Raw genomic sequence first — 72,089 nt, 5'->3', positions numbered from 1 at the left:
ACACTTTATTTTAAACGCAATGGATACAAGTACAAACTAAATTCTACGCTGAGTTTAAACCGAAAATCCCTTAGCTTTGGTAACTAGTAACTGCCAGTACATAGGATATGGACTGGTGGACGCGAATAACAGTATATGGATCCATAGGGCTTGACATCCCCGTCCGAGCTAGAGCGCTAGCCTTTTAACGGACGTGTGTTATTTGAGTTTAGGACACGTTGGTTTGCGTGTATTAAAACGAATGGGGTATTTATCATTATAACATTAAAGTTTAGTTACCAGGGTGCTCTGTTATGTAGAATCTATTGATAAACGTTTCTGGATGAAACAACTGAAATCTTGTGATCCACTTTTATATACAGATTATGCAAAACACTAAAACTATGAACTCACCAACCTTTGTGTTGACACTTGTTAGCATGTTTATTCTCAGGTTCCCTAGAAGTCTTCCGCTGTTTGCTTATATGTTATACAAGCTATGTGCATGGAGTCTTACATGGCATATTTTTCGAGGAAACGTTGCATTCACCAAATCATCACCATGTATCTTATTTTGACTGCATTGTCAACGGAAGTACTATTGTAAACTATTATTACGGTGATTGTCTATATGTAGAAATCATCAGATGTCGAAAACCTTTGATTTAAATATACATTTATGGTGTGCCTTTTCAAAAGAATGCAAAGTTTATAAAACGTATCATATAGAGGTCAAATACCTCGCAATGAAATCGATGAATGACGTGTTCGTCCGTATGGATTTGGAGCGATCGTCACATGATTAGTGTAGAAAAGTGATTAAAAATACCCAGTTTGTAATTACTAAGGTCGTCGAATGATAGATGGCGCGCCTCATCGTTCATTCCTTTTGTTGTAATTTCACATATGTTTTGCGTCTTATCGTCAAAATTGGTAGCTTTTGCTGAACTTTAATGTCAGTCTTTGAAAGTGCGATGTTTTACCCTGTTTTATATAAGATAAACTACAAACATACATATATATATATATATTTTTTATAAAACCTTTATTTATTAAAACAATTTAAATGAATAATTTTTTTTTTAAATTTTGTTTCCTTTTACTTTAGTTAGTTTCGGTACGTTTACCTAGTCCGTCCCTCGACAAAATTTAAAATTTGTCGTTTTTAAAGCGATTGTTTTAAAAGCAAAGATTTTTTTTTTGGGTTTTTTAATTATTTTTGGCACACTTTAGATCATTAAAATTAAAAATAATGATAATAAAATTTCTCGTCCCGCCTTCGGGTAAAGCAATTTCGATTCTATGATCTAGTCTTCAACTTACGATGAATTTTAGAAATCATTTTTTAAACTTAATGAAATAAAGTAAATTTTGTTTTTAAATTCGCACAAAACTTAAATTTAAAAATGCATATTAATTTCATACAAAACCTACAAAACAAAAATTCAGAATGGAGGGAGAAAACTAGTTCTTTAGTGTCTGCTAGTGGAAAAGACCAATCGGATTCCATTCTCGGAACTACACGAGAACAGAACAACTAACTTTAGACAGTATTTTCTTTTTAGAACATTTGAGTCTCCCCACACTTAGGTAGCTCTGGTTTTGAAATTGTGATTAACTTCATCATCAATTTCTCTTGGACAATAATCAACTTGCATATCTGTGACTTTTGCTTTAAGCCAGTGGCCGGCTTCTTCTGTATTATCCACAAATTCAACTAGTTTTGCCTTTTCTTTAGGCGACAGATTGGATACTAACCGGTTACATAACTTAAAGTTCCCCTTAATTCTAGCATCGTAAACCCGTTTATAAAGTTTCTTCATTGAACTGTTAATAACGGGGTCATTTAATTTTGTATCAACAACTGGGTTCTTTGTTATCAGGTCATCATTAGGTGTTGCTTCATCTTCCTCACACATAGGCGTTTTATTATTGTTAAGCACTACCGTTGGAGTTGGTAAAACAGTATGGTTCTTATCAATCATTTTTGTTGGTTCAACAGTTTTGGTTGGTAGAGATTTAGACTTTTGACTCACAAAGGTGATCGATTTTTCATCATTACTAAGTGTCATTCTACCCTCTCTTACATTAAATAACGCCCCGATGGACGCTAAGAATGGTCGACCTAAAATTAGAGGAATGTTTGAGTCCTCTTCTATGTCAATGACAATGAATTCGACTAGAAAGGTTAAATTACCTACTTGAACGGGTAGATTGTCAGCAATTCTAACTGTGTGTTTAATAGTTTGATCAAAGAGTCGAACACTCATCTCTGTTGGACTTAACTCACCTACTCCTAATCTCTTATATAATGAAAGAGGCATAACACTCACACTCGCACCTAAATCTGCTAGTGCATCATACATGACACAATCACTAAGTAGACAAGGAACAATAAATTCACCAGGATCACCCAACCTGGGTGGAACTTTTGGTGGAACTGTCTTCACCGGGTTTAATTTTACGGTTTTTGTTTCTTGCACTTTCTTATTCTTCTTCTTCTTTCCAGAGGTATCACAAACTTTATTACCTATTACTTGCTCATACTCAATTTCTTTTCTTGGAAATGGGATGGGTGGTCTGTATGGTGCCACCACTGGCTTTACAAACTCGGGTGGTGGTGGTGTGGTAACTTCTTCATTGTTACTCACATCTAAAACCTTCCTATCTTCTGATGATGGTTTTTCAGAATTTGTTGACACCATATTAACATTCTCATTTCGAGGATTTACTTCAGTATTACTCGGTAGCTTTCCTTGTTCCCTCTTACTCATCATGCTAGCAAGAGTACCTATGTGTTTTTCTAGATTCAAAATGGAAGCTTGTTGAGTTCTTAATGACTGATCAAACCTTTCATTTGTTTGGGTTTGAGATGTAATAAATTGTGTTTGAGATTTCATTAGCTTTGCCATCATTTCTTCTAGATTTGGCCTTTTCTCTTCGGTATGTTGTGGTGGTTTATACAAGCCAGGTCTTTGTTGATTGAAAGTGTTGTTTTGAGTTGGTTGGTTATTCGGACCTTGTTGGTTATACGAGTTATTGTTGGGTCCATTTGGATTGTAAAGAATGTTTTGATTTAGATTGAAGTTTGGCCTTGGCGGTTAATAATTATTTTGATAATTATTTCCCTGCCTTTGGTTCATGTAGGAAACATTCTCTCGTTGTTCCATGGTTTGTTCAATGTCACAATCTTTCATTAAATGTGGTCCACCGCATTGCTCATAACTGATTCGTATTGCGTGAATATCTTTATTCATATTTTCCATTCGTCTCTTAAAAGCATCTATTTTTGCGGAAACGGAATCAAAGTCATGGCTAGAATCGGCTCTAGCCGCTTTAGATGATCGAAAGATATCTTTTTCTTGGTGCCACTCATGTGAGTGGGAGGCTGTGTTATCAATGATTTTGTGAGCTTCGGTTGCGGTTTTTTTCATAATGGAACCACCAGCTGTTATGTCGATGTCTTTTCGTGTAGCAATGTCGCATCCTTGGTAGAATATTTGTACTATTTGATAAGTATCTAAACCGTGTTGTGGATATCCTCTCAACAACTTTCCAAATCTTGTCCACGCTTCATATAGAGTTTCGTTTGGTTTTTGCGTGAACGTAACAATTTCTCCTTGTAGTCTCACGGCTTTAGATGCCGGAAAGAATTGTTTAAAAAAATTTTCAACTAAAACATCCCATGTATCAATCGCCCCTTCAGGTAACGATTCCAACCAATCTTTGGCTTCTCCCTTTAAAGTCCAGGGAAATAACATAAGATAAATAGTTTCATCCTCAACTTCTCGGATTTTAAATAGATTACAAATCCTATTAAAAGTTCGAAGATGTTCGTTTGGATCTTGTTTTGTTGTACCACCAAATTGGCACAGATTGGTGATCATGTGTAGGATTTGTCCTTTGATTTCAAAATCTGATGCTCTAACATCTGGCTGATTAATGGTGTGACCTTGGCCCGTGCATATGGCTCTCATTCGGTCTTCCATACTTAAAGGTTCCAGATTTTCCATGATTGAGTTTGTTGAATTTGAATCGCTAGAGGATTCTGACTTAATGGTTTCTTCCTCGACAATCTCTGGATGAATGATTAGTGGTTCAGAAGGAATGATTAGTGGTTCAGGATCTCTGAATTGTCCCTGAATATCCTCTGGATTCTCAATTGTGAGGTCGGGTTCAAAAAATGGATTATCGGAAATTTGAATTGGAGTACTTGGTCGACTGGATGACGATTCTAAAGAAAAATCAACGGCGAAAATATTGGCTAGATGTCTTGATCGAGTTAAAGGTGGTGAACGTATGAAAGGTGGTGAACGTTTTGCTCGATGCATTCACTGAATATCCTATTAGTTATAAAAATAAAAATTATATAAGTTATCAAATTAATAGACTTTTCTGATTTTGCCCACGTTTCGAATAGCCAATAGATGCAGCAGGTAGCCAGGACCCTTTAAATCGGAAGCCCACAACTCGCCACTAACAAATCCAACTATTACTACGAACCAGAAAATTTTGGATGTCTATCAATTTAACTACTTAAAACAATTTTGAAATTTTGAAATAAAAATCTATGTCCTAAAAACTAGAGCGTCGAGAAATAAGAAAGAAAAAAAAAGCGTCGAAAAATGTCGAAAAATAAAAGGTCAAAAAATAAGAAAATTGTAGCTCGTCGAAAATTAAAAAGGGATTCTAAACGAAAAACGAGAATTACGTAAAAGGATACTAAAATTTTAACACGGCGTCGCAAAATTCTAAGGCACCTAAATCTTAGTTTAAAGAAAAAGCACTTAAGAGATTTTACGGCAAAGCCTAAAAATCTAAAAATATAAAAATAACTATGGCAAAACTAAACTTAATACTAAAAGTTGTGACTATAGTCTAAATATCTAAAGATAATAAAACTTAAATTTTTTTTTTTACACGAAATTAATAATTTTTTTTATTTTTTTACGTTTTTATTTTTTTAAATATTTTTTATAAATATTTTTTAAATATTTTTTTATTTTATTTTTATTTTTAAAAAAAACTAGATTTTTTTATTATTTTTTTAATTTTATTATTATTTTTTTTGATTTTTCGATTTTATTTTATTTTTTTTAATTCATTTACTATTCATTGAATAGTAAATGAAACGAAATTAATTAATTTACTATTCACATGATAGAAATTATTAATTATAAGTTACATAATATACCCCTGAAGTATTTAATAAATACGACTTTTTAAAACTTTACGATTCAAATTTGATTCAAAATTATTATTATATTATTATATTTTATTTCAATATTATTATATTATTATATTTATTAAATTATTATATTTAAATTAATATATCTTTAATCAGTCAAAAACTAAAAAAACTTAAATACCCCGTGAAGACACAAAAAGTGTCCCCGGCAGCGGCGCAAAAAACATGGTACGAACCCAAGTAAGTGAAGTACGCTACGCATACATTCACAGGTACTGCGTTAACATGGTGGAATACCTATCTAGAGCAAGTGGGACAAGATGATGCTTACGCACTACCGTGGTCAGCATTCAAGCACTTGATGAACGAGAAGTACCGTCCCAGAACCGAGGTCAATAAGCTCAAGACAGAACTTAGAGGGTTACGAACCCAAGGATTTGATATTACCACGTACGAAAGACGATTCACAGAATTGTGCCTATTGTGTCCGGGAGCATTCGAAGATGAGGAAGAGAAGATCGACGCGTTTGTGAAAGGATTACCGGAAAGAATCCAAGAAGATATAAGTTCACACGAGCCCGCCTCCATACAACAGGCATGTAGAATGGCTCACAAACTAGTGAACCAGATTGAGGAAAGAATTAAAGAACAGGTGGCTGAAGAGGCCAATGTGAAGCAAGTTAAAAGAAAGTGGGAGGAAAACGGTGATAAGAATCACCAATACAACAACAACAGCAATTACAACAATAATCGCAACAACTATCCCAACAATCGCAACATCAATCGCAACTACAACAAACGGCCCAACAACAACAACAACAACAACAACAACAACAACAACAATAACAACAACAACAACAACAACAACAACAACAACTACTACTACTACTACTACTACTACAACAATCATCCCAACAACAATAACAACTGCAACAACAACAACAATCAGAAGCAGCTATGCCAAAGGTGTAAAAAGTATCACTCGGGGTTCTGCACCAAATTTTGCAACAAGTGTAAAAGAAATGGTCATAGCGCGGCGAAGTGTGAGGTCTACGGACCAGGGGTTAACAGAACGAAAGGAACAAATGGTGTCGGAACGAGTAATGGCAGAGCAAGTAGTGTCGGAGCAAGTTATGCCAATGTATTTTGTTATAAATGTGGAAAACTGGGCCACATTATTAGAAATTGCCCGAACCAGGAGAACACGAATGGACAAGGCCGTAGAAGAGTTTTCAATATTAATGCGGCAGAGGCACAGGAAGACCCGGAGCTTGTTAAGGGTACGTTTCTTATTGACGATAAATCTGCTTACGTTTTATTTGATTCGGGTGCGAATAGAAGCTATATGAGTAGAGATTTTTGTGCTAAAATAAGTTGTCCATTAACGCCGTTGGATAGTAAATTTTTACTCGAATTAGCAAACGGTAAATTAATTTCAGCAGATTATATATGCTGGAATCGAGAAATTAAACTGGGTAGCGAAATATTTAAGATTGATTTGATACCCGTAGAGTTAGGGAGTTTTGATGTAATAGTTGGCATGGACTGGCTGAAGAAGGTTAAAGCAGAGATTGTATGTTATAAAAATGCAATTCGCATTGTACGAGAAGAAGGAGAACCCTTAATGGTGTACGGAGAAAAGGGCAACACGAAGCTACATCTTATTAGTAATTTGAAGGCACAAAAACTAATAAGAAAAGGTTGCTATGCTGTTCTAGCACACGTCGAGAAAGTACAAACTGAAGAAAAGAGCATCAATGATGTTCCCGTCACAAAAGAATTTCCCGATGTATTTCCGAAAGAATTACCGGGACTACCTCCACATCGATCTGTTGAATTTCAAATAGATCTTGTACCAGGAGCTGCACCAATAGCTCATGCTCCTTATAGACTTCACCCAGCGAGATGAAAGAACTGCAAAGCCAACTGCAAGAACTATTAGAACGTGGTTTCATTCGACCAAGCACATCACCATGGGGAGCTCCTGTTTTGTTTGTCAAGAAGAAAGATGGTCCATTTAGGTTGTGTATTGACAACAGAGAGTTGAACAAACTTACCATCAAAAACCGTTATCCACTGCCGAGAATTGACGACATATTTGATCAACTAAAAGGCTCGTCTGTTTATTCAAAGATTGACTTACGTTCTGGGTATCATCAAATGCGGGTGAAAGAAGATGATATTCCAAAGACTGCTTTCAGAACACGTTACGGTCATTACGAGTTTATGGTCATGTCGTTTGGTTTAACTAATGCACCTGCTGTGTTCATGGACCTTATGAACCGAGTGTGTGGACCATACCTTGATAAGTTTGTCATTGTTTTCATTGATGACATACTTATTTGCTCAAAGAATGACCAAGAACACGGTGAACATTTGAGAAAGGTGTTAGAAGTATTGAGGAAGGAAGAATTGTACGCTAAGTTTTCAAAGTGTGCATTTTGGTTGGAAGAAGTTCAATTCCTCGGTCACATAGTGAACAAAGAAGGTATTAAGGTGGATCCGGCAAAGATAGAAACTGTTGAAAAGTGGGAAACCCCGAAAACTCCGAAACACATACGCCAGTTTTTAGGACTAGCTGGTTACTACAGAAGGTTCATCCAAGACTTTTCCAGAATAGCAAAACCCTTGACTGCATTAACGCATAAAGGGAAGAAATTTAATGGAAGGATGAACAAGAGAAAGCGTTTCAGTTATTGAAGAAAAAGCTAACTACGGCACCTATATTGTCATTGCCTGAAGGGAATGATGATTTTGTGATTTATTGTGACGCATCAAAGCAAGGTCTCGGTTGTGTATTAATGCAACGAACGAAGGTGATTGTTATGCGTCTAGACAATTGAAGATTCACGAACAAAATTATACGACGCATGATTTGGAATTAGGCGCGGTTGTTTTTGCATTAAAGACTTGGAGGCACTACTTATATGGGGTCAAAAGTATTATATATACCGACCACAAAAGTCTTCAACACATATTTAATCAGAAACAACTGAATATGAGGCAGCGTAGGTGGATTGAATTATTGAATGATTACGACTTCGAGATTCGTTACCACCCGGGGAAGGCAAATGTGGTAGCCGACGCCTTGAGCAGAAAGGACAGAGAACCCATTCGAGTAAAATCTATGAATATAATGATTCACACTAACCTTACTACTCAAATAAAGGAGGCGCAACAAGGAGTTTTAAAAGAGGGAAATTTAAAGGATGAAATACCCAAAGGATCGAAGAAGCATCTTAATATTCGGGAAGACAAAACCCGGTATAGGGCTGAAAGAATTTGGGTACCAAAATTTAGAGATATGAGAGAAATGGTACTTAGAGAAGCTCATAAAACCAGATACTCAATACATCCTGGAACGGGGAAGATGTACAAGGATCTTAAGAAACATTTTTGGTGGCCAGGTATGAAAGCCGATATTGCTAAATATGTAGGAGAATGTTTAACGTGTTCTAAGGTCAAAGCTGAACATCAGAAACCATCAGGTCTACTACAACAACCTGAAATCCCGGAATGGAAATGGGAAAACATTACCATGGATTTCATTACTAAATTGCCAAGGACTGCAAGTGGTTATGATACTATTTGGGTAATAGTTAATCGTCTCACCAAGTCAGCACACTTCCTGCCAATAAGAGAAGATGACAAGATAGAGAAGTTAGCACGACTGTATTTGAAGGAAGTCGTCTCCAGACATGGAATACCAATCTCTATTATCTCTAATAGGGATGGCAGATTTATTTCAAGATTCTGGCAGACATTACAGCAAGCATTAGGAACTCGTCTAGACATGAGTACTGCCTATCATCCACAAACTGATGGGCAGAGCGAAAGGACGATACAAATGCTTGAAGACATGCTACGAGCATGTGTTATTGATTTCGGAAACAGTTGGGATCGACATCTACCGTTAGCAGAATTTTCCTACAACAACAGCTATCATTCAAGCATTGAGATGGTGCCGTTTGAAGCACTTTATGGTAGAAAGTGCAGGTCTCCGATTTGTTGGAGTGAAGTGGGGGATAGACAGATTACGGTTCCGGAGATAATACAAGAAACTACCGAGAAGATCATCCAAATTCAACAACGGTTGAAAACTGCCCAAAGTCGACAAAAGAGCTACGCTGACATTAAAAGAAAAGATATAGAATTTGAAATTGGAGAGATGGTCATGCTTAAAGTTGCACCTTGGAAAGGCGTTGTTCGATTTGGTAAATGAGGAAAATTAAATCCAAGGTATATCGGACCATTCAAGATTATTGATCGTGTCGGACCAGTATCTTACCGACTTGAGTTACCTCAATAACTCGCAGCTGTACATAACACTTTCCACGTCTCGAATTTGAAGAAATGTTTTGCTAAAGAAGATCTCACTATTCCGTTAGATGAAATCCAAATCAACGAAAAACTTCAATTCATCGAAGAACCCGTCGAAATAATGGATCGTGAGGTTAAAAGACTTAAGCAAAACAAGATACCAATTGTTAAGGTTCGATGGAATGCTCGTAGAGGACCCGAGTTCACCTGGGAGCATGAAGATCAGATGAAGAAGAAATACCCGCATTTATTTCCAGAAGATACGTCAACACCTCCAACTGCTTAAAATTTCGGGACGAAATTTATTTAACGGGTAGGTACCGTAGTGACCCGAACTTTTCCATGTTTATATATATATTAAATGAAATTGTTATTTACATGATTAAGTTTTTCCAACATGTTAAGCAATCAAACTTGTTAAGACTTGATTAATTGAAATAGGTTTCATATAGACAATTGACCACCCAAGTTGACCGGTGATTCACGAACGTTAAAACTTGTAAAAACTATATGATGACATATATATGGTTATATATATAGTTAACATGATATTATGATAAGTAAACATATCATTAAGTATATTAACAATGAACTACATATGTAAAAACAATACAACTAACTTAATGATTTTAAAACTTGACATATATGTAATGATTATCGTTGTAACGACATTTAATGTATATATATCATATTAAGAGATATTCGTACATCATAATATCATGATAATATAATAATTTAAAATCTCATTTGATATTATAAACATTGGGTTAACAACATTTAACAAGATCGTTAACCTAAAGGTTTCAAAACAACACTTACATGTAACGACTAACGATGACTTAACGACTCAGTTAAAATGTATATACATGTAGTGTTTTAATATGTATTCATACACTTTTGAAAGACTTCAAGACACTTATCAAAATACTTCTACTTAACAAAAATGCTTACAATTACATCCTCGTTCAGTTTCATCAACAATTCTACTCGTATGCACCCGTATTCGTACTCGTACAATACACAGCTTTTAGATGTATGTACTATTGGTATATACACTCCAATGATCAGCTCTTAGCAGCCCATGTGAGTCACCTAACACATGTGGGAACCATCATTTGGCAACTAGCATGAAATATCTCATAAAATTACAAAAATATGAGTAATCATTCATGACTTATTTACATGAAAACAAAATTACATATCCTTTATATCTAATCCATACACCAACGACCAAAAACACCTATAAACACTTTAATTCTTCAATTTTCTTCATCTAATTGATCTCTCTCAAGTTCTATCTTCAAGTTCTAAGTGTTCTTCATAAATTCTACAAGTTCTAGTTTCATAAAATCAAGAATACTTCCAAGTTTGCTAGCTTACTTCCAATCTTGTAGAGTGATCATCCAACCTCAAGAAATCTTTCTTATTTACAGTAAGATATCTTTCTAATATAAGGTAATACCCATATTCAAATTTTGATTCAATTTCTATAACTATAACAATCTTATTTCGAGTGGAAATCTTACTTGAACTTGTTTTCGTGTCATGATTCTACTTCAAGAACTTTCAAGCCATACAAGATCCTTTGAAGCTAGATCCATTTATTTCTTTTCTAGTAGCTTTATCCAGAAAACTTGAGGTAGTAATGATGTTCATAACATCATTCGATTCATACATATAAAGCTATCTTATTCTAAGGTTTAAACTTGTAATCACTAGAACATAGTTTAGTTAATTCTAAACTTGTTCGCAAATAAAAGTTAATCCTTCTAACTTGACTTTTAAAATCAACTAAACACATGTTATATATCTATATGATATGCTAACTTAATGATTTAAAACCTGGAAACACGAAGAACACTGTAAAACCGGACATACGCCGTCGTAGTAACACCGCGGTCTGTTTTGGGTTAGTTAATTAAAAACTATGATAAACTTTGATTTAAAAGTTGTTCTTCTGGGAAAATAATTTTCCTTATGAACATGAAACTATATCCAAAAATCATGGTTAAACTCAAAGTGGAAGTATGTTTTCTAAAATGGTCATCTAGACGTCGTTCTTTCGACTGAATTGACTACCCTTACAAAAACGACTTGTAACTTATATTTCCGACTATAAACCTATACTTTTTCTGTTTAGATTCATAAAATAGAGTTCAATATGAAACCATAGCAATTTTATTCACCCAAAACGGATTTAAAATGAAGAAGTTATGGGTAAAACAAGATTGGATAATTTTTCTTGTTGTAGCAACGTGAAAATTGGTAACAAATCTATATTAATCATATCCTAGCTAACTTATATTGTATTATACATGTATTCTAATATATTATGTAATCTTGGTATACCATAGACACGTATGCAAATGTTTTGACATATCATATCGACCCATGTGTATATATTATTTGGAACAACCATAGACACTCTATATGCAGTAATGTGGGAGTTAGCTATACAGGGTTGATGTTGATTCCAAAAATATATATACTTTAAGTTGTGATCTAGCCTGAGATGTGTATACACTGGGTCGTGGATTGATTCAAGATAATATATATCAATTTTTTTCTGTACATCTAACGTTGGACAACTAGTTGTAGGTTACTAACGAGGACAGCTGACTTAATAAACTTAAAACATCAAAATGTATTAAAAGTGTTGTAAATATATTTTGAACATACTTTGATATATATGTACATATTTGTTATAGGTTCGTGAATCGACCAGTGGCCAAGTCTTACTTCTCGACGAAGTAAAAATCTGTGAAGGTGAGTTATAGTCCCACTTTTAAAATCTAATATTTTTGGGATGAGAATACATGCAGGTTTTATAAATGATTTACAAAATAGACACAAGTACGTGAAACTACATTCTATGGTTGAATTATCGAAATCGAATATGCCCCTTTTTATTAAGTCTGGTAATCTAAGAATTAGGGAACAGACACCCTAATTGACGCGAATCCTAAAGATAGATCTATTGGGCCCAACAAGCCCCATCCAAAGTACCGGATGTTTTAGTACTTCGAAATTTATATCATGTCCGAAGGAGGATCCCGGAATGATGGGGATATTCTTATATGCATATTGTTAATGTCGGTTACCAGGTGTTCACCATATGAATGATTTTTATCTCTATGTATGTGATGTATATTGAAATATGAAATCTTGTGGCCTATTGTTACGATTTGATATATATAGGTTAAACCTATAACTTACCAACATTTTTTGTTGACGTTTTAAGCATGTTTATTCTCAGGTGAATATTAAGAGCTTCCGCTGTTGCATACTAAAATAAGGACAAGATTTGGAGTCCATGTTTGTATGATATTATGTAAAAACTGCATTCAAGAAACATATGTCGATGTAATATATTTCTATTGTAAACTATTATGTAATGATCGTGTGTAAACAGTATATTTTAGATTATCATTATTTAATAATCTACGTAATGCTTTTGAAACTTTTATTGATAAAATAAAGGTTATGGTTGTTTTAAAAATGAATGCAGTCTTTGAAAAATGTCTCATATAGAGGTCAAAACCTCGCAACGAAATCAATTAATATGGAACGTTTATAATCAATATGAACGGGACATTTCAATAATAACTTAGTTACGAGACATTAATTTAAAAAGAAAGAACATAACTTACAATGATTATTTATAGCGTAGCGTTAAACGGACAGAGTTTCGATTTAAAACCCGTAAAACATTCTTACAATAACCCAATTATTATTAAACTTAAATTAAAATTATAATTATAAAATATAAATATATATATATATATATATATATATATATATATATATATATATATATATATATATATATATATATATATATATCGTATATGATATGAGAAAGGAAAAGAAAAAGGTGTAGTTTCTTCACTACTCCATGCCTTGCTTTTATAGGCAAATGATTGATACTGTTGTAGGTGGAATGTTAGCTGGCTACCATTCAAAGTTGAATCAATAATATCTCGTTGCGAATTATTGATTTGAAATTTTCACTTATGACCCTTTAACTATGCTCAATTAACAACTTTTTATTATTTATTATTATTCTTATTATGAATTATTTAAATATTATATTATATTCTTGTGCATAGTTGACTTGTACTTTCAGCTCCGTTGCGTCGAGCGTTGAAAGTTGGTTCATGTCTCGGTTCCGGATTTTCGAACGCCTTTTCGTATAATTTAATATCTTGTACTTTGCGTTTTGCGGCTTGTACTTTTGTAATTTTGAGACGTTTCTCATCAATAAATTGAACCACTTGAATTGTACTTTGTACTTTTTAGCTTTTTGGTCATTTGCGTCTTCAAATCGTCGAATCTGTCTTTTGTCTTCACCTTTTATTATTTAAACGATAATTACTTGAAATTAGAACAATTGCAACAAAAAGCTTGTCTTTCTTGAAGGATAATGCTATGAAATATATGTTCGTTTTTAGCATTATCAACTACAAAATCATCCGGCCGACGATACACCATGCTCACCCTCTTGGAAAAGAGTGACTATAGCTCCAACAACGAATGCCTACCGCCTTGCATCTCATAACACGTACGTCATCGAACCTTGCTTTATTTTGGTTCGTCCTTCGCCACTTCTTACCAATCATTCATTATCACGAACACAAGCATCCCTCTTACAATCGTCCGATTGATATAGCTTGTAAAATTTTCATTTAGTCACTCATGTACCTAAGGGTTTCTATAGGGTACCCTAAGTACAATGTAACCACAACACAATCAGAGTCAAATACCACGCTAGTAGGTATGAAAGAGGCACCTAACATTGCGTCCCGTAGACTCCATTACCAACCTTCAACGAGATTAAAACACTCGATCTCTAGGGTTCCATCCACCTGACTAACCTCATGGTTCACCATCTTCACTACAAAAGCGAACACGCGCTCACAACCTAACACCAAAGCCCGTTCTCATGGCTTGGTAGGAACATTTACTCAATCACTAAGGAATTGCTTGGTTATACCAAGTCTTACGCCCTTCGTTCGTCAATACAACTGTCATCATAGGGTGTTTCCATTAGGAATGTCACCCCTCATTTAAAACTGAAGCAACATCATCGAACTTCCGCGCTTCATCACTAAACATCAAATAGTCCTCTTACTTGGAGCGTCATATGAAACAACCCTTCTCTTACTCGAAGGTTCACCAACTATCGATCGCGAATGCGATTCGAAACCCCTAGCCACGATGAATAACTCCGCGAAACGAGTTCACTTGACCAAGGCTAATTTGTTCTGCAAGTCATCATTCAAAGTTCCATAGAAATCTCCCGTCAACATTATATCCCTTCCGTTATACTCCGGGCAAAAACGAGCCTTTGCCATCAAGGTCGTCTTGACAGTATTCAAATCCATAGAACCTTGTTGCAAATTTCGCAACTCATCACGCAACTCCATCAAATCGGCTTGCGTCCGGAACTCCTCGAAGAATTCCTTCTTAAAATCGTCCCACGATAACTCCATAAACGATTTACCACCAACAATATCAATTTTACCATCCAACCAATCTTTTGCCCTACCCCACAACAAGCTAGTAGCGAGCCTTGTCCTCTTCTCGGGAGGGCATTCAATAGTGCGCAAACACCCTTCGACATCCAAGATCCATGTTGTGCTTATCAAAGGATCCGGTTTCTCGTCATACATCAGAGGTTTAGTCCCCATGAAGCTCTTATGACAACACTCCATTTCACCACTACTTCGAAATTCGGAATACTTCCTATCCATTTCTTCCCGAAATACTCCCATTTGCTCCGCAACGGCGGCCGCAACTCTAGCATTAAACTCATCGTCGTCGCTTTGATTCGCCCTTGGAGTCCCGTTCCTCGTATTCATTCTATAGAATGTAAACGATTAACCACGAACGTATAAAACCACACACGCAACGTCACCCCATCTTGCTAAATAATCGTCTTACATCACTTGTTAGACACGATTTGTACCCGTATTAATGATAGCTAGTCATTAATACGCGAACACGTCGTATCCACTCGTTAGTACCACGACCGTTTTGCTCGATGATATAAACCAACACAAAATATATTAATAATATCCGCACATTAATATAAACGTTAGTCCACCTATAACTAGGACACTAACCAAATTCCCATTCCGACCCGTAGTCCTACAAGTCCCGCAACAAATTAAGCATACACAAAAGTCTAAGTCTAGGCACCTATCTCAAGTCACCTAAATCCCTTAGACCATGCTCTAATACCACTTGTAACGACCCAATTTCGTTATACCAAAAACACGCAAAAAAAAAAAAATTGTGAGACAGTGTATCTGGACGGCGTCCAACTGATAAGCCCAGGACGGCGTCCAAGCTTTTTGGACGGCGTCCAAATGAACTAAAAATTTCTGATCAGTTTTCCAAATTCACGGGGGCGGAAAACCCGCTTCCCGACACTTTTAAACGAAACGGTTTTCACAACACACTATAATAATTATAATTAGGAGGTTTCCTCAATAAAATCGAGTTTTACAACACCGTGCCCACATCGACCCAAATTACTTCAAAGTGACCGTTTCGACCCATTTTAGTTTAATACAAAACATAGACCGAGCATGGTAATTGGGGATACGCTACCCAATCCTAATCAAATCCAAAAGCGAGATCTTCTAAAGCAACCGAGCCAAGATCTCTAATTCCCACGCTTACCTGAGCTGCCATCACGCGAACCTATAAAAATATCAACAACGAGAGGGTAAGCTAATGCTTAGTGAATGCAATAATTATACACATACATATATAATTTACCTACTTGCACTCCTTTACCCAAACCACACATTAATCCCGCATGACAAAGCATAAGAAACTAGCATCATCAATCTTACCACAATACTCTCGTTTATCAAAGCATAAAAGCTAGTAACGTCAATCGTACCGCGTTTACCACGTATATCAATTCGCACAAGCTAGTATCATCAAAACCGTACAACTAGCAACATCATTAGCATAATAATCATAATAATAATTAAATGCTAATATCAATAATTATAAACCATGGTTAACCAATAATCGCAAGGTAATGACCTCGCGAACAAGTCATCGGTGTTCATAACAACCGTTAGCGCCTAAAACGGCTATGGTATGCTAACCCCTGAGGTGTTCCAAAAACGGCTATGGCATCACCCCCAAGTGTTCCGAAACGGCTATGGAATCACTTGATCACGTGTGAGTAAGAACCGGCTATTCGGTTAGCGCCCAAAACGGTTATGGTATGCTAACCCCGAGGTATCCCAAAACGGCTATGGTATTATCCCAAAGTGTTCCAAAACGGCTATGACATCACTTAATAACGGATATTACTCACAACCATGTGCATAAAATGGCTATGTGCACAATTATTAAATGTGTGCAAAACGGCTATGCAACACATCAATGGCCACAAAACGGCTATGTGACTCATTGTCAAATAATAGCAATATAACAATAATATATCGCGTCCACCAACCTTAAGTCGCATGTAGTGCACAAAACCCGGCTATTGTGACACTATTCCCAAAGGTGTCCAAACGGCTATCGTCGCATCGATGTGCACCAAAACCCGGCTATTGTGCACATCGCGCACAAGCAAATAAATTACATACATACATGTATAACTATTCCACTCACCTTGAAGTCTCGATGAAAGCAAGCCAAATCCGTTAATCCGCCAATGAAACGTACCTATTCCATTATCATAATAACAAACATCACAATTAGGGTGGACTACAAACCAATCCATATTGACACCTAGTGCAAATCTTGACCCAAATGTACTTCCAAACCCAACCAAAGTCCATACTCACCAATAATCACTAACTAGAGTGATAATGGTTCCAATAACGCCAATCAAACCCAATCGTAAGTGTTAAACACCTATATTGCCCAAAATGACATCTAAACCCTAATCTTGACCCATTTCAAAACTAGTCGACCAAACACACCCAAAATGGGTTCCAATACATTCCTTATCACTAACACTAGTGATTATACCCGATTTTTTAAGTCCTAAACATGGCCAAAACATCAACCAACCCAAAATCCGCCAAAAACAATATAAAACCCGATTACCAGCATCACTATACTCACTTCATGAGTCTAAATGGGTTTCTCAACAATTTAAGTTCAAACCCTAACTTTGAATATCAAATCAAACAATGAAATTCGGATTTAGAACTTACCACAACAACCAAAATGTACCTAGGAGCGAGATGAACAACTTTAACTCTCGGACCTTTGATCGATTCAAGCTTCTTCTTCTCCAAATCCCTAAATCTCTCTCTAGAACCTCTGTCTCTCTCTAAGATGAGATGAGAGAGTTGTGTAGGTGAATATAAGGTTGAATGAGCTCAACCTTGCCCATTTGTGGCTTAAAACCGGCCACCAAAGTAAAAGACCAAAATGCCCATTCAATTTTAAAACAAATTAACCAGCTGGCCCGTCAGCACATTTGAACGGCGTTCAGAATGTGGGACGGCGTTCAGTATAAAAGGGCAGGACGGCGTCCAGGATTTGGGACGGCGTCCCATACACTGGAACAGGAAATAGGGTCTTACAATCTTATATGTTATTATGTTGTCTATTTATTATTATTTTTTTTACAATATATTAATGTTTATTCAGTTTTCCATGTACGTAACAAAAAATCACTAAAACCATCGTCCTGATCGTAAAATCTCTTTACTAAATTTTCATGTATACGCTGTCATACTGATGTAACTTTGATAGTAAACTTATGATTTATAGTTATAACTAAGATGCTCTTTAACCGGCTTACAGAACTAGATTAATGGGTTAGAATTTTTGCTTAACCGGTATGGGTTAGAATTTTTGCTTAACCGGTTGTGCTTAATTCTAAAGCACATTAAAGTCTTTTTAGAAAAAACTAGTTGATCAAGAGCCAAGCTCGGAGCTCGAGTTTTTGACATGAATAATGAGTCATGACTCGAGATAGTGCTTTTGACATAAATTACATGCTGAGATTGAGAGAAAAATCTAAGACTCGAAACGTGGAATTTTTTAAAAACGGAACGAGACAAGCTTAAACACTATCAAGTTCAGGATCTGCTTAGCTCAACTCATTTACAGATGGTCTATACATATATCTAGCTCAACTCATTTTAGATTTAGATTAGGTGGATTGTTCGTTTGTATTGTCAATTTCATTTTCAATCATTGTTAATGTGCTCGCTCTCTTCCAATGTTATCGTCATTTGTTTGTAAGACGATCAGAGCGAGAACTTTCAATTATTATCGTATGTATGTAACACCGGATCTTTATGATCTTCTATATATATATATATATATATATATATATATATATATATATATATATATATATATATATATATATATATATATTAATATTTTCGAAAAAAAAAAAAAAAAAAAAAAGTAGCCAAATAAGGTGGGTTGGGCCATGGACTCATTGGTGAACGTGGTGCCCACCAGGCAAAATGGTTAGCCTGTTTGAAATGTTTCATCTGCGATTGTTCCTCACTCAATTTCCTTTACCACCTGTACGGCTGTACGTCATTATTCAATTTTCATCCCAAATCAATCAAAATCAAAATCAAAATCAAAATAATTTGTTATAGAAAAACCCTAATTCGTCAAATCACCAATTCGTGTCATATAAGTTTCCATTCTGCACACGATCATTCTCACGCACCATTATCATACATATATCTATATATTTGTATCTATACTCAATCTCATTTCAGCTTCTGTATTCAACCATGTCAGAAGACGTGCTTCTACACTTCACATCGAACTCCTCAAATCAATCCGATCAATCGTTGCCGTCAAAAATTGCTAAACTCGAAGCTCGAATGGTTGGTAAAACATCAGCTTCTTCTACTGCTGCTGTGTCTACTACTCAGGTTCCGGTTTCGCAACTCGTAACAACGCGGTCTTCGATTACGTCATCTGTTGCCGCTGCTGCTAAGTTTGGGGCTAATGATAATGCTGCTATTTGTGCAGAATCTTTAGATTCTAGTGATTCTGAAGAAGATGATAGTGTGAGTAATTTAAATTATTTTTGCTGAATACTTTGCTTAAGTTTTCGTGCTTATGTTACAGTGTGGATTAATGAGTTCAGGTGTCTATGATACAATGTGGATTAATGAGTTCAGCTAGAAACAATGCTAATGCCAATGTCTTAGGTTTTAGTGATGTTTCAACATTATATGTTTAGTAGGTGCGAATTTTAGCATGAATAAATCAACAATGGATCGAGGACGCCACGTTTATAGTTGAAGTGTGAATTAATGAAATTCTATTGTAAAATGTTGAATGCAAAACAAAGTTAGGGAGGTCAAACTTATGTGTAGGGGTGTAAATGAGTCGAGCTACTCGTGAGCTCCTTGAACTCGGTTTGTTAAAAGCTTGATTCAAGCGGAGTTTAAACAACCCCGAGCTCAAGCTCAAACATTTTTTAGGATCGTTTAGTAAGCGAGCTCGAGCTTCTTATATTGTGTTTGAACATGTTCGCGAGCCTATCTCTCGTTAATAGTGAAGGCTTTAAACTTTATAAGCAGACCTGTTAAGCTCTTTGATGTCCAATTTAGCTAATTTTTAGTTTTTATTTCTTCACCAGAATGGAGGAGAGTTTCTTATACAAGCTAACTTTCAGAAGCGTAGAAAGCTAGCTGATGATGCAGACTCAGTTGCAGTCGACAGCACTAAGGTTATTTAGTGCTAATATTTTTCATGACTTTAAATCATAAAATTATTAATCTTAGATGTACTATTATAGCTTCGTGTTGTGAGTTTGTTTTTCTGTACACATGCATATTTTCCTTCAGATTTATCTTAGACTATTTTGGTTGTCATTCTTGTTTGAAACATCCAGGTAGTCGCAGATACAAAGCAAAAATTTGCAGAACCAATAGATCTTAAAAATGGATCAGATGTAAGTAGGAGAAAACAAACCCGTGGCAAGGGAAATTCTACTAAATCCAGAGGGCGTGGTTCCCTGCTTAATGATCAGACAAGATCTCAAAATTCTACCTCAAATGGTCTTCTTGAGAACTCGCATCAGAAGGTAATGTTCATGTGCAACCATTTCCAATGTTACTGTTAGTCATAGTACTAAGAGCCCAGACCGTCTAGTTTGTTTCTATGTTCTGTGACCCATTATCTAATGGTCATCTAACTTATGATGGTTATTCTAGCTTATTAACAATTTGTATATGTGGATTAGGATGTACCGTAATACATTGTAATTTCTATCTAGTCACATTGAAGCAACTGTCAAAAATATATATGTATTAAATTTAATGGTTACTAAGTAGATTAAGTGTCAAAAGTCTGGCCATCTCACCCTGGTACATTTGTAGTGGACGAGGTGGAATAGACAATGAAGAACGAAAAGCCGAGTTGTTTTTTATCATTAGTTTTTTCTTTTTATGATTTATGTAAACCTTTTATTACCGTATGAAAGTCCAATTTTATGGTTGAAAATCATTTATCCAAAAGATCAAGGATGAATGCAATGCTATGCATTTTGTCTTAAGAAATTTCTCCTTTTTAAGATGACCTTTTTTATGGATGTGTTGGAGTTTTATTTTAAAGCTTTAGGGTTTTGAAATTTGATACCATGAAAACCACCAAGTTTATTTTTGTGAACTGAATGTTTTATTTAATGCTGCATCTCTTTAGCTGGGAAGTTCCAGAATGTTCGTTATGGATATTTGCCCCCAGTACTGTCGTATATAAAAGAAACTCCTGTTTTGATTGGGTTACATCCTGGGATAATAAATGGAAACAAATCATTCTAAGATTAGGCCTACATTACTGCTAAATATTTCCAACAAATATTTTCGTTATTGCATCTGAGGAAGGATCTTACGTTAAGAATTCATTGTTTATTACTATAAATATCTGCTTGCGTAAAATCTACTTATCTTTTAGTAATATACTAGTCTAGTAGCGTGTAAAACGAATAAACAATAGCTTCCTTTTCTAGTTTTACAGTGTCTGGTTACTTTTAATTTCTATTCATTCTGTATCCTTATTCCCTTCTCATCTGATCTGAAATGACTTACGCTGTCCACAAATTGCAGGAGTGTATCAAGCCAATGGAACAACTTGGACAAAATGAACATGCTCCGTTCGAGGTAGTTTTCCTAACTACTTTCTTAATGTTGCTTTCTACATAAGTTACTTCTTTATATATGTAGATTAGGTGTTTATCTCATCTTCTTAAAAATTTATAAACCAGCTTCTATATGCCGATGAAGGTTGTTAATTGATTAGCCAGGTTGTTGACTAGTGAATAAAATTTCAAATGGATTAATATATGGATATTAATAGGAACTTATACCGCCCCATGTAAACTTGTTTGTTAAATAAGTTGTATGTCTTAAGTTTAATGGCATTTGTTATAGCACATTCTTATCTTGGTGTCATCTATGGTTCTTATTTTTATGGGAATATCTTTTTTGTTAACAAAATAGGAGGAACTCATATCATTGCGTCTCAAAGTATCGACTCTAGAGGAAGAGTTGCGAAAAGCGCGCCAGGAGGCCTCAGAAAGTCAACATATATGCCAACAGCTGGAAAAGGTTCAATTACTGTCAGCTTCTTATCTGAGTATTCAAGAACTCTATTGTAATAGATGCAGTATAGAATCACTATATATATTTTATTCTTTTTGTACAGGAACTTAAGGAGCTAAAATATGATGAACAGAAGGTGAAACCTAAGGTAAGTTTTGCGATGCTGTGTTTTCAACTTTTATTGGCATTTTTACAAGAATATGTATGTATATGTATGTATCTCTTTAGTCTGACAGTAAAATCGTTAATGCAGAGGATGAAAGTCATATCCGATTTGCTGATATCCGTTTCTAAAGCTGAGAGGCAAGAAGCACGATTGAAAGTACGCCACGATTCTCTGAGACTTGGCAATGTGGGTGTTATCAGGTAAAACATCCGATTTTTTTTTTTTTTTTTTTGTCAGTTTAGTCAATATTCAATTTCTTACCTGAATCAGTTGTGTAACACGATGTCTTATTTTTTATTATTTTTTTTGTTAACAAATTTTGTTCTCAACCTGCAGAGCTGGAACAGTCATATCGGAGACTTGGGAAGATGGGCAAGCCATTAAGGACGTCAATGCTCACCTGGTTTGTTCTTATTGATGCTATTGAATTTTCATGTTTCCTTTATGTTCATATACGTTTGCATCAAGTCAGAATAAAGAACGACTCCAGAGTTCCTTTCTCTCATGAAAAAACTGCAATATATTATTGCCGAACTCTTTGAAATTAGCTTTTGTAAATTATATGCAACTAACTTAACTAATACCTCAATTAGGAGGCTATTGAAACCTAAATATAAATTGTTTAGTGTAACCTCATGTCACAGATGGTTTGTATGATAAGACTTGCTAGAATTTTTCGTCGAAAGAAGAAAACACAAAGGTCATTGTCCCCAACAGAATATTGATACCAAAACACACACATATGTTATGTTCATCAATTAGATATTATCTATCATTTATCATAAATAAAAAATGTAGAATTGTACTTAGAACTCATTGCTTAATGCTTTAAAGAGAATTATTGTTTTTGTGTTATGGAGTATGTGATGTGATGTGATATGATCACAATATTTACAATCTCATTTTCTGCTTTCTAGAGGCGTTTGCTAGAATTACGTGAGGCTGTTGATAGACAACGAAAGTCACTTAAGAAAAAGCAGCAAGGTACATCTACTGTACTTTTGATTTTTTGAATTCAATCGATTATTAATCCCGATTACGGTTTTCGCACTCTGCTATTCTTTCAAGTAGAAATTAGTATTTTTTTTCTAACCAAGTCTATTTTTTTTTTTTTTTTAAGATAAAGGAGAAAATGAATCCGAGTCAGGAGGGCCAGAGGAAGATGTCATCATCCAGGATGAAATTTACAAATCTCGTCTAGCAAGCATCAAACGTGTAAGTTCCCTTTCTGTTTGCAATACTACTTGCATCTTTTGGTTTTGAAAGTTCTCATTTAGCGTTTATATTTTACAGGAAGAGGAAACTTATGTTCGTGAACGTGATCGATATGAATTAGAGAAGGGGCGACTTATTCGTGAAATGAAACGTATTAGAGATGAGGATGGTTCTCGTTTTAATAATTACCAGATCCTAAACCATCGATATGCTCTCTTAAATCTTCTTGGTAAAGGAGGATTCAGTGAGGTTTACAAGGTAAGTTTTGTATATGTTTCCTTCAATTATTTATTTTTGGTTGGTTGGACAATTATTAAATCTTAACACAGTCCAATAATATAACTTTGAAGTGATATTATGTTTTCTATCTAATGGGTCAAATGGGTGAAAAAATCTTACAAAATTTTAGAGTAAACTAACGTCTCATGTCGGAAATAATCTTACTAACTTTTAAGACAAAAAAACCTCATATATCATTATCATATCAGTAATAAAAAAAAACTGGATTGATGAAATCATCAGTTCATGTTATTATGTAATCATATTTGATGCACTAATGATTCATAAAAATTAAAAAGTTGAAACATTTAAGGCAAAACCTGTACGAATATAATTAGTTTTCTGACCTATTATCCAACTATCACCTAGCCACACCTCGTTTTCCGTATCATTTTTACTCATATCAACTGTGTAAATACGCACTGTTTTCTTTGTCAGGCATTTGATTTGGTGGAATATAGATATGTTGCATGTAAGCTTCATGGTTTAAACGCCCAATGGAGTGAGGATAAGAAGCAAAGTTACATACGTCATGCCATACGAGAATATAATATTCACAAAACATTGGTACACCATAACATTGTTCGGTTGTGGGACATCTTTGAGATAGATCAAAATACTTTTTGCACGATTCTGGAGTATTGCAGCGGTATGTGTACTTTAAACATCTTTTCTGTACAATTTGGTTAAATCAAAGTTACTATCATTTTAATGTTCGCATTATTATATACAGGCAAAGACCTTGATGCTGTTCTTAAAGCAACCCCGATACTGCCAGAAAAAGAAGGTAGGATAATTATTTGTCAGATATTTAGAGGACTTGTTCACTTGAACAAAAGAAATCAGAGGGTTATTCATTATGATTTGAAGCCTGGGAATGTTCTTTTTGACGAATTGGGTGTTGCAAAGGTAACTGATTTTGGTCTTAGCAAGATTGTGGAGGACGATGTTGGGTCTCAAGGCATGGAGCTTACATCTCAGGGAGCTGGAACGTATTGGTGAGCATTTTACAATTTACTAATTTGAAACTTGACAAGTCATCCTCTCAAAATTAAGACTTTTTTGCGCCGGTGGTCCCTCTTTTATACATCAAATTGCATGCCGCGTCCCTCTCACTCTTTTTAGCTCCGATGATCCCTTGATTTTACAAATGTTTCCTTGGTGGTCCCTCCGTCTATTTTTCGTTAGAAAAGTTCGTTAAGTGCCATGGCGTGTCGTTTAAGATAATTAACGTTATTAAACGACATCACATGTTAATCACGTGATGGCACTTGACGGAATTTTTTAACGAAATATAGACGGAGGGACCACCAAGGCAACATTTGTAAAATCAAGGGATCACCGGATCCAAAAAATGACACGAAAGCGGCATGCAATTTAACTTGATGTATAAACGAGGGACCACCGGCGCAAAAAAGTCCAAAATTAATTTGAAACTTTTATCTTTAGAATTATTCCTTATATCATAATTCTATAATTATAAATTATTTCTATTTTACTTTCTGGATGCATTCTACAAATCCATATATGTTAGCAGCTAATTAATGATTTCTCCCTTAACTGCTCAGGTACCTCCCACCAGAATGCTTTGAGTTAAGTAAGACCCCACTCATTTCGTCAAAGGTCAGTGTACATATTTGACTTTAATCTGTTCTTACTAGTAATTACCTATTTCCAAATTTAATTATTTGCCTTTAAAAAAATATATGCGCTGTTTTTATGTTTTACATTGGATGATATTTCCAAAGGGAGCATATAGTTTCGAAGATTTGTATTGTTATATCATCTTGTTTTTGAGTTTTGACTATGCAATAAGTTCTCTCTATTTTCTTCTGAAAATAGGTTGATGTGTGGTCAGCTGGTATTTTACTTTACCAAATGCTTTTTGGAAGACGCCCCTTCGGGCATGATCAGACACAAGAACGCATATTGCGTGAAGATACCATAATAAAAGCTCGAAAAGTTGAATTTCCATCTAGACCTTCCGTATCAAATGAAGCGAAGGTTAGTGCTTCAACTCATGTTCTCTTTTCTTTAATGTTTCTTACTCGCTAGCCAAGAAGTTTTATCGATATCAATTCATTCTGAGCTACGTTTGATGAAATATCTAAATTGTTAGATGACCTAGGCCCACTAAACACCATATGTAAAACACATTACCTGATCGCTAAACTGAAGAGCTTTCATGCACAGCCTGGTTGCCTTTATTATATGTTTCATCAAAACTACAAGTAGTTTCTACTTTTAAATATGCAAAAATAAAATCAAGATATTCATATCCTAAATATCTTGACCACAGATATGATTTTGAGCCTCCCTTGACCAACTCTAACATTAATACTGAACTTACTGGAAATTACTCAATTAGTACCTAAACCGTAAATTTTGGTCTACACGTGTTTCTGTTCTGTAATTTCAACAAATATATATTTATTGCTGCAGGAATTCATTAGGAGATGCTTAACGTATAACCAGGAAGATAGACCTGACGTGTTAACTATTGCTCAAGATCAGTACCTTATATACTCCAAGAAATGATCCCGAGGGGGAATACCGGTTACTCAACCAATAACTTATTTTTTTGCAACCGGTGGCCGATCTTCCACATGAGCTTTTTCTAGAAGACGCGTGCTACCTTGATCTATTGGGCTGAAAAACCACGTCACCTTAAACACCTCGGCTAATAGGAATTTTTCTTACTGTGAAATGTTTATAATATATTTTTTTCCCACCAAGTTGGTGTCTTGTTCCCATCACCCCCAAAACAGTTGTAGTCATTGTATGGGTTCTTTCACTTTTTGTATGTTAATATGAAAATGGTACAGATCATTGGCTTAAATTTACCATGTATCAGATACAACAAATTGCAAACAGAAGTATTTCAAGCTGAAAATGTACAGAAACACTTAAATATCAACAATCACCTCCATACTTTCGCTTTGCTAAACGTTGACTGTCAATTTTGTTTACGAGGGTACTCTAAAAAGATGGCAAAAATGATCAATGCGCTGGTAAATAATTACTTGTAACAGTTAATAAGCAAGCATTAGAGTTGGCACATTTTTTGCACTTATAAATCAAAACCCTTTGGTCACTCATCACTGTACTAATTTGTATACTCGGTTGACATTAATTCATCACTTGTTTACCTCTTGATTGGTTGTAAAAGGTTGACAACGGGCAATCCGAAAAGTCTCACAACTGACTGTCACTTTCATAATGTGAGAGTCATACTTGACACATTCAGCGGTTATGACGGGTGTCATAGCTTGAACCCTTTTTGGTAACAAGATGTCCCACTTATTACCGAGTGAGCTACGCGCTATTTGGCAACATATTGTTATCTTTATATATTCATTTGAAATATTTAGTTAAAAGACCGATAAGGTTGGTAAGGTTCAATGATTATTTTTCAAGGTTGCAAAAGACGTGAGACGGGGTCGAGACGGGGGTCGAGACGGACGTTGACCAAAGTTGACTTTTAAATACGAAATATATATTATATATGTATACATATTTTAAAGCCAAAAACTTTTAATGATTAATTTGTACCCATAATCATTATCACCGTTAATTTAATACAAAAAATTTAAACTAATATACGACAAATTTAACCGATTTTACCAACTTTCTGGCTTTTCTGAACTTTGACCGACTTTGACCTGATTTTTTTCAACTTTGACCCGAATTTTGACCGTTGACTGTCATATTAGACGGTTTCTTCGAGACGGAACGGGCTAGTCACCAAACTGTCGAGACGGGCGTCGCAACGGCTCGAGACGGGGTCTTTTGCAACACTGGTATTTTTTACTACAATGCTTAACCGGGTTATTCGGTGATCATTTCCGACCATATTTATTTTTTTCGAAAAGCAATATATGTTATAAGCACGAAAACTAGGGAGAACCCCATACAACGTGAGACAACAACACGACAATATGGGCCAAGTTGCGGAGACGGCAACTCGGCTAATACAATAATACAGAAATGAAACAAACAGGAAACCGAACATGAATGAACTAATAAAATACAACGAAATAAGAAAGGAATGAATGCAGAAACTAATCAACCACGATCAAGAACCACACGAAGACGAATTTGTAAGCCAATCGATCCAATCTATTCTTTTCTTTTTGTACCGCTTCGAGATCCACTCATATCACATCATATTTATGCCACCTAAATATGTGTTGCTAGAAGTTTCAAACTTGTGACGTCTTGTGAGTCATTAATGCCCCAACGATTAGGATATCTTGACACGATATATTGATTAAATAGGAATCTCTAAATTTAGACTTGAGAATTTTGTGACGAAAAATTTGACCATGAGGTTAAGCGTACCTCATCCGCAACGCAAGGTTTGCTTCTTTTTCACATGGTTGTTATAATAGTTGGTAAACATGTTTAATCATTCACCCTCTATTCTTTATGCTACACTATTTGTCATTTTATTTTTATTTTCACCCCTTCACTTTCTCATGTTTACATTAAATATTAATTATAGAGATAGAAAAGTTGCTAGTCTGAATTTTGATTATATATCACTATAATTATTTTTAGCCTCTTCTAAAGTTCTAATTGCTTCCTAGAATGTTTGTTATATAAAATTCTTCCGTTAGAAAAAATATCATATAGTTTGCAAGTGGTTGTCATATTTGTCTCTTGCTCATAAAGTAGCCAAGTAGGCGGTAAGTTACAATCAAATTTTATGGTTAAGAAATCGATGGTGGAGGGGCTTTGAACTCCCCATATTTACTTGTTTTAATGTCACGTTTTTAAGAAATTAAAATATATCTACATTTTAATCACTTAGACTTCCTTAAAATTTATCAATTTATTGTTTTACTCCCAATACACGTTTTCAAATTCTGCCTTGAAATATATATTTAAAAAGTTATAGACTTAGCAAACAATTTACTTATTGCAATCTTTGTTGGAGTAGATACAATTTTCCATTTATGCATAACGCCAATTAAGATCGATTAAGTAAGTTACACAAATGTATTTTTATTTTTGTTAATGATACGATGTGATATATTAGATAGATCATGGCTATAAACTAATTTGTTAACATATATATTTCAAAATCATTGTTATTTACTTCATATATCTTTACCTAATGTTAGTATATATAGTGATCTAATATACATCATATCATTATTCTCTTTTCTCAATATTCCCTCTCTAGCTTGTATCAAAAGCTTATTATAGACCTTAAAAATCCACCGCCCTTTTCCACCATCAACCACCATGAGTCCCAAAAATGACGGTTGCGCTCACCACGAAGATGACGAACGGCATAAACTATACCGCCACGTAGCCATTGTCATCGTTGCACCAATTGTCATAATAGCCATTATAATCTTCATCATTTACCTAGTCCTTCGTCCCACAAAACCACAATTCACCCTCCAAGACATCACACTCAACGCCTTCAATATCTCAACCGCCACAACCGCCCTCTCATCCAACCTCCAAATCACAATATCCTCTCGAAACCCTAATGCTCGAATTGGAATATTTTACGATAAACTCGACGTTTATGCCACTTATCGTAGCCAACAAATCACATTACCAACCGGTCTTCCACCATCATACCAAGGACACAAAGATGTGACCGTTTGGTCACCTTATTTATACGGAACTGAAGTTCCTCTAGCACCGTATCTGGCTATCTCGTTAGGTCAAGACGAGACAGCTGGTACGGTGCTAGTAGATATTAAAGCTAGTGGTAAAGTGAGATGGAAAGTTGGTTCTTTTGTTTCGGGTAAGTACCATTTGAATGTGAATTGTCCGGCTTATATTACATTTGGAAATAAAGACGGAGGTTATGCTGTTGATCCCGCCGTTAAGTATCAGTTAGTAGCAAGGTGTAATGTGGATGTTTAAGTTTAAATATTGTGTAACGCCGTTAAATATTTTCTTGCAAATATTGTTTTGTAGTATTGTGGAAAAAAGAATGGAAGGAAATCAAGAGGAAGGATATGTTGGTTTTCTATCTTCTCATAATCTAATTTGTTGTGGTATTATTTTTCTCACAACAAGTTCTAAATATTTTGTGTTAGATTATATAATGATTTTTCGATTTTCTTGTATTGTATCATCGATCTTGTTACGTTTCATGAAGATAACTAGTGTATACACGTCTGCAATGCGGCAAATTTGTATAGCTAGTTTATCAATGAAATATGTATAATAATTTTTTTGTTAAGGTTATCACCAAAATGCCCATTTTTTTGAAGCTTGTTGACTGACAGCCCATAAAAAAAAAATTGACAATTTGCCCTCGCAAGGCGCAAGAGTCCTTGCGACCTTGCGTCCTTGCGACCTTGCATCTTACCTAAAAAGAGCTGGTTAAATAATCATTTTGCGTTCACTGTTCACCTCACAAACCACACTCATACGCAAGCTTCTCTCTGGTGCCCATTCGCTCGTCACTCGCAAAATCGTCATCAAGCTTCCTTAGATTCTCGCAAACACTCGCAAATCACTCGCAAAATCTTCATCATCATCCTCACATCTTCATCGTGTTCATCCTTCCATCTTCATCGTCACTAAGCCGCAACCTTAATCATTCCATCTTCGATCTTCGAAAGTACAAGCGAGCTAATACGCCACCTACATCATCGTATCACCATCATCGTTCATTATGTCTCAAGAACAGGTTAGATTTTCTTAGATCTATGTTATATTTGTTATATTATTCGATCTATGTTAGTTTTCTTCGTTCTTTGTGCTTAAACAAAGTTTTTTTACGCCAACTGTTCGATAAAATGTGTCAATGAAATTTGTTTGTATTTTGTGATATTGTTTGTATATTATTGAGATTGCGTACGATACCCAGGACTTTTTGCTAGTTTTAAGTTGTAAAACTCGGTTGATATTTAGACGCAAGGTTAACCTTGCGTATGTGCGTAGGACTCACATTGTACGCAAGGTTTTGTTTGCGTCTTTGCGTATGGCATATGATTATTCTTTCATGTACACACAACGTTTTGTTTGCATACTTGCGTCTTTGTTCTAGGTTACGCAAGGTGTCTCTTGCGTCTTTGCGTCTAGATTGCATGATGCACGCAAGGTTAACCTTGCGTCCTTGCGTCCGTCATTATAGGCACGCAAGCTTTGTTTTGCGTCTTGCGTATGAGTGATTTGTCTGCTGATGTTCTTCTCACTTTTACAGGGCTATGTTGAAGGTAAATTGACCATGAAAAATATGTTGACCGTGATACCTCAGGTCAAGAAAATTTTGACTGAAAATCAAGAAAAATTATTCCGAAGTACATGCTTTGGTCCCTGGTTAGATCTTTCATACACGGGTAATGATCCTGGACTAGTACATGCCATGCTCCAACGGAAATGTGAGCGTTCATAAAAATTAGATGCTACTAAGTACCCGGAAGAGCAACAAGATATTTGGTTTACTTTTTCTCCTAATTTTATGATTAGATTTGGTCGGCGTGAATTTTGTTTGGTCACCGGTTTTTTGTTTGGATCCCGGACAGACATGGTCCATTACTTCCCTCGCAATTATGAATCTAAGACCGCACCCATTAGACGGCGTTGTTTTCCAAAGCGTGCCGATGCCAGCAATATTTTGGTTAATGATATACAAAACATCCTTATCAAAAAACAAGGTGATGTAAAGGTTAGTGATGATGATATCGTTCGATTAGCTATAATTTTGATCGTAGAGAGAGCGTTTATGGGGAAGCAGGGGATACATGTAGTTAATAAACAGTTTCTATGGTTGGTTGAAGATTTCAATAAGGTGAACGCGTACCCATGGGGGTCTCGTATTTGGGATGCTACATACTCAGCGGTTAGTGAAGGTTTTGAGGTTCGGGAAAGCCAATTAGAGAGTGGGAGTGGAAAGGCGTACACTTTGGCTGGTTTTATGTGGGCATTTAAGATTTGGATCCTCGAGGCATACCGTCGTACCATTAAGAGTTTTGCAACCAAAACTGACAAGGATGGAGTACTAAGAGCTTTATTTTGGAAGCGTTCATCTGCTGAAACCTTTACAGTGTCTGATTATCTCAAACTTTTACATATAATGGTTAGTTAACACATTTCCTAAGTATATACAGCAGTTTAATATTGAACATATCAGGTTATAGTGTATCGCAAGAAGGCGCAAGGTTAACCTTGCGTCCTTGCGTCTGTCGCAAGTTCAACCTTGCGTCCGTCGCAAGGAAAACCTTGCGTCCTTGCGTAGGTCGCAAGGTTATCCTTGCGTTCTTGCGTGTATATCCAGGCGCAAGATCAATCTTGCGTCCTTGCGTGCATCGCAAGATCAACCTTGCGTGCTTGCGTTTGGACGCAAGGTGACCTTTGCGTGCTTGCGTCCCGTTTATATTTACTAATATATTCATTTTCATTTCAGGATGATTGTCCCAAGAAAAAGAGACCTTTTCGTTCACTGCAGCAATCTGAGATTGAGAGAGCTTGTCAGTGGTGGATCCAGAGTTCCTCTTACTTTCAAGGAGAGGTTGTTGAAGAGGAGGAAAATACTGAAGATGATAATCAATTTGAGGAGCAGGTGGGTGGCAAGCAGGAATTATTGCATGAGGAGTCAGAGCAGACCTCAGACACTCCTCATCCAACACAGAATCCCAATTTGCAGGAATTACTGCGTTTGGTAAATTTATTGACTAAGCGGGTGGATGATCAAGAAAAGGAGTTGACTGAATGTAAAAAGAAGATTGATGATCATGAAAAACGTTTAATGGAACAAGAACACCATAAGGTAAATTAGGCGCAATGTTATTTTGCGACCTTGCGTCTGGGTTAAAATGTTGGCGCAAGGTCTTCCTTGCGTCCTTGCGCCTGTTACTAGGAATGTTACCAAGACGCAAGACATCGACGCAAGGATCTTCTTTGCGTCTTTGCGTTTTCGTTACTAACTTATTATTTGCGTCTTTGGTTAATTATAGTATTACAATGAAGATACATGTGTGGATCCTCGATCTTTCTCTGACAATGATACATCTCTGAGGGTTGTTAGACATGGGAAAAGAGAAAGAAGGCCCACTCGTGTTTTAAACTCCCCTTTCACAACACCGGGGTATAGAAAACCATTGGAGAAGGTATGTCTTGCGTCTTTGCGTGTGGTTTTTAAAATTGCTTGCTTGTTTACCTCCACCAGGCGCAAGGGGTTACTTGCGTCTTTGCGCCACCAGGCGCAAGGTTCTACTTGCGTCTTTGCGTGTGGTCGTTAAAATTGCTTGCGTGTTGCGTCTTGTCGGACGCAAGCTATATCTTGCGTCCTTGCGTATGTTTGCTAACTTATGACATTATAAAGTTGTCAAACGAAGTAGCCTCGAGAGTAAAAAGGCTAAAGGTTTCTCATCAAGAGAATAAAGAGGCTGAGAATGTGGTGCCATTGGATACTGAAAAGCCTACTGAAAAAGAGGCTGAGAATGTGGCTGTGGAGTCTGTGGAAAAACAGGCTGAGAATGTGGCTGTGGAGTCTGTGGAAAAAGAGCAACCAGTTGATTTGCCATTGGTTAATGAACCAGACCAGATTGAGGTTAGTATATGACGCAAACACTTTCCTTGCGTCTTTGCGTGTGCATTACTGATTGATGCAAGGACTGTCTTGTGTATTTGCGTGTGCATTGACGCAAGATCCACTTGCGTGTTTGCGTCTGCATTAGACAGACGCAAGACAGTTCTTGCCTGTTTATCCTTTATATAATTTTTTTTTTTTTTTGTAGAAAAAGGAAAAGAAGAGAAAAAGGAAGGAGGAGGATTGGGTTAGTGAGGAAGAAATTTGGTCCATGGTTGATAAATTTATAAACGATCAAGGAACTTTGCAACCACCACCACCTAATGCATGGAGAGATCAAAGGAAGCATGTTGGGCCAGCAAAATATTTGAAATCACTGATCTCCAATAAACAAGATACGCGTTGCATGTTCATTTTCCAGAATGAAACGTTCCTCTACCTTGATGCTGAGTTTTGGAGACGATTATTGGGAATAGCATTTTCTGGTTATTTGAAAAACATAGTAAGTTTGTTAATTAAACCAGAAGTTTGTGTTATTAATTTGTTTTTGCTTTTTAACATCATGATTAATTCGATCTGATTATAGCATATTGATGGATGGGCTACCTTCCTGTTGAGATTTCGGCAGAGGTTTCTCCCCTGAGCTAGTCAGATGTCCTCGAGCCCTCAGTTTCCGATTGCAGATTATACATGTAGTTCTCGATGGACGATTATGCCATTGGGTTTCCTCAATCAACTAGAGAGATTCAAGTCCTTTTATGATGATGACACTCAAAAGGAGGAGGAGATGGGGGATATATCTAATCCTGGAGCAGAGGAGATCATTAAATCCAATCCCCTAGATTATATGTATTTGATTGGTCTTGGGGATGGTAGTGATGACCTTTATCCATCCTGGGCTGAATGTGATAAGGTTAGTGCTTTTTTTTATATCAGCTATCCATTTTGAGTAAATTGTTATAGGCGCAAGACATCTCTTGCGTCTTTGCGTGTGTCGCAAAGGTCACCTTGCTCCCTTGCGTTCATTTGCAAAGACTTCCTTGCGTCCTTGCGTCCAACGCAAGATTAACCTTGCGTCTTCACTCCGGACGTAAGGTCAACCTTGCGTCCTTGCGCCACTCGCAAGGTCAACCTTGCGTCCTTGCGCCACTCGCAAGGTCAACCTTGCATCCTTGCTTATTGATGTTTTATATTTCTTTTGTTGCAGATTTTAATTCCAGTACATTTTTCAGATCCTGAACATTTTATACTACTCTCTTTGAACTTAGATGAACAGAGAGTATTTGTCTATGATAGTTTAAAGGGTTGTTTGGATAAAGGTCAACTCGATGCTGTCTTCAAAAACTTGTCAGACAACTTGCCGATATATTTGAAGGCTATAGATTACTTTAACAAGAGGCGGGACTCACAAATTGTTGAGTATTATGAGAACAAAGAAGATGTAGAGTTGATGATTGAGGATGCACCGTATGTGCCAATGCAGAGTGGTGGCCATGGTGATTGTGGTGTTTGGGTCTGCATTTATATGGAGAGGATAGTTTTTTGGTTGGGATCAGATTGACAACATTGGAGACCCTAAAAAGGCTGCTATGGAGTATAGAATTCGAATGGCATGAATATTCTTCCGTGCACGCTTTGACACAAAGGAACCACCACCACCAAAGGACCCAAAGGTTGTTAAGTAGTTAACTTGTACTGTAATTATTATACAGTTTATAGGTAGAACATGTAATTTTTGAATGTAAATACTCTGGGACAGACGCAAGGCTTTTTTTGCGTCCTAGCGTCTGGTTAAATGACCGACGCAAGGTCTTGTTTGCGTCCTTGCGTCTGATTAAATTTCAGACGCAAGGTGTTGTTTACGTCCTTGCGTCTAGTTAAATGACGGACGCAAAGTCATGTTTGCATCCTTGCGTTTGATTAAATGTCAGACGCAAGGTGTTGTTTGCGTCCTTACGTCTGGTTAAATGTCAGACACAAGGTCTTGCGCCTTGGGTGTACAATATTAATGGCCCACAAATACAAACTACAAACTGAGACTAGTAAACCAAAACCATAACCATAAACACAAATTAAACTAGTAAACGTTAATTTTGCACTAAACACAAAACATAAACTACAAACTGCGACTGATAAGCTTGGATAAACTAAAACATGAACTAACTAATTCTGATCTAAATCGTACGTTTGATAAAATTGAGACTGATAAGCTTGAGAAGGTTCTACTTTCTCTTTCGACTTTGACTTTGATTTTGAGGCTGTTTTTTTAACCCTCTGAGAAGTAGATTCACCGGTTAGGTCATAAGAAGCGATGCATGTTGTTCGGTTATGACCTGCTTGCTTGCAACGAGTACATGTTCTTACTTTCTTTTCAGTTTCTTCACCTTGAGATGGAATCCGATCGGTACCTTTTGGGCGTCCAGGTGCTCTTTTCTTTTGAATTGGGGGGTTTACGATTTTCAAGATCTTAGGCCCTGGATCCGACCATTCGGATCGATGGGGCAAAGGAAGGATGTGTTCGGAATACGTATTTATATAAGTTTGAGACATGAACCAATGTGATACATAACATGTAACATCTTCCACTCCAAAGAGTCGTGCTGCTGCAATTACATGTCCGCAAGGTATGTGTAAGACCCCGTTTTTCTAAACATGACGCTCGGGGCGTCATTTGAAGTCCAAGAATGATTAATTAATGATTTGGATGTAATTAGTTGACCACGTTGGACTTTAGGATGTTTTAAAAGTGAAATTGGAGGAAATCAGGTAATCTGTCGAGTTTGAGTGCAGTTTGTTGCGTTCTGGTGTGTCGTGATCCGTGACAAACATGACCGAAATGAGACAACTTCTGATGATGAGTTCTGACCACTTTATCCCGTTCCGGGTGAGTTTGTCGCGTCCTGGTGTCGCGAAACGCGACAAATGTCGCTGTAATGACATTTTTGGCCATTTTAAATGGAATCTTTGAGGGTGTTTTGGTAAATTCACATATGGACGAGTTTTATACCCCAAATCAGTTCCATTGCTTATCTTATCTTCATTTTCACATCCAAACACTCTTATCTTCAAGTTTGGAGAGAGAGGGAGATTCTAGAGAGAGATTTGAAGTTTTGATGAAGAAGAAGCCTGAATCGATCAAAGGTGCGAGTGATAAAGTTGTTTCTTTCGTTCTCGGCTACGTTTTTATTGTTATGGTAAGTTCTAAATCCGAATTTCATTGTTTGATTTGAGATTTCATGTTAGGGTTTTGAGATTTGTTATTTGTAAAACCCATTTAGATGATGAAGAGGGTTTATGGAAACTCACTATTTTGATATTTTGCGGGTTTTGGGTTGGTTAATGATTTAAGCATGTTTAAGGTTTGTAAGTGGGGTATAATCACTAGTATTAGTGATTTTAGGAGTGTTGGAACTTGTAAGACCCATTTGGGGGGTAAAATGGGTGAATTTGGGTTATGTTGAGATAAGGAAAACCCTAATAGCTATGATCTAGGGTTTGGCCATGTGAATTGAAGTTGTAAGTGTTAAGTTGTGTTGATTAGTCACTAATACACTTGTAAATGATGGGAGAATTGTAAATGGGTCATGTTTGGCTAAAATGGTATGTATAAGTGTTGAAATGGGTCAAATGAGTTAAGGTTGACCTAATTGGGTGAAATGGGTATGAAATACCCTAAGTTTGTGTTAATTGGTGTCAGTATACTTACATCACTAGTTTTAGTAATTAAAGATGAGTCTTGGCCATTTATGGGCGGTTTTGGGTGTAAGCGAGCTATTTAATGCTTTTGGGTCATTAAATGCTCAAGAGTGAGTATTGTGGTTAATTCCACAAGTTGTGTATTGAATGTGTACTTATGTATTAGGTACCTTGCTCGAAGCATACGGAAGTGCTAAATCACCACCGACGTGATAAGGTGAGTGGAATAATTATATGCGTGCATATATGATGTATTTATTTGTGTAGTATGAGTTGTGAAGTGTCGATGTATTAAGACACCACTTCTCACGTGATGAGTAAAGTGTCGATGTGTTAAGACACCACTCGGGAGTGAAGCATCGATGTGTTAAGATGCCACTCCGAGAGATGTAACGATTAAAGTGTCGATGTGTTAAGATACCACTCGAGAGTGAAGCATCGATGTGTTAAGATGCCACTCCGAGAGATGTAACGAGTAAAGTGTCGATGTGTTAAGACACCACTCGGGAGTGAAGCATCGACGTGTTAAGATGCCACTCCGAGAGATGTAACGAGTGAAGTGTCGATGTGTTAAGACACCACTCGGGAGTGAAGCATCGATGTGTTAAGATGCCACTCCGAGAGATGTAACGAGTGAAGTGTCAATGTGTTAAGACACCACTCGGGAGTGAAGCATCGATGTGTTAAGATGCCACTTTGAGAGATGTAACGAGTGAAGTGTCGATGTGCTAAGACACCACTCGGGGTGAAGTGTCGAAGTGTTAAGGCACCACCCGGGGTGAAGTATCGAAGTGTTAAGATGCCACCCGTGGGGTTAGTGTACGAAGTGTTAAGTGTACTAATGGTTGTTATGAACTCCGACGGTCTTTAAACACCGTTCCCTCGTTCGATTGGTTAACCATGGTTGTGTGTTGTAGTGTAGCATATTATATTGTTCGAGTTATATATGCTATTGTTTGTGCTAGCTTGTGGTCTTGAAGTTTTAGCGTTATACTTTGCGATGGTATGCTAATTATATTGCTAGCGTGTATGCGGTAATTGTGTAAGTGATTGCAAGTAAGTAGATTATATATGTATGTGTATAATTATTGCATTCACTAAGCGTTAAGCTTACCCCTCTCGTTGTTTACCTTTTTACAGGTATTGTGTTTGTGAAGTTAGCTAGTCGTTAGACTAGATGCGTAGGAGCGCTTGGGCTCGATGGGGTAGCTATTGGATATTGGACGCGGATTGGGGATTTGGTAGCCCCCGGGATTATGCTCTTGGTATCGGGTTGGGTTATTGTGTATTAACCCGTATGTCTTGTGATTGGGTCATTATTACCAATGCTTTTGTAAAGCTTAATTTGTGAACCAAGGGTCATGATAAATTGTAAAACGTATCATTATGATGTTATGTCTTTGATTAAAATAGAGTTGGAAATGTATTCTATTAATGGGACTAACTTATAAAAAAAAATGTACTCCGTTTTTGGTTTAACGGGTTGTGGTTGTTTCAGTATGCCTGATAATTGCCATTGCCCACATGTACAAGTTCTATCTTCTAGATTAACGAAGCCGTTTTTCCTTCCATCACGCACCTCTATTATATTGTTTGTAGATGGAAATGCTTGCCATCTTCTTGATTTGTTAGTCCTCTTGCCTAATTTTCGTTCAACATATGGAGTAACCGTTGAATTAAGACTAACTGCTTTGTTGTGATGTTTGAAAAACCAATCCTGTATTGAAGCGCGAAAAAATTCCAATAACATGCAAACTGGTAGTTTGCGAGCATGTTTGGATAGAGCGTTAATAGACTCTACACTGTTGCTAGTAAGGTATGCATACCTAACATGATCAGCTTGACTTCTGGACCATTTGTTGAAACCAACGTCATTTAGATACTTATGAGACGCTTTTAATCTTCGTTGAAATACACTAACATGATCTTGAAAATCTGACAAACGGTAAGCCTTAACCATTTTCCAATAGTGCCATTCAAAATATTTGAAATTGTTGGACATCGTTTTTATGTTCATGAATAGATGACGTGCGCAAAAAGAGTGAAAGGCTTCAGGAAACACATTTGAAATACCATGTGCTATTGAAGGAGCACGATCAGAAATAAAGGTAATCTCTGACATACGATTACTCATACCACAACTCTCTAAATGATCTCTTAGATTGCCAAAAAACCATGACCAAACCTCGTTTGTCTCGCCTTCACCAATTCCATAAGCCAATGGCAAAATTCCGTTATTGGCATCCATTGCAATAGCAACTAAATTTGTACCCAAGTATCCAGCTTTCAAATGTGCACCATCAACGATGATAATAGGGCGAACATTTTGGACAAATGATCGAATCTGCATGCAAACAAATCAAATGAGATTGCTATTAGTTTAAGATAAAACAATTATAGGATGAATGATACTTACAACTGCGCTAAAAGACATGTAACACATCACGAATCTATTTTCATTGTCAGTCACCACATTTGTCATGCTTCCTGGGTTATGAATCTTAATGTTATGAAGATAAATGGGAAGCATTCGGAATGAGTCATCCATACTGCCACGGAGCATCTCTATTGCATGACACTTTGCTCTCCATGCTTGATTGTAAGAAATGCTCACCCGAAAACGGTTGCCAACATCATCACGTATATCTTTTGGTTTATAGTCTCGATTTGCAGCTTTGAACGATTCCATCAGAATACTTCCTAACACCTTTTTGGTTGCATGTTTATTATTTCCCATAATTTGGGTACGTGAGCATGTGTGTACGTCATGCAATTTCTTTACGATGAAGTTATCAGTGTGACGTATTTTGTATGCACTACATTTCCACTCACAATTTGACAACATGCATTTAGCGGTGAATCGAGATTTGTCCGACTTTACAGGCTTAATTTGGAAGTTTTCTTCAAGACATTTTGTGTATAGATGGTTTACAAAATCATCCTTGTTTAAAAAAGTTTGTCAAACTTTAATCAAATCGGATACTCTATAACTGGTTGTTATTTGGCTCGTAGATTCAGTCTCTTGGTCATGCTCACTCAATAAAAGTGGCATATTCCAGAATACATCTTTTTTTTCTTCCTCTTCTTCATCTTCATCTGATCTTCTCTGTCATTTTCTTCCTCCGAATCACTAGACGCGACAACTGATTCAAAAGGGTGATCTGTTTTTTTAATTTTACATACGTTCTCAACTCTATAGTTGAAAAAATCAAACTCTTCTGTGTTTGGAGGTGGTATTTCAGGTCGTGCTTCTTTCAAATTGGGTGTTTGAAGGTTTGTTTGGGCCTCGCTTATTGGTAGGTTTTGTTGGACATCGTGTGTTGGTAGGTTTTGATGGACATTGTGTGTTGGTAGAATTTGCAATGACTGTAAGTTTTCTGGGAGTTGATGCATTGTAACTTTGTCGACAATGTAAATATCAATAGGAGCATTTGATATTGCATGTTGTAGAAAATCACGAAAGTCTTCATAATCATCATTAATATCAAAAATAAGATTATCGACAACATATCTCATTGAAACAGGTGCATTAGGTGGCAAATTAATTTTTCTAAGAACATTTTTTAACAATATTCTTCGAGTAATTGGTTTTTGGGGAGCAACTTGGAGTTTTAATCGTGTTCTAAAACAATCTAGAGGCATATACATAGGTAAGTTATTAATAAATTGAAAAGAACCACCACAACATATATGAATAGCAAAGGTTTCATTATCACTACAACTCATTATTTAAAACAACAGGAGAAAAAAAAGTGGAAAGTTACCTTAATGATGCTTGAAATTACATGATTTATGTGGAAATGAAGTGAAATGAAGCTGATAATCTATAGTTCCAGGTATAATGATTATATAGAAATAAAAGGTTATCCGTAATAGTACAAAAATCTAGCAAAATCTTATCCACGAAATTATGGAAATCTTATCAGGATAAGACGCAAGACGCAAGGATGCATGGCTGTTTGTTGCGTTTGTCCTAAACGCAAGGTCGCAAGGCGTCTTGCGCCTTGCGAGGGCAAATTGTCAAAAAAAAAATTTTAGGGCTGTCAGTCAACAAGCTTCAAAAAAATGGGTATTTTAGTGACATTCCCTTTTTTTTTACATGTAGTGGATAGTATTTCATTCTTTTCGACTTTTTTTTATTTTATTTTTTTATTTTGCTCTTCAAATTATGATAATAATCCAATTTCAAATAATATGTGTTTAATTTCAAATCTATATCTATATCTATATCTACATAGTCATATAAATCTCTAAAATGATGATTTCATCATTAAGTTAATTACTCCTTAATTTTCATAATGATGATGTCATAATTATATATTAATTTAATTAAAAAAATAATAGGAATTTTTTTATAAAAGAAAATACTAATCTCTCCTAAATTATAATTTTAATTTTCTAAATAAAATTAAAAGGCATTTATTATTACTAATAATTATTATTATTAAAAATATAAGTACTCAACTTTGAGTGAACTTTATTATTATTATTTACTTTTAATATAATAATTATAATTATAATTATTAAATTATTAATATTCAAATATGGATTATTTTTACAAAATTAATTACGTTACATATGTATGCGAAAATAATGTCTCTATATATTTGTAAAAACAACGACAAGTTTCTTAGTCAAACGGGTCATTAAAATAATGACTTCAACATTTACATTCAATTAATACCTAAATTATGTCATTAAATTGTTTCGTTTAAACAAACCCGTAATTTCACGGGTAATTTTACTAGTAATAACATAATGACTACCAATTTATTTTTGAGTAATTATTCTATTTAAAACTGCATTGTCATTATTCAAAATTATCGCAGAGCTATTAATCGAATTATTTGAAATCTCCCTTAACCAATATTCGAAATTAGAAAGTAATTATATAACTAAAATTGCATAGTCATTATTTGAAATTATTTTGCCAAGCAATTGTTTGGGTCACCTCCTATCACATATGGAGGAATCGTAATGATCATGTTTTTGGCAATAATATACTTAGTGCACCTAAGATAATCGTCAAAATACAAACCAATAGTTTCGAATGTATCAAGTCTCGGTGGAAGAAAGGCATTTTAGATTGGCACAATTGGATTTTTAACCCGAAGTATTTTGATGTTGTTCGAGCAACTAAAATGGGAATTGGCTAAAGATTGGGTTTTTTTCATCCATTATCCCAATGGTTTCCTCCGCTTGGTGATTAAATGAGTTGATAGCCGTTTACTTTTTCGTTCATTTCTCAACACTGTATCGGTTATTTGCTCGGCTTGTCTTTTCAAGTTCTTTAACCTTTCAGAGAAATAATTGTGATAATGGGTTTTTTTCGAAGTATACTCTAAATTTATGCTTATGTATTCTCCTTAGTCTGCCCTTTGTGTAATTGATAGATATAGGTTTGACTTGTGTCCATAATTAGTTTTTGGGCTTTTGTATCGTGTGTAGGCTCGTGTTTCATTAGGAGATCCTCGTAGCTACCGCTTTGTAATTGTTATATTTGTTCTTAATAAAAGTTGATCTTTCAAAAAGAAAAAAAAAACATTTATTTAAAATTGCATAAGTGCATAACCATTAACCCGTTATTCGAAATTATATAACTATTAATTCAAATTTTATAACCATCATTTAAAGAGATAATAATAATAATAATAATAATAATAATAATAATAATAATAATAATAATAATAATAATAATAATAATAATAATAATAATAATAATAAAATATTTACATTTGATGTCCTTATGATTTTCCTTGTTAAACACATATAGTCCTTACTAAAAAAAATGGATCGGGTTGAAGATGGGTTTCAATTTAAGAGCAAAAAGCATAATAGTTGGTCAACCAAATTAATTATGACTTATGCCATGTAAGATAAGTAGTAATATAATATATAACTAGTGAAACGACTCGTGGAACTACTGGATTGTTTAAAAGAAACAGTATAATGATATATTGTAGATATTAAGTGAATATAAATCCTATAGTCATTTAGTTTAATAACCCGTAGGACCACAGATTTCGACTAAGAAAATTGTCGTTGTTAACTTGGTCAGAATAAATAAACTACATTCATTCTCTCACCACATTTCTCTAATTTTCATTACAACTACTATTTTCCTTGTCATAAATGGTACTTATTTAACATTAAAAGAGGAATTGAAAATACCTGGTTCAGCCTCGCAAAAATCGTGATTATTTTTGAATTTTTCTATCATACTATATACCATCATTTTAAATAGTCACAATATGATATGACGTATGTTATCGATTTTCAGATTCTTGTTGTTTAACAAACATACAATAATAAAACATTCAAGGTGTGATAAATTTCATCATCAAACAACGCATAAAAGAAATAATTATTTGAAAAAACCATTAACAATGACATGAAGGTTGTACCTACTTTTTGGAAACAAACGGTTATTGGATAATATGGTAAAGATCGAGAAAAATAGTTGTAAAGGTTTGAACATATTAAGAAAAAGAGTTGTGATAATATATGATGGAGATGCTCCGAGATATATATTTATAAAACAATAATACCGTATTAAATATTAAATGATATTTTATTAATTATTTTTGCCTTCCAAATCGTCACTCATATATTATCGGCATTTATTTGTTATTATTTTGTTTATTTTTTAATTAGAATTAATATTAATATAAAATAAAAACATCATCATTATGAAAATTAAAGTGTAATTAGTGAAAGGATAACATAATCATTTTTAGAGCTTTATATTTATATTTATTTTGTATATTTTTAATTAGAATTAATATTAATATTAATATAAAATAATGACATCAACATTATAAAAATTAAAGGTTAATAGAAAATTACGGAGTAATAATTTATTTAAGTTATTAAATAATTAGTTACTATATGTAGAATTTTTTTAATTATAAAATACTTAGGATTAATGACATCATCTAAGTGATCCAGATTTTTTTCTTTTTATTTTTGATTTTTTTCTTAACAAATGAATTAGCCTAATAATGACATCATCATTATAGGATTTTGTAATTAAACTAGTGAAATGACCCGTGGAACCACGTGTTTGTTTAAATGAAACAGTTTAATGATATGTTTTAAGTATTAAGTATTAAGTGAACGTAAATGCTAATGTTATTTAGTTTAATGACATGTGGAACCACAAAGTCTGACTAAGAAACTCGTCAGCTGAACATTTCATCAAACACCTAAAATGCATATTAAACAATCCACATCCATTCATGAGAGATAATATCGATTGTCATTTTATTTTAAAAGTGTAAATTAAAATATAAATTTAGAATTGATTTCCTTCTGTCTAGCTTTTATACCTTCTCGTACTCAATTCAAAATAATTAATTAAATAATAATTCAAAATTATTTAATTTTAATAATTAAAATAATTATTAATAAGATTTAATAATAATAATTAATTAATAAATTTTAATTTAAATTATTTACATTAATGACATCACCCACCATGCTTAGATTTCTTTCTTTTTCTTTTTGATTTTTTAATTTAGGAGAGATTAATATTTACTTTTATAAAAAAATTCCTATTATTTTTTTAATTAAATTAATATATAATTATGACATCATCATTATGAAAATTAAGGAGTAATTAACTTAATGATGACATCATCATTTTAGAGATTTATATGACTATATAGATAGATTGTATAATGGCATCATATAGATGTCCTCTAATTTTTTCTTTTAAATTTTTTTTAACAAAGAAAATAGTTTATTTATGATGTCATCAAATTAGAGATATAATAGATACTATAGATAGATAGATATATAATATATAATATATATAGATATTATATTATAATTATATTTAGCAAAATACTATCGTTGTAATGTTGAAAAAGTGCAAGTTATAAATTAATAGTGAATTGTGACCATTTTAAATTATCTTTTTTATATTTTTTTCGATTGATTTACTACGACAACGAATGTGTGATGTTAATACACGAATATCATAAGTGTGAATTGATGAAGAAATAAATTCTAAAAAGCAAATCTATACTATATATGACAATGTATTTTGATAATGTCATGTTTTGACGATTTTCCAGTTTATAATAAATGTATATCAGGTGTCACCTTTATAAATAAACAATAATAATTAATGAATTATAATGAGATAATTATTAATAATAAAATTTACTAAAAACAAAGTAAGAAATAAGGAAATAAAATTGTAAGATAATTACATTAGATTAATAAAATATTTGTTACATTTTTAATTCTGTTACATATAATTTTGTAAACCCATTCAACCATCGCCTTTTTAAACCAATCAATTTTTCTTCTCTTTTTGGTACCTTTTTTTTTTTTGACAACGATTGGGATCACCTGAGGGGACTAAACCACCCGTTGTTATCATCTCTCGTTTCGACTATGCCGAAGCAACGATAATAACCCTACCGACATTGCTGCCCGGAAGGAAACCTTGAAACCGATCCATTGTATTCATATCATCTCTCATTTCAACATTAGTTAACATTTATGTTCTTTCTTCTTCATACTCTATTATTTATTCTACATTTTTTCTTCATTGTTATCTTCCATTATCTTACGTTAAATCTATTTTGACTATATATTTCACAGGTTTTATGATGATTGATGTTACTGAATAAGAGTTTTGCTTTATTAGAGTAGATGATAAATTTATAAAGTCAAGTTCCTTTATGAAAAAGTTATTAATCCCACCTAATTCACTTCTCATTTACAAAGTTTACACTAATTTTCAGTGAATTTCTCCATGTTCCTCAATAAAATGATTAATTGTGGGTATTTGTTGTTGTTTAATCATTTTATTGAGAAACATGGAGAAATTCACTGAAAATTAGGGTAAACTTTGTAAATGAGAAGTGAATTAGGTGGGATTAATAACTTTTTCATAATTTGTAAAAAATAGTCGGTGCTGTTCTGTCTCGAGTCACAATCTGTAATAAATAGTCGAACCGAAGATCGGACCATATAGTTTGTTTCGGTCTGGTTCAATTATTTTTAGTGTCATTTTCGGGTTTAGTCATGCTTAGTCCAGATCAAAGAGGCAAAATGTGGACCGAGGACTGGACCGAAATACCTCGGTTCGGTTGGAGATTCACTCGTTTCCTCATTTTCGGTTCGGTTCCTCAATTTTTCCAGAACCGTGCACGCCCCTACATATGACACGGAAGTATAATATTATAATTGTTTTTACCATGTTAATAATTTTTTTTTATTTTATATCTTTTATTTTTTTCAAATTTTATTTAGAATATACAACTTATTTTATATTATTTTTTATCCTTCTTTTCACTAAAAAAATCCCCACCCTTAAAACCAACACATATTTTATTTTTGAATTTTTTTAAGGTAATAGACTGTTATATTAAGAGGTTGATTTTCACACACTACTTTTTGATTTATGTACACCTAATTACCTATTTTACTCTTAATTATAATTACAATAATAATATAAGTTCAATTTTTTAGGAACATAACTGTAATTTTATGAGATAAAAATAACTGTAATTTTATGAGATAAAAGTGTACATGAATCAAAAGGTGTCTCTCACACCGAATCACCTCACACCGAATCACCTCCCTATATTAACGTGAAAAATACTTTTAATTTATTATCCCTAATACAATTGACACTTTCTTTTATCATTAATCGTTTTACATATTACGTTTTTCTAGAGTAATTCCGAGCTGAACAAAATGGCGACGGCGGCAACAAACAACGGCGAGAAGCCATTGCTATTAGGAGCACCGCCTTCATGGTCAAGTAGCGCCGCACAAATTGACGCATTGCCCTACATCGACGACGAATACAGTGATCCTTTAGTTAAAGCAGAAGTTGATCGTTTAATTGAAGAAGAAATGCGTCGTAGCTCCAAAAGACCTTCTGATTACCTCAAAGACCTTCCTCCTGTTGCTAAATTCAATTTTGAGGTACTTTTTTTTTTTTTTAATTTTCCCTAATTTCTAGGGTTTTGTTATTTGCTATGTTCGTTTCCGTATTTATACTTGTGTAGAATTGTGCACTTTTTTTTATTTATTGTTATTCAGTTATTATGTCTGTAATAATTCATAATTATACTGTGTTTATGTATCTATACGTATAATTATTATTGTGTTATGCCTGTGTGTGTGTATATATATATATATATATATATATATATATATATATATATATATATATATATATATATATATATATATATTATATATATATATTAAAGCGTGCTGTTAATGTTGTTGTTACTTTGTTATTGTTATTCTACATGCTTTCAGAGAAAATACTGTGTATGTTATATGCTTTTTTGTATAGGCAGATATATATGGTGTCTCTGTATGTATATATATTCTGTTTGTTTTCCAAGTGTATATCGGGTTTTCTGTTGTACCGTGTCTTTGTATGTGTAATTATATTTGTATTACTGTACAGTTTTTTGTTTTTCTGTTGTTATTCAGATGTGTAGTTGTATACCGTGATCTGTTATATGCGTTTTCGTTTCGGAAGAGTTATGCATGTCTGTGTATGTATTTATATTTGTATCGATTCCAAATTGTAAGTGCTGTTATTCTGTTAGTCGGTTTGTGTATGAGTATGCCTGTTTTCTTATATGATCTGTTCGTTTCAGTGCAGATATAATATGTATGCTTATGTGTATATTAACTTATGATTATGTTATATATATAGATAGATGCAATTGAAAGATTTGTTATTTATGTGTTCTGATTGTACATGGTATTGCGTTGTCTTTTTTCAGAATCATCCGATGCTTGCTAGGGAGTATGAGAGGGTGAGATCTGGGAAGCCTATGGTGCCTCTTGATATGTCAAGATATGGGCTTGATGTTCCATCAGCAACCAAACGGAACGATGAAACTGCTTGGAAGCAGGCGCTTCAGAAATCTCAACGTTCACTGCAGCATCAGGTTATCAGGTAAAATACATTCAACTCATGAAATGGTTATTGTTTTTTTAATTTATTTTTTTTTACTCCATGGCCGTCCCTTACATTTTACAATTATGCTCATCTATTGAATGGCTCAAGATTGATAGATATTGATTCTTTAATAACTTAAAATCAAATGATATGTAGAGATTAATCAAGAGGAGAGGGTTAGAGATATTTAAGTCTGTAGACATTAAATGAATCATATTTAAAATCGTTTTTTGAGAGTAGATTGGCAACTTAAGTCTTTTTACTCTAGGATTGTGTGTGTACTGTCGAGATTGGTGTGAACTGCCCTAATGTAGTTTGTGCATGTGATATAGGGTGGGTAGTAGTGACTTCATTATAAATTATCACTCTATTCCCACCTTCCAACCTATGTGTAAATGTGCATAAGTCCATAAGCACATATTTAATCACTAAATTGTTCTGGTGTGGCCCTTTTCTGATACCAAGGTGTAATGGTGTTTTAATCATAAATCATAATCAATTTTAATGAGGAGCTAGAGATGGTGTTTACGGGATTTCTCGAGTGCATTGTGGTTTTTGATGGGTTGATTACAAATTATTTTACAAATGCCATTCTTTCCATCAAGTTGTGCTTGTTCCTTGAGTTTGTGCATCTTTTATCTCGCGTTGATACCATTTTGTGTGTAACATGCTCTTATGCAATGCTAGGCTGGAAAATTTGGATCTGATGTCCAAATACGGGGCAGATGTGTGGAAACAACACAATCAGAGATTAGAAGCATTCTTAATAAGGTGAGGTTAATCATCCTTTATGTCCGTTGAGTCTTTGATATAATGATTTTGTTCTGATTTGCTTCTACAGCATGAAATGCAGTTTACATCATCTTTATATGCTGTTCTTTTTTTTTTTTTGTTTTTTTTGTTTTTTTTGGCTAGTTACCTCTCATATTACATCGCATAAAATTAAAATATGTTAGTATCGGTTAATAAATTGTGGTATTGGTATATACTTGCCATGTACTTGATTGGGAAGGTCCTTTTTTTCTTTCTTGTGTGATTTTGTTCAAACACACTGTACCACCCCATATCGGAGTTTCCTAAGCAAAATAGTTATAATGACCTGTATCTTTTGAGAAAATTATATTTTTAACATCAAATATGTGTTCTTGATTTGGTAGCATCTCTTATATATAATTCACATGTGCATTGGTGTATCTTCAGTTTTTGAATAACTGAGTAACAGCTGGCGAGTTGTAAGAATCACTGAACTGTGATATTGTTATATCTAAAGGAGAACAAACTTTGCTTTAAAGTACATCCTCTAACAACCTGTTTGCACCCCTTTTGATGTTTTATTGCAATGAATGTCATTGATTTATTATTCAGTATCCTAGAAAGTGTTAAGCTGAGCTAAGTGCCGATTAACCTCCTAGTCCTTGTGGGATCTGTGAATTAAGGTGGAAGAATAAGTTGCTCATTTATATCAATAGACTACGAATATGTTACTATTCTTAGATTTTAGTTACAATTGCAAAGTAAAAAACGATACTCTATTCTGATGATATGGTTGCCATGTAAGTTCCCTTGTTCAATTTATGGCGTTGCTAAAAAAATGATTATAAAATCCACTAAGTTAAAAAAGTTGGTTGATAAATGTAACTGGGGAAATATGAATTAATTCTTGACTCGCTATCTAAAACCACTCATTGAGTATAAGGTAAATCACTAACCAAAGCATGGTAAGGAACATGTAACTAAGGTAAAGAAGTTCTAAGGTTTTCCCTGTTCGGGTTACCCGGGAGGGCGAGTAATCCAACCTCCCTACTCTGAACCCGGCATGATTAGTCCCTGGTTGTTTCCAACCCTTCCTTGGCCACCACAAGATTAGAACCTGAACCTGAGACCTCTTGCAAGGATGTGGCCCAACATGTAACTAAGGTCTTTTGATTAAGAGACAGATATTAAGGCAATGGATATGCTTCAGGACTAGGTATTTTTAGTGGCTTTAAGTGGGGTACTGTTGAAAAACTGCATATTTGTATAGTATAAAACTTATCAGTTGATTATATGAGAGAAATGCAAGATCCTATATGTTTCCCTGATCAAACTATCGCCGCCTATCTTGTGTGTGTAGTTAGTATTTGTGGTATTTCTTTGAGTACTGTTTGTCAAGTGCAATCATGTGATCGTGTTAGAATGTAACATATTTATGATGCATATATGCGTAAGTTATGTATAAATTTGGTGCCCGGATGCTTGCTGAGTAGTATTTGCTTATTTTGTGCTGAAATGGGAGTTTTTGGTAATTTTTGTGAAGTTTTATATAAGTAAATGGATATAGTTAGATTCTAATGAATTCCAAATAAATCAACATTATCCTAACACCTCGTGTAGCTATTTATTGTAAACTTTTTTTAATATTTGTAATATTTTGTTCTGTAACCATCTATTGCAGTCAACGGTTTAATGCTTTTATATTTGATGTATTTTTCTTTCTAATTTTTAATCGAGTATTTTTGGTATTTTTATACAGAATGCAAGCACAGGCGGCTGAGTTAAATGAAAAGATAGAAAAGGTTAACCGGGAAAGAAAATATCATCAGGTACAGTATGCGGTGTATATGATGTAGGAACATATATGATTTGGTTAGAATTACAAGTAGTAGTTTGACGTGCATTTTCTGTTTTTTGAACAGCAACACACAGCATACGAGCTAAATGCTTTATCAGCACAATGGAAGGAGCTTTGCCAGAAGAACATAGCAATTGAAGCTGCATGTTTTCAAATTGGAAGTTATCTGGGACAATTAAAAGCAGAAGCTGCAGAGAGGTATCAAGTTTGTCACTCCATTGTTTATCAATTTTTTTTTTTTTTTCTGTACGGGTTAATTGAAATTCTTATGCAGAGGCTGGAATCTCGATATTAGTATGGAGAATGGCTCTGTGTTGTCTTGAAGTTGGCGAGGTATGGTCCCAGTCAACTCTTATAAAAGTTTGGGAATAAGATGTAACACATATAGAGATAAGAGAATGGCATGGATAAAATATGCCGGTTACTTTCATAAACATTTTTGCTAGTATTGGCTATTTGCCTATCTACTCCGTACTAAATATAGTCTGGAATCTATATGTATGATGATTGATTGTACTATCTTTGTAGATCGGTGAAGTTGACTTTCAATTTTATTATTTTTGAGCAGGGCTGTAGAGATTGCAAGATGGAAACAACATTCAGTCAGGCTTAGTTTGTGGAACATGGTTTGAATCGGGTGCTAAAAATGCTCTGCTTATTATTTAGATGTTGCGTAAGTGCCTCATGATTTTGTAGTTGATGTTAATTAGATTTTAAATACTCGGTATTTTGTAACGAACAACCTTACTAAAAATTCTACAGTAATACGTTGCATGCTTATTTAATGGAGCATAAAATGACGGGTAATATTCTTGATGTGGTTTTCTGCAAAAGATCAAATCAATTTGGTTGTGCATTAACATAGTATTCGTTTAGCATATAGGCTGTATCTTTCATGTTAAAACTATGGCTTATGGTGATTGTTCAACTGGATTACGAAGTCTTCATGAAAAATTTAAAAACAAAACATACGCCCATGACGCAATATCAGCCTGTTGTTTGTTAATCAACTATAATTCTATAAATGACATGAAGAGTAACCTTTAGCCAAGTATATGTTGGGAGTTATCAAGAAGCAAAGTTTTCTGATTTTCTGAGGTTGTCAGTTGAAATAACCGTCTGTTTTGATGCTGTTGATTGATTTGTTACGAGTAAGACATGATCTACCAAAGTATAAATAAAAACCCAGCGATGAATCAGAGGTGAGCTCGGACTAGCCATAAGACCCTTATTAGTGGGCGTGATCAACAAAAAAAAACACCCCCATCACGCTCTCATCACGCCACTATGGGGTGTGATGGAGATCACGCCACTATGGGGCGTGATGGAGGAAAAAAAAGCCAGGAGTGATGAGTCCATCACATGGGGGTGATGAGGTTCTCCACCAATCAGATTTTTTTTTTCTTTTTACTTTATAAATACCCCATTTATTATACAAAAGTGGGATCAAATACCCATCATATTTGTCACCCCATCATATTTGTCACATCATTATTATACCCTACAAAAACCTCAAAAAAACCCCATCACCCCCTCACCACTAAATAAGGTCTACACCCTAATGTAGAACTCACACTGGACTTATAAGCCATCAACCACATACTATTGGACGAACCGGAGATGGGACCGGAGTACCCATAAACCCAAATGTAAAACTTGCTCCAAAAAACTAGCTTGAAGGAACACGAATACCTAGACTTACAGGTCACTGCCCACATATTAATGTGAACATTATGGGATGTATTTTACTCGTTACATAGTACCTCCAGTAATCCTAATGGCCCTCTAATGCCTTAGGAACTTATTTGCGTCATCTCTTGAAAAAGTTAAGAAAACACAACCTAGAATTCACCACAAAATAGCAATAATGGCAAACAATTCAATTGATATAAAGATAACCAAAATACTCGAAATTGTTCTAGGTTTTATAACCAATAAGAAAACAAGAAACTACCTCAAGCTACTAAACAAAATACAGAAAAACCAGTACATAATATTCCGGCACTACAAATAAAAGCAAACAAGAGAAACCAAAAGCACCCAAACAGCACTAAAGATCCCTAGTGAATAAAAAACCACAAAACAGAGCATATCCTTCATTTTCTTGCTCTTTTTTAAGTTCATATTCCAATTTAAGGATCATCACTTGGCCATCATGACCTTGACAAATTCCTCGTAGTTGATCTGGCCGTCACCGTCCACATCAGCTTCACGAATCATCTCGTCAACTTCCTCATCAGTAAGCTTCTCACCAAGATTAGTCATCACATGGCGAAGCTCGGCTGCTGAAATGAAACCATTTTGGTCCTTGTCAAAAACCCTAAAAGCCTCCTTAAGTTCCTCTTCAGAATCAGTATCTTTCATTTTGCGGGCCATCAGGTTCAGAAATTCAGGAAAATCAATAGTCCCGTTGCCATCAGCATCAACCTCATTAATCATATCTTGAAGTTCAGCCTCTGTAGGGTTTTGTCCAAGAGACCTCATAACTGTTCCAAGTTCCTTGGTTGTGATACAACCTGCAACAGAAGCAGAAATATGATCAAAAATTAGATACAGTTATTTATAACCATTTACACATAAATAAATTTATTTGTGTTGCGCTTTATCTTAAACAGGCAACGTAACAAAATAGCTAAAAGCTCTTAGGTAAGATGGGTTCAAAATTGCGCAACGTCTACTTTTAATACTTATAACCTCCTAGATTATTTTATTAGATGATTTAGATAACTTTTGTGATTGTAATAATAATAAAAAAGATTATTTATTATTTAATGAAGTAAAGACGAATAAGCGTATGCAATTGACAAACACTAGATATGGCCCGTTTCAACCCTACCCCTTCAAGGCTCCAGCATGCCCAGCCAGGCACCCAGCCCATCTTGCCACCTTGGCAGGAATTGATATATCGGAAAAAATCAAACTTAAATAGGCATGTTAGGTATATTCACCAAATTACTAGAACACACTGAAACCAAAATCAGCTTGCAAGATGCAATTTGCTAAACCCCAAGTACAGCATTCCATTTACAACGCAAAATATAATAGCAATGAGTTGTAGCGACCATACCAGGCTGACAAATATAATCTCTATATTTAACGAACCCCATCTAAAAACTTTTAATGACTCCACTTAATGACACCTACTCAGAAGTAAGAAACCTTAACATAACTATTCCTAAAAGGCTGCTGCTTTAAACCATGTCCAAAAGAACAAGATGGTAAAATCAGGCAGAAGTAACTAGTATCATACACCAAATACAAAAAATGACTCCGTATTAGAATCATGAAATCATAACCAGATTACAAACAGCATCCCCAATTCACAATCTTAATCATATGATTTATTTACTATTTTCTAGCACATGAAACCCTAAAACAATAATCCCTGCAGATCTGGAGAGATACAGATCAATAATTCTTTTTCCTGGGATTTCAAATTACATTAAACACTTAAAAATCTGATAAATCGTCCATTAACCAATACATTAATTAAGAAAGAAATCAAAATTTTATACATCAAACGTGATAAATTTTCATAAAACCAAAAAGTCAAACAGATATAATCGAATAGTCAACAATCAGAAACCAGATCTGAAATTACGAAAGGATTTAATACAATACAACGATTCTATATTCTCCTATTAGTTTGCAAGACATTCAATTACATATGCGCATAAATCAGAATAATATTGTATATTGTATATTAAATATATAATAAACTGTATATAGAACGGAACAATGATTAAAAAGAGAGATAAAAGGCCAACCATCCCCATCCTTATCGAATAGGCTGAAAGCTTCTTTGAATTCAGAGATCTGATCATCGGTAAGTTGATCGGCCATTGTTTTGTTGATGATTTAAATAAATATGCAAAAAGAAAACGAAAAAAAAGAAAAAAAGTTTTTATAAATTGGAATTGGAAATATGAAAAATTGGAGATAGAAAAACAACAAGTGAGAGTGTGGAAAATGAATATAAATAAAGAGTGGTCTTCCACGCATCTGATGCTTCCTCCCTCCATCCATCGAGCCTCATGTTTGATATTACTATTTTGCCCTTTCTCTGTATAATTTTGTTATGTTACCAAATGGCCCTTCAGATTCACAACTTTTTTCGTTTTGAATAGAGATGGCACATGCAGGTGACACACGCGAATCTCTTACATTCGTGACCTTTACGTTACGATTTTTTTTTTCACCATTCAAGGTGTGCGTACGCGTTAGCGGGTAACATTTTTCGTCCATGTCCATAATCCATGGATACCCATGACTAGGGGTGTTCATCGGTTCGATTTTTGATTTTTCGGTTTATTCGGTTCGGTTTTTTCGGTTTTGAAACTTATAAAATCAAAACCGAAAACTAAACCGAAAGCACATGCCTTTGGATCGGTTTCAAGGTTTCCTCCCGGGCAGCGATGGGGGCGGGGTTATATCGCTGCATCGACATAGTCGAAACGGAAGATGATCGCAACGGGTGGTTTAGTCTCCCTCGGGTGATCCCAATCGCTGTTCAAAAATAAAAATAAAAAAATAATAATACATCAAATATACTATAAATATAAATATTATAAATATAAATATGTTATTAATTTTAATTCGATTTTCGGTTACCCGAATTTAAAATTTTCAAAACCGAATTACGAATTCGGTTTCGGTTTCTATCGATCCGAAAACCGTTTAAAAATTTCGGTTTGATTTTTTTTTTTTTTTATTCGATTCGATATTTGGTTTATTCGGTTTGAAACCAAATGGTGCACACTCCTACCCATGACTCAAAGGTAAAATCGTTTTTTTATTAAAAAAAAAATTTGAACGTCGATATTGGCATCACCCAGAGGGACTTAACCACATTCGCAATCATATGACACCCACACACACGTCAGGAGGAAACCCTATTCGTGATGATGTTGGCGGTACCATCGAAGGTTGAGAAAACCCTCCCGAAACCTTCCCAAATCAAATTGATGTTAGCGGTACCATCAAATATTGAAAACTCCCGCTTGAAGTGAGAATCAAACCTTAGTTGCAATACCCCAAATTAGATCCTACCTCATACCACTCAAGTCAAGGCTTCGATAGTATTCGCTTTTTTATACATATACAATTTAACTAATTTAAACATAACACATCAAAAACTAATAATTATATGTACAAAGACATCGAAGTTAAGTTTTTATACTTATGTGCATTATTTTACAATAACTTTTTATCAATTACAAGTAATAACAAATTTATATTTAATAATTCTATGTGTATACTTGCAAATAGGTTAAATAAGTCTCACGAATTAGCGGATTTTACCTACAACGAATCGTATACCCGCTATCCGCCAGTGACCCGTCGAAGAGTACAATGTGTCTCTCGTGCTCGTACCTGCAGGTAGTTTGTATCGAATTAGGACCGGAGTTTCTACACTTCTTTTTATTTCACGTGGATAGTTCTTATGGATTTAACGTTCGACTAAACATCAGTAGAGAAAACTATTATGGCACCAAATCATGTTTCTATTAGTATCTATGATAATTTAGTATTGAATGGAGTTTCTCTCACCAACTATTTTATAGAATAAACTTGTAGTTTATGAATAACAAATTAGACAATTATATATAATATAATTATAATTATTCAATCGTATAATTTATTGTCATTTGTAATCAATTTACAGCACAAGTTTTCAACGCTTACTATTCTTCCAAGCATTTACAAAACAATAAACCTCGACTTCTAGCTTTAAAAATAAACTCTTAAAATAAGCTTTAGCTAATTTCGTCAAACACATCTACATACGGAAAGATGTACCACCAGCTATACTAGCTGTTTAATGACCGTTGGGATATTTATTATCTACTTCATCCGTCTCGTTATAATTATTCATTAACTTTTTGCACATAGTTTTAAGAAATCTCATTAATTTCATTATCTGTCAATAAAATATTTTCATGGGTCGATTGTGGGTGAAATCGACGGCAACGACGTCGTCAGCGAAATCAAAGGTTGAGCTAGAGAATGAGATATTCGATACAAATCAAGAACACATACTTTTTTCCGATGAAGCAAGAACAAACGATTGTTTGTTTAATATTTATGTGTCGGAATATTTCATAAACGATTGTTTGGTTAATATTTTCATATATACTTAATAGCTGTTGTTCTGTTCAGATTCTCAGTGAAATGTCCCGTTCATATCGATTATAAACGTTTCATATTAATTGATCTCTTTGCGAGGTTTTGACCTCTATATGAGACGTTTTTCAAAGACTGCATTCGTTTTTAAAACAAACCATAACCTTTATTTTATCAACAAGGTTAAAAAGATACCACCTAGATTATCAAGAAATGATAATCTAAAAATATCACACTTACACACTACCAATACATATTGGTTTACAATATTAATATGTTACAACAAAGTAAATCTCGAATGCAGTTTTAAACAATATTATACAATCATGCTGACACCGAATCTCGTCCATATTTTAGCATGCAACAGCGGAAGCTCTTAATAATCACCTGAGAATAAATGTGTTTTAAACGTCAACAAAATTGTTGGTGAGTTATAGGTTTAACCTATATATTTATCAAATCGTAATAATAGACCACAAGATTTCATATTTCAATATACATCCCATACATAGAGATAAAAATCATTCATATGTGAACACCTGGTAACCGACATTAACAAGATGCATATAAGAATGTCTCCTATCATTCCGGGAAATCCATCGGACATGATAAAAAACGAATTCGAAGTACTAAAGCATCCGGTACTTTGGATGGGGTTCGTTAGGCCCAATAGATCTATCTTTAGGATTCGCGTCAATTAGTAGATCGGTTTACTAATTCTTAGGCTATAAAGCAAAAGGGGCATATTCGGCTTCGATCATTCACCCATATAATGTAATTTCAATTACTTGTGTCTATTTCGTAAAATATTTATAAAAATGCATGTATTCTCATCCCAAAAATATTAGATTTTAAAAGTGGGACTATAACTCACTTTCACAGATTTTTACTTCGTCGGGAAGTAAGACTTGGCCACTGGTCGATTCATGAACCTATAACAAATATGTACATATATATCAAAGTATATTCAAAATATATTTACAATATTTTTATTACGTTTTAATGATTTGAGTTTATTAAGTCAGATGTCCTCGTTAGTAACCTACAACTAGTTGTCCGCAGTTAGATGTACAGAAATAAATCGATATATATTATCTTGAATCAATCCACGACCCAGTGTATACACGTCTCAGGCTTGATCACAACTCAAAGTATATATATTTTTGGAATCAACCTCAACCCTGTATAGCTAACTCAAACATTACTGCATATAGAGTGTCTATGGTTGTTCCAAATAATATATATACATGGGTAGATATGATATGTCAAAACATTTGTATACGTATCTATGGTATCCCAAGATTACATAATATATTAAAATATATGTATTATACAATATAAGTTAGCTAGGATATGATTAATATAGATTTGTTACCAATTTTCATGTAGCTACAACAAGCAAAATTATCCAATCTTGTTTTACCCATAACTTCTTCGTTTTAAATCCGTTTTGAGTGATTCAAGTTGGTATTAATTCATATTGAACTTAAGTTTATGAATCTAAACATAAAAAGTATAAGTTTATAGTCGAAAATACAGGTTATAATTCAATATTATAAGAGGTAGTCATTTCAGTCGAAAGAACGACGTCTTGATGACCATTTTGAAAAACATACTTCCACTTTGAGTTTAACCATGATTTTTGGATATAGTTTCATGCTCATAAGAAAAATCATTTTCCCAGAAGAACAACTTTTATATCAAAGTTTATCATAGTTTTTAATTAACTAACCCAAAACAGCCCGCGGTGTTACTACGACGGCGTATATCCGGTTTTACTGTGTTTTTCGTGTTTTCAGGTTTTAAATCATTAAGTTAGCATATCATATAGACATAGAACATGTGTCTAGTTGATTTTAAAAGTCAGGTTAGAAGGATTAACATTTGTTTGCGAACAAGTTTAGAATTAACTAGACTATGTTCTAGTGATTACAAGTTTAAACCTTCGAATAAGATAGTTTTATATATATGATTCGAATGATGTTATGAACATCATTACTACCTCAAGTTTTGTGGATAAACCTACTCGAAATGAGAAAAATAGATCTAGCTTCAAAGGATCCTTGAATGGCTTGAAAGTTCTTGAAGCAAAATCATGACACGAAAACAAGTTCAAGTAAGATTTCCACTCGAAATAAGATTGTTATAGTTATAGAAATTGAATCAAAGTTTGAGTATGAGTATTACCTTGAATTAGAAAGATATCTTACTGTAAATAAGAAAGATTTCTTGAGATTGTATGATCACTTGAAATGGATTTGCAAGATTGAAAGTAAGCTAGCAAACTTGAAAGTGTTGTTGGTGTGTTCTTGAGTAGTTGTTTTGTAACTTGGTTTATGTATGGATTTATGAACTATATTGAGCTAGATTTTGATGAAGATGATGAAGAACACTTAGAACAATGGAAGAACACTTGAGAGAGTTTAGTTTGATGCATAAAAATTGAAAAATGAAAGTGTTTATGGTGATGATTGAAAATGTGATGTAGGTACTCCATATAAGGTCACATTAGTTTGTAATTTTGTGTAATCATTCATGCTAGTTGCCAAATGATGGTTCCCACATGGTTAGGTGACTCACATGGGCTGCTAAGAGCTGATCATTGGAGTGTATATACCAATAGTACATACATTTAGAAGCTGGGTATTGTACGAGTAAGAATACGGGTGCATACGAGTAGAATTGTTGATGAAAATGAACGAGGATGTAATTGTAAGCATTTTTGTTGAGTAGAAGTACTTTGATAAGTGTCTTGAAGTCTTTCAAAAGTGTATGAATACATATTAAAACACTACAAGTATATACATTTTAACTGAGTCGTTAAGTCATCTTTAGTCGTTACATGTAAGTGTTGTTTTGAAACCTTTAAGTTAACGATCTTGTTAAATGTTATTAACCCATTATTTATTATATTTAATGAGATGTTAAATTATTATATTATCATGATATTATGATGTATTAATATATCTTAATATGATATATATACATTTAAATGTCGTTACAACGATAATCGTTACATATATGTCTCGTTTCAAAATCCTTAAGTTAGTAGTCTTGTTTTTACATATGTAGTTCATTGTTAATACACTTAATGATATTTTTACTTATCATTTATCATGTTTAAATATAGTGTAACAATATCTTAATATGATTCATATGTATTTAATAAGACGTTGTTATAACGATAATCGTTATATATATCGTTTTCGAGTTTCTTAATTCAATAGTCTCATTTTTATGTATATAACTCATTATTAAAATACCTAATGAGATACTTACTTATCATAATATCATTTTAACTATATATATATATATATATATATATATATATATATATATATATATATATATATATATATATATATATATATATATATATATATATATATATATATCCATATATATGTCATCATATAGTTTTTACAAGTTTCAACGTTCGTGAATCGCTGGTCAACTTGGGTGGTCAAATGTCTATATGAAACCTATTTAAATTAATCAAGTCTTAACAAGTTTGATTGCTTAACATGTTGGAAACACTTAATCTTGTAAATATAAATTTTATTTAATATATATAAACATGGAAAAGTTCGGGTCACTACAGTACCTACCCATTAAATAAATTTCGTCCCGAAATTTTAAGCAGTTGGAGGTGTTGACGTATCTTCTGGAAAAAAGTGCGGGTATTTCTTCTTCATCTGATCTTCTCATTCCCAGGTGAACTCGGGTCCTCTACGAGCATTCCATCAAACCTTAACAATTGGTATCTTGTTTTGCTTAAGTCTTTTAACTTCACGATCCATTATTTCGACGGGTTCTTCGATGAATTGAAGTTTTTCGTTGATTTGGATTTCGTCTAACGGAATAGTGAGATCTTCTTTAGCAAAATATTTCTTCAAATTCGAGACTTGGAAAGTGTTATGTACAGCCGCGAGTTGTTGAGGTAACTCAAGTCGGTAAGCTACTGGTCCGACACGATCAATAATCTTGAATGGTCCAATATACCTTGGATTTAATTTCCCTCGTTTACCAATTCGAACAACGCCTTTCCAAGGTGCAACTTTAAGCGTGATCATCTCTCCAATTTCAAATTCTATATCTTTTCTTTTAATGTCAGCGTAGCTCTTTTGTCGACTTTGGGCGATTTTCAACCGTTGTTGAATTTGTATGATCTTCTCCGTAGTTTCTTGTATTATCTCCGGACCCGTAATCTGTCTATCCCCCACTTCACTCCAACAAATCGAAGACCTGCACTTTCTACCATAAAGTGCTTCAAACAGCGCCATTGCAATGCTTGAATGGTAGCTGGGTGTCGATCCCAACTGTTTCCGAAATCAATAACACATGCTCGTAGCATGTCTTCAAGCGTTTGTATCGTCCTTTTGCTCTGCCTATCAGTTTGTGGATGATGGGCAGTACTCATGTCTAGACGAGTTCCTAATGCTTGCTGTAATGTCTGCCAGAATCTTGAAATAAATCTGTCATCCCTATCAGAGATAATAGAGATTGGTATTCCATTTCTGGAGACGACTTCCTTCAAATACAGTCGTGCTAACTTCTCCATCTTGTCATCTTCTCTTATTGGCAGGAAATGTGCTGATTTGGTGAGACGATCAACTATTACCCAAATAGTATCAAAACCACTTGCAGTCCTTGGCAATTTAGTGATGAAATCCATGGTAATGTTTTCCCATTTCCATTCCGGAATTTCGGGTTGTTGAAGTAGACCTGATGGTTTCTGATGCTCAGCTTTGACCTTAGAACACGTTAAACATTCTCCTACGTATTTAGCAACATCGGCTTTCATACCCGGGCACCAAAAATGTTTCTTGAGATCCTTGTACATCTTCCCCGCTCCAGGATGTATTGAGTATCTGGTTTTATGAGCTTCTCTAAGTACCATTTCTCTCATATCTCCAAATTTTGGTACCCAAATTCTTTCAGCCCTATACCGGGTTCCATCTTCCCGAATATTAAGATGCTTCTCCGATCCTTTGGGTATTTCATCCTTTAAATTTCCCTCTTTTAAAACTCCTTGTTGCGTCTCCTTTATTTGAGTAGTAAGGTTATTGTGAATCATTATATTCATAGCTTTTACTCGAATGGGTTCTCTGTCTTTTCTGCTCAAGGCGTCGGCTACCACATTTGCATTCCCTGGGTGGTAACAAATCTCAAAGTCGTAATCATTCAACAATTCAATCCACCTGCGCTGCTTCATGTTCAGTTGTTTCTGATTAAATATGTGTTGAAGACTTTTGTGGTCAGTATATATAATACTTTTGACCCCATATAAGTAGTGCCTCCAAGTCTTTAATGCAAAAACAACCGCGCCTAATTCTAAATCATGCGTCGTATAATTCTGTTCGTGAATCTTCAATTGTCTAGATGCATAAGCAATTACCTTCGTGAAATAACCCGTCCTAATCCATCAGGACGAAGTCCATATAGATTATAAACGATTCACAACAGTTGATTACATCGCGAGGTACTTGAACTCTATATGATACATTTTACAAACATTGCATTCGTTTTTGAAAAGACAATCTTTCATTACATCGAAAGTTGACGGCATGCATATCATTTCATAATATATCAAACTATAATTGACTTAATAATAATCTTGATGAATTCAACGACTCGAATGCAACGTCCTTTTAAATATGCCATGAATGACTCCAAGTAATATCTATAAAATGAACAAATGCACAGCGGAAGATTTCTTTCGTACCTGAGAATAAACATGCTTTCAAGTGTCAACCAAAAGGTTGGTGAGTTCATTAGTTTATCATAAATAATCATTTCATAATTTTAATAGACCACAAGATTTCATATTTCCATTTCTCATAAACATACGTCCCATACATAGAGACAAAAATATCATTCATATGGATTGAACACCTGGTAACCGACATTCACAATATGTATATAAGAATATCCCCATCATTCCGGGATCCTCCTTCGGACATGATATAAATTTCGAAGTACTAAAGCATCCGGTACTTTGGATGGGGCTTGTTGGGCCCGATAGATCTATCTTTAGAGTTCGCGTCAATTAGGGTGTCTGTTCCCTAATTCTTAGATTACCAGACTTAATAAAAAGGGGCATATTCGATTTCGATCATTCAACCATATAATGTAGTTTTGATTACTTGTGTCTATTTCGTAAAACATTTATAAAAATTGCGCATGTATTCTCAGCCCAAAAATATAAAAGGGTAAAAAGGCAAATGAAACTCACGCATATAAATATTGTAAAACAGTTAATAAAACATTTGCATGTATTCTCAGCCCAAAAATGTATATAAAAAGGGAATAATGAAACTCACCTAATGTATTTTGTAGTAAAAATACATACGACTATATTGAACAACTGAACAATGCAGGGTTGGCCTCGGATTTACGAACCTATATCATTTGTATATTTATCAATACACATAATTGTAATTGAATAAATATATATATAGATTTACTAGTTATATCCTTTTTAAATTAATATTATATATTTCATATATTCATTTTGGTACATAAAATATTAAGTTTGTGGTGTTATATGTATTATTTATATTTATATATCAATATCATATGGTTGTTAAAGTTGTATTTTGATAATACTAAATTAATACTTTAGGTGATAACAATAATAATAATGATAATACTAATAAATATAATAATGTCAGTTATGATAATACTAATACTTTTTAATGATAGTACTAGTGATAATAATACAAGTTTTTATAACAATAATAATAATTATGTTATTATTATTAGTAATAACGATAGGTAATAAACATAGTCTCAATAAATAATAATACTAGCAATAATAACAATAATAATACTAATATTAATAACTACAATAATAATAGTCATATTAATAATGTTCATATTAATAATACTCATTATAATATAAATAATCATACTTGTAATGATAATAATAATAATTATGATTTTACTAATGATAATAATAACAGTAGTTTTAATAATAACTATGATATCTATAAAAAAAATACTTTTACTAATAATGATATTAATAATGATAATCATAATAATAATATTAATAATGATACTTAAGTTATATAGATATATTTATATTTTTATCATTGTCACTTATAACTTAATTATAATTTTTAGTCATTTTTAATATAATATTCGTTTTCATAAAACTATCTTTTACTATACTTATTTTTATTTCATACAATAGATTTAGTCATACATTTGTTAAATTTACATTCATATAGTCACAAAGATATATCCCTAATATTTCAATATTAAATTCATAATCATAATCATAGTCAAAATAATAATAATAATAATAATAATAATAATAATAATAATAATAATAATAATAATAATAATAATAATAATAATAATAATAGTAGTAGTAGTAGTAGTAGTAGTAGTAGTAGTAGTAGTAGTAGTAGTAGTAATAGTAATAATAATAATAATAATAATAATAATAATAATAATAATAATAATAATAATAATAATAATAATAATAATAATTATAATAATAATAATTATAATAATAATAATAATAATAATAATAATAATAATAATAATAATAATAATAATAATAATAATAATAATAATAATAAAAGTGTATACCCTTTAAAAAGCCTTTCTAAAAATAATTGCCAATGACGGGGCTCGAACTCGAGACCACTCGCTCACCAATAATACTCCAAAGCCACTCCTCCATTTTTTGTTTTTCTGTTAAATCTTGTAGCCCAACTATATTTAACCCGTCATTTAAATAATCTGGCCCAACATTTAATTTAATAATCACGGCCCAATCAATCGGTATTCGGCCCAACTGAAAGGAACTAATTCTCAGCCCAACTTCTCAATTCTGGCCCAGCAGACCAAAGCTTTTAACACAGCCAGCTTCTCTTGCTAAATAAAAAAAATATATATTGTGGTTGCCTAGTTTCGAACCCAGGACCACTCGTTTCCCTCCTTCTCAATTCTGGCCCAGTAGACCAAAGCTTTTAACACAGCCAGCTTCTCTTGCTAAATAAAAAAAATATATATTGTGGTTGCCTAGTTTCGAACCCAGGACCACTCGTTTCCCTCCAGCACCTTAAACCATTCAGCTGACCCATTGTTTCTGATTTATACTCGAAAGACCTGTTTATGAATTGTATCTAATATGTTGCCTATTTCTTCTTCCTCAACATAACTGCTCGACCAGAGAAAATAACTTAACAAGTCTAGTAACTAATTTAAGGTTTGGATTATAATTTGGAACATAATTAATCGATTTTGTATTTAATGGTAACGAAAAAAAAAATAAATATATAAAAAAAAATTAAAAACCGTTCGTCGCTGTTCTTTAAAAAAAAAAATTCGATTTTTATAATATATTAGGTAAAAGTTATATCACAACATACATTGGAAATCCATCCTAGAAACTATTAGATTCGACAATTGGACTTGAATCATAGCCTGTAACTCGAATTTCACAAAAATCAAATTGGTTGACTTTTTAAATTCGAACTTTGACTTTGAATTTCTTGATCAATTCTTCGAATTAGCTTTTGTGAATTTGCAGAAAGTTTCAAACAACGAAATTAAATGTTTCTACATTTCCACTTTCCTTCAATTTGTCTCGAATTAAATCAAAGGTTTAATGGGTTTGAAGAAGAAAAAAAAATAAAAAATAAATAAATAAATAAATAGGATGTGTATATTTTATGGTTCGGTTTACATATTGATTTATGATCACTTTAGTGATAATTGTAAGTGCTTAATACATCGGGTAGGAGACAGAGGATCACGAGTTGTATAGAAAGATGGAAGAAAAAAATAATAATTGCAGGTGATAAAGGTATATACAGCTAGCCATATGATCTCATTATTTATTTATTTATTTATTTAATTATTATATTTTTATTTTTTTACCTATTATAGATATAATATATATCTAATAATATTTATTATAATTACATTAATAATAATAATAATAATAATAATAATAATAATAATAATAATAATAATAATAATAATAATAATAATAATAATAATAATAATAATAATAATAATAATAATAATAATAATACTAGTAATAACAATAATAAGATCTTTGATAAAAATAATAATATCGAAATTCTAATAATAATTATAAAACTAATAATTATATTAGTAATAACTAAAATAATGATAAATATTAATTTATAATAATAATAATTCTAATGATAATGGTATAGTAATATTAATAATCTTAATAAAATTTTTACTACTCATTATAATATAATAATGATATTAACAATGATAATAATATTATTAGTAATAATAATCACAATCATAATAAAATGATATCAATAATATGTTTCTTAATCGTAATAATAATACTACTTATCATAATATTGTTGATAATATAATATTAATAATTTTAGTAATATAATAACTTATACCCAAATTCATATATATTTATATATCTGTATATTGAATATATAAGGAATCATAATAACATTAATTATACAATTTGATATCTAATGTTAATGAAACATATGATAATAATAACAATAGATTTAATAATGATAAAAATACTAATATTAATAGTAATTTCACTATTATGATCAATATTTGTATCATGGATATTATCATATAGAGTATATATGAAAAATTATTATATATATACATACATTTATATATATTCATATTTATAAACAATTATTCCTGAATCGTCGGGAATAGTCAAAGGTAAATGAGTCCTTGTAAACAGTTCAAAGATTTTGAGACTCAACATTACAGACTTTGCTTATCGTGTCGGAAACATATAAAGGTTAAGTTTAAATTTAGTCAGAAATTCCCGGGTCGTCACAGTACCTACCCGTTAAAGAAATTTCGTCCCGAAATTTGAGTGAGGTGGTTATGACTAACAATAAAAAATGTTTTCATGACAATATGAGTTGATAAATTGAGTTTTATCATTATTGACTAATATAGATAAAATGATTCGATTAGATGAAGTGTACGAATGGAGCTGTTACAAAAGATCGAGATGAATAAATGGAGATTTTTCCATAACTTTTAACGTAGTCGCGATTGAATTCCAGAATTCAAGGGATTTAAAGAAAATCTTCGAAATCTAAAAGATTTGATTCTTCGGCGAATAAACTCTCTTTAATTAAATGCGATTATCTGCCTCGATCTCTTTATCAGATATTTCACTATAAATTAACTTCTTCCGTTCCATTACTTTTATCATTCATATACTCAATTCCCAATTTCAAAAGATTGTGAAAATGCTTAGTCCAGTTATGATTCTTGTCCTTATCCTTACTATCGCAACAATCCTTCTCCTTTTCCAACTACCACCGGAGGAATCTGTTTTCTTTCACTTCGCCCTAGGAATTATAATGTTTTTAATTCTCCCGTCTCTTTATGTTGCGATAAACATTGATATACACGGTTTGTAATTCCTATGTTTGTGATCGGCTTTATTTTCCTTTATTTTTCGGAGCTCCATGCTCTTGTTTTCTCTTCCCGACTCCAAGTCAAGCGATTAATGGTCCAGAATTCATAGATATAGAGTTTGGAATGATTATAATGTTCTAAGCAGGGTGGAACGTGATAGCACGATTTGATTTTTAAATTTATCAAAATTACAAAAGATAGAACTATCAAGAATACATTTTCTTGATATGTTCAGAAGTTAAGTAGAATGAAAGAGTTATGTAACATGGCACGTGATGACGTTATGATCTGTGAATCATCACGTCCCATTAGAAACTCAGCATGACTTACTATAATATAATCACGTTGATCAAGTGTCATTATATTATACTAACTCATGCATCAATTTCCAACACTACTTCAAAATCATTCATAATTTAAACTTGAAGGTTTACAGAATATAGAAACTAACAGTTTCTATATGATGTAACACTGATAGCACGAAAAGAGTAATGATTTTAGATAAGATTAGTTATGAAAATATATTCAGAATATTGAGGATATTTATAATGAAATATACGATAATATCTCGGAATATCTAAAATCAGAGGATGATAAAAACTATTGTCCGCAAGGGTTTAGAGTAAGGAGCAAGATATTCACTAAAGACTTTAGCAGACATTGAATCATTTGGATTCTTTGAAGTCAAACTTATTCTTTGTGATTTGTCCACGGCTTTCTTCGTAGTTTCGCATAATCTGTTTTTCGGTACAAAATTTTCTATTGAATGTTTCCAATATAATGATACACAGGAAGCACGAAGAGGTATATAATTTTGGACGTGAATATTTATGAAAATATCCTCAGAAATATCGAAGATATTGATGATGATATTTTGGAATTTCTAAGTTCGATGGTTGATGAGGAAGATTTTTTTATTTTCCACAAGATTTTAACATGAGTACAGAGCAAGATATTCATTGAAGGTTTCATCGGATCCAGAATTATCTGGATTCTTTGAATATATGGTATGATCCTTGTATTTGTCCTTGGTCTCCTTCGTGTTTAGCTCAATCCGTTTTCCAGTTCTAACTTTTTTGAGCTTTTCCAACATTCTATTCTTTATCGTCAAACTTCTGATGATTATGGTCGTTTACAGTTTTTGTTGCTTCATTCAACTTTTCAAAATTCAGAGTATTGGTTCGCAGACTGGGTGCTTTTCAGAATTTCAGAATGGAAGATCATTATTCTAAGAGATAAATGTTATACATATAACTGTTGATGTAGATATGCTGTGAGTTTTCAAAGTACTGCTTGCCGATTCTTCTACATTTACTGCTACCATATCTGAATCATTGGTTATCGATCTGAGGTGATTTCAAGAGAATTGTGTTTTTAGATGATTAAACGATGACGGTAATATGGTGGAATATAAAAGGTTCCCCGGTAATAATAAAAGAGCATACATATAAATCAAGGTGATAATAAGGTTGTTTCGAACGAAAAGTCGAAGTTGATTTGCTGGAGCTGTGACAAAATTTGCTACTTTGAAAGGAATTACCAAGTTATTTTGGGTAATAATAACATTAAAGGAATTAGCACAACTATGTGTTAAATGTTTACTCAGTTTCCGAGAGTTTTTCAGATGCATAACTAAATGCATCAATCTTTTCTCCCGTAGATGAAGTGCGGTTGATTCATCCTATCGATTGAGATGTTTTCAAGAATCATGAAAGGTTTGAATGCAGATTGTAATTGTGATGATACGAATGGGGTTTAAAATGAAATTAAGTGGCAAACTTGAAGAATTGTTTAGTTTCATATGTTATAGTCAATATTTTAATTCATTTTAATTGTCCAGTGTTGGTAGTCCACAGTTGATAGTCCACAGTAACAGTCCAGTAATTCATATATAGTTTAATATATAATATTCGAATTAATTAATACGTATCGTGACCCGCATACGTCTCAGACTCGATCACAACTCAAACTATATATATATATATATATATATATATATATATATATATATATATATAGATGGGTCGATATGATATGTCAAAACATTGTATACGTGTCCCAATATTTAAAGTGCGTAAAATAAATAATAGAATTTAAATAACAATAAATAAAATTGTGAGAATATAAATTGCGATAAAATAAATTGCGATAAATAAAATGTAATACGGAATTAACAGTTAGCTAGGAACAGTTAGCTAGGATTTTGTTAGCGTGGTTTCTTAATAAAATTTAATATTGTTAATTAGTCTGTTTCTAATCAATTTTTATTGTGTCCATTATTTCTTCATTATGCCACTTGTTGCATTCTGATAGGTTAAAATCCAAATATGAAATTGAATTTGAATGAAAATAGTTATTCTTTGGTGAACGGATACGTATCTCGGTGGTTGTAAATAGGATAGTGAATAACTGTTGAATCAGATTCGAAGAATATACAGTGTAACTTATTAATGTGAAATTTAAATATTCCTCGGGTATTACCTACCCGTTAAAATATTTTCACCATTAACAGTTTGTACAAAAGAATTTTTAATTACAATCTTTTTGAAAACATATATATATATATATTTTCTTCGGATGTAATCATGGATTTAATGAGTCAATATGATATTAAACTCATTTGATTTATCGTTAGAACAAGAATATATAATCGCTAACATATTAGAGATTACATAATCACCATGTCGAACGAATAAAAATGATGTAGAACGATTCGTAGAATAATAATTATATTCGAGGTACAAAATGAGATGTCGAGGCATGGATTATTGATGATACTGGTGTTGTTACTGATGGTTCTGTTGATGTCGATGATGTTGCTGAAGCTGGTAAGTTTTGCACCATGTTCTCCAAATTGATTACTCGAGCGCGAAGCTCATTGACTTCTTCGATTACCCCGGGATGATTGTCGGTCGGAACGAGCGAATGAATAAGGTTTAGAATCTGATTTATGATATAGTCGTGGTGAGATATTTAGGAAATGAGGGTGAAATGGTGTTACGAATAGGTTCGCCGGTAAGTGCTTCAGGTTCTTCGCCAAAAGGTGAATTCGATTAGTGGATGGGATCGCCTTCTGCGCGTCTCCATTGATTAAGTCGACTATGAATCCATCAGATGAATTGGGGATGGATTATTGGTTGATTCATTCTGGTGCCGTTGCTTCCGGAGCTTAGATGACTATCCATTCTGAATTACTGTCGGGATAACTATCGGAATAGCTGTCGGAATCCGAGGGACTCAATCTAGTTGAGGGATTCATCTCGTACGATCAGATGAAGGATTTTCGATAAAAAAATAGATTATAGGATGTAGATTAATATCCTGCAATACATAATTTACATATACATATATAACACTAAAATTTCATAAGTTACGGAGGAATCTACGGAAGTTGTCAGGCAAAGTTACAGTAACAGATACGCTAAGATATGAAGTAGCAGATACGCTAAGATATAAATTTTGTCTATACACTGTTCATGCAGTCAATGCAGTAAAACGTGTCTAGACTAAGAGTGATAAGCAAGTGATTCTCTAAGAATGATAAGCAGGTAATTTTTGACACAAAATGATAAGCAAAACTTTTGACATGCGGACACGGTCGAAGTCCAGACTCACTAATGCATCCTAACGACTTATCAGTTAGACACACTAATGCAGACATGGTTCACTAAGACCATCGCTCTGATACCAACTGAAATAACCCATCCTAATCCATCCGGACGAAGTCCATATCGATTATAAACGATTAACAACAGTTGATTACATCGCGAGGTACTTGAACTCTATATGATACATTTTACAAACATTGCATTCGTTTTTGAAAAGACAATCCTTCATTACATCGACAGTTGATGGCATGCATATCATTTCATAATATATCAAACTATAATTGACTTAATAATAATCTTGATGAATTCAACGACTCGAATGCAACGTCCTTTGAAATATGCCATGAATGACTCCAAGTAATATCTATAAAATGAACAAATACACAGCGGAAGATTTCTTTCGTACCTGAGAATAAACATGCTTTCAAGTGTCAACCAAAAGGTTGGTGAGTTCATTAGTTTATCATAAATAATCATTTCATAATTTTAATAGACCACAAGATTTCATATTTCCATTTCTCATAAACATACGTCCCATACATAGAGATAAAAATATCATTCATATGGATTGAACACCTAGTAACTGAAATTCACAATATGTATATAAGAATATCCCCATCATTCCGGGATCCTCCTTCGGACATGATATAAATTTCGAAGTACTAAAGCATCCGGTACTTTGGATGGGGCTTGTTGGGCCCAATAGATCTATCTTTAGAGTTCGCGTCAATTAGGGTGTCTGTTTCCTAATTCTTAGATTACCAGACTTAATAAAAAGGGGCATATTCGATTTCGATCATTCAACCATATAATGTAGTTTCGATTACTTGTGTCTATTTCGTAAAACATTTATAAAAATTGCGCATGTATTCTCAGCCCAAAAATATAAAAGGGTAAAAAGGCAAATGAAATTCACGCATATAAATATTATAAAACAGTTAATAAAACATTTGCATGTATTCTCAGCCAAAAAATGTATATAAAAAGGGAATAATGAAACTCACCTAATGTATTTTGTAGTAAAAATACATACGACTATATTGAACAACTGAACAATGCAGGGTTGGCCTCGGATTCACGAACCTATATCATTTTTATATTTATTAATACACATAATTGTAACTGAATAAATATATATATAGATTTACTAGCTATATCCTTTTTAAATTAATATTATATATTTCATATATTCATTTGGTACATAAAATATTAAGTTTATGGTGTTATATGTATTATTTATATTTATATATCAATATCATATGGTTGTTAAAGTTGTATTTTGATAATACTAAATTAATACTTTAGGTGGTAACAATAATAATGATGATAATACTAATAAATATAATAATGTCAGTTATGATAATACTAATAATTTTTAATGATAGTACTAGTGATAATAATACAAGTTTTTATAACAATAATAATAATTATGTTATTATTATTAGTAATAACGATAGGTA

General features: G+C 33.6%; 4 protein-coding genes across 4 annotated transcripts; 3 read left to right on the top strand and 1 right to left on the bottom strand.

Moving 5' to 3' along the window:
* Positions 1 to 19,074: 19,074 nt before the first annotated feature.
* Positions 19,075 to 26,636, top strand: LOC139839923 (serine/threonine-protein kinase TOUSLED-like). Its single transcript, XM_071830137.1, has 16 exons — positions 19,075 to 19,521; positions 20,100 to 20,189; positions 20,355 to 20,546; positions 21,568 to 21,621; positions 21,961 to 22,068; positions 22,166 to 22,210; positions 22,316 to 22,428; positions 22,565 to 22,631; positions 23,146 to 23,212; positions 23,349 to 23,443; positions 23,522 to 23,701; positions 24,161 to 24,371; positions 24,456 to 24,720; positions 25,291 to 25,345; positions 25,565 to 25,726; positions 26,165 to 26,636. Exons 1-16 carry the CDS (start codon positions 19,240 to 19,242, stop codon positions 26,258 to 26,260), a joined length of 2,082 nt encoding a protein of 693 aa, XP_071686238.1. The 5' UTR covers positions 19,075 to 19,239; the 3' UTR covers positions 26,261 to 26,636.
* Positions 26,637 to 28,972: 2,336 nt separating this feature from the next.
* On the top strand, positions 28,973 to 29,850 carry LOC139844274 (NDR1/HIN1-like protein 1). Its single transcript, XM_071834491.1, has one exon. The coding sequence runs from the start codon at positions 28,973 to 28,975 to the stop codon at positions 29,609 to 29,611; it is 639 nt and encodes a 212-aa protein (XP_071690592.1). The 3' UTR covers positions 29,612 to 29,850.
* Positions 29,851 to 46,556: 16,706 nt separating this feature from the next.
* LOC139843667 (pre-mRNA-splicing factor SPF27 homolog) lies at positions 46,557 to 51,300 on the top strand. The gene is made up of 7 exons (XM_071833788.1): positions 46,557 to 46,874; positions 47,696 to 47,871; positions 48,562 to 48,645; positions 50,387 to 50,456; positions 50,550 to 50,683; positions 50,760 to 50,818; positions 51,054 to 51,300. Exons 1-6 carry the CDS (start codon positions 46,641 to 46,643, stop codon positions 50,806 to 50,808), a joined length of 747 nt encoding a protein of 248 aa, XP_071689889.1. The 5' UTR covers positions 46,557 to 46,640; the 3' UTR covers positions 50,809 to 50,818; positions 51,054 to 51,300.
* A 1,050-nt stretch (positions 51,301 to 52,350) lies between these two features.
* LOC139839756 (calmodulin-7) lies at positions 52,351 to 54,413 on the bottom strand. Its single transcript, XM_071829906.1, has 2 exons — positions 54,253 to 54,413; positions 52,351 to 53,001 (listed from the first exon to the last, which is right to left on the bottom strand). Exons 1-2 carry the CDS (start codon positions 54,326 to 54,328, stop codon positions 52,628 to 52,630), a joined length of 450 nt encoding a protein of 149 aa, XP_071686007.1. The 5' UTR covers positions 54,329 to 54,413; the 3' UTR covers positions 52,351 to 52,627.
* Positions 54,414 to 72,089: the final 17,676 nt, after the last annotated feature.

This window comes from Rutidosis leptorrhynchoides, chromosome 4 (assembly GCF_046630445.1).
Source record: "Rutidosis leptorrhynchoides isolate AG116_Rl617_1_P2 chromosome 4, CSIRO_AGI_Rlap_v1, whole genome shotgun sequence".
In the NCBI taxonomy this organism is placed as follows: domain Eukaryota; kingdom Viridiplantae; phylum Streptophyta; class Magnoliopsida; order Asterales; family Asteraceae; genus Rutidosis; species Rutidosis leptorrhynchoides.
Note: the sequence above shows the minus strand (reverse complement) of the source record. Positions and strands in the feature narration are given on the sequence as shown.

What these genes read in the sequence shown, in the direction of transcription:
- LOC139839923 (XM_071830137.1), top strand. Translation starts at nt 19,240, where the DNA reads ATGTCAGAAGACGTGCTTCTACACTTCACATCGAACTCCTCAAATCAA. An exon ending in ACTTAAGAAAAAGCAGCAAG is followed by an intron (nt 23,213 to 23,348) that starts GTACATCTACTG and finishes TTTTTTTTTAAG; the next exon opens with ATAAAGGAGAAAATGAATCC. An exon ending in CAGGGAGCTGGAACGTATTG is followed by an intron (nt 24,721 to 25,290) that starts GTGAGCATTTTA and finishes TTAACTGCTCAG; the next exon opens with GTACCTCCCACCAGAATGCT.
- LOC139839756 (XM_071829906.1), bottom strand. Translation starts at nt 54,328, where the DNA reads ATGGCCGATCAACTTACCGATGATCAGATCTCTGAATTCAAAGAAGCT. An exon ending in ATTCGATAAGGATGGGGATG is followed by an intron (nt 53,002 to 54,252) that starts GTTGGCCTTTTA and finishes CTTCTGTTGCAG; the next exon opens with GTTGTATCACAACCAAGGAA.
- LOC139844274 (XM_071834491.1), top strand. Translation starts at nt 28,973, where the DNA reads ATGAGTCCCAAAAATGACGGTTGCGCTCACCACGAAGATGACGAACGG.
- LOC139843667 (XM_071833788.1), top strand. Translation starts at nt 46,641, where the DNA reads ATGGCGACGGCGGCAACAAACAACGGCGAGAAGCCATTGCTATTAGGA. An exon ending in TTGCTAAATTCAATTTTGAG is followed by an intron (nt 46,875 to 47,695) that starts GTACTTTTTTTT and finishes GTCTTTTTTCAG; the next exon opens with AATCATCCGATGCTTGCTAG. An exon ending in CTGCAGCATCAGGTTATCAG is followed by an intron (nt 47,872 to 48,561) that starts GTAAAATACATT and finishes ATGCAATGCTAG; the next exon opens with GCTGGAAAATTTGGATCTGA.